This window comes from Populus trichocarpa, chromosome 3, assembly GCF_000002775.5.
Source record: "Populus trichocarpa isolate Nisqually-1 chromosome 3, P.trichocarpa_v4.1, whole genome shotgun sequence".
Taxonomy (NCBI): domain Eukaryota; kingdom Viridiplantae; phylum Streptophyta; class Magnoliopsida; order Malpighiales; family Salicaceae; genus Populus; species Populus trichocarpa.
The window spans coordinates 754823-825092 of NC_037287.2; the positions used below are offsets into that span (position 1 = coordinate 754823).

The 70270-nt window shown below is 34.1% G+C and overlaps 7 protein-coding genes and 1 pseudogene across 15 annotated transcripts in view; 7 read left to right on the forward strand and 1 right to left on the reverse strand.

Annotated features, from left to right (window-relative positions):
* The first annotated feature begins 8336 nt into the window (after positions 1-8336).
* Positions 8337-9520, forward strand: LOC112326916 (uncharacterized; annotated as a pseudogene).
* A 5376-nt stretch (positions 9521-14896) lies between these two features.
* On the forward strand, positions 14897-32322 carry LOC18109694 (cytochrome P450 81Q32). Of its 4 annotated transcripts, none has more exons than XM_052451317.1 (3): positions 14897-15788; positions 31148-31266; positions 31607-32322. In XM_052451317.1, the coding sequence occupies exons 1-3, from the start codon at positions 14993-14995 to the stop codon at positions 32213-32215; spliced, it is 1524 nt and encodes a 507-aa protein (XP_052307277.1). In that variant the 5' UTR covers positions 14897-14992; the 3' UTR covers positions 32216-32322. The 4 variants fall into 4 exon arrangements, with proteins under 4 accessions (XP_052307277.1, XP_006387978.1, XP_052307276.1 ...); XM_052451315.1 differs by lacking the exon at positions 31148-31266 and adding an exon at positions 16330-16491 and having other exon boundaries at positions 14899-15907; positions 31769-32322; XM_006387916.3 differs by lacking the exons at positions 31148-31266; positions 31607-32322 and adding an exon at positions 16330-17043 and having other exon boundaries at positions 14897-15907.
* Positions 32323-32413: 91 nt separating this feature from the next.
* Positions 32414-36244, reverse strand: LOC112326952 (60S ribosomal protein L3-2). Its single transcript, XM_024597632.2, has 6 exons — positions 36133-36244; positions 35175-35281; positions 34516-34626; positions 33635-33939; positions 32940-33349; positions 32414-32828 (listed from the first exon to the last, which is right to left on the reverse strand). The coding sequence occupies exons 2-6, from the start codon at positions 35257-35259 to the stop codon at positions 32570-32572; spliced, it is 1170 nt and encodes a 389-aa protein (XP_024453400.2). The 5' UTR covers positions 35260-35281; positions 36133-36244; the 3' UTR covers positions 32414-32569.
* An 8764-nt stretch (positions 36245-45008) lies between these two features.
* Positions 45009-50989, forward strand: LOC18111170 (YTH domain-containing protein ECT4). Of its 2 annotated transcripts, XM_024598327.2 has the most exons (10): positions 45015-45249; positions 45512-45565; positions 45698-45744; positions 45915-46077; positions 47461-47525; positions 47755-48111; positions 48469-49011; positions 49154-49366; positions 50137-50310; positions 50591-50989. In XM_024598327.2, exons 2-10 carry the CDS (start codon positions 45538-45540, stop codon positions 50765-50767), a joined length of 1767 nt encoding a protein of 588 aa, XP_024454095.1. In that variant the 5' UTR covers positions 45015-45249; positions 45512-45537; the 3' UTR covers positions 50768-50989. The 2 variants fall into 2 exon arrangements, with proteins under 2 accessions (XP_052307674.1, XP_024454095.1); XM_052451714.1 differs by lacking the exons at positions 50137-50310; positions 50591-50989 and adding an exon at positions 49537-49745 and having other exon boundaries at positions 45009-45249.
* Positions 50990-52402: 1413 nt separating this feature from the next.
* On the forward strand, positions 52403-56134 carry LOC18111171 (uncharacterized). Of its 3 annotated transcripts, none has more exons than XM_024596910.2 (10): positions 52404-52772; positions 52864-52920; positions 53018-53095; positions 53583-53636; positions 53979-54055; positions 54395-54494; positions 54572-54634; positions 54978-55256; positions 55533-55593; positions 55703-56134. In XM_024596910.2, the coding sequence occupies exons 1-10, from the start codon at positions 52533-52535 to the stop codon at positions 55798-55800; spliced, it is 1107 nt and encodes a 368-aa protein (XP_024452678.2). In that variant the 5' UTR covers positions 52404-52532; the 3' UTR covers positions 55801-56134. The 3 variants fall into 3 exon arrangements, with proteins under 3 accessions (XP_052307689.1, XP_024452678.2, XP_024452677.2); XM_024596909.2 differs by having other exon boundaries at positions 52405-52772; positions 53976-54055; XM_052451729.1 differs by lacking the exon at positions 55533-55593 and having other exon boundaries at positions 52403-52772; positions 53976-54055.
* A 440-nt stretch (positions 56135-56574) lies between these two features.
* Positions 56575-57885, forward strand: LOC18111172 (protein DMP3). Its single transcript, XM_006389474.3, has one exon. The coding sequence runs from the start codon at positions 57006-57008 to the stop codon at positions 57705-57707; it is 702 nt and encodes a 233-aa protein (XP_006389536.2). The 5' UTR covers positions 56575-57005; the 3' UTR covers positions 57708-57885.
* A 3780-nt stretch (positions 57886-61665) lies between these two features.
* LOC18111173 (probable sodium/metabolite cotransporter BASS1, chloroplastic) lies at positions 61666-65702 on the forward strand. Of its 2 annotated transcripts, none has more exons than XM_006389475.3 (7): positions 61666-62194; positions 62815-62955; positions 63788-63943; positions 64039-64160; positions 64250-64411; positions 64963-65023; positions 65205-65702. In XM_006389475.3, exons 1-7 carry the CDS (start codon positions 61748-61750, stop codon positions 65400-65402), a joined length of 1287 nt encoding a protein of 428 aa, XP_006389537.2. In that variant the 5' UTR covers positions 61666-61747; the 3' UTR covers positions 65403-65702. The 2 variants fall into 2 exon arrangements, with proteins under 2 accessions (XP_006389537.2, XP_052307126.1); XM_052451166.1 differs by lacking the exon at positions 61666-62194 and adding an exon at positions 62243-62696.
* A 1606-nt stretch (positions 65703-67308) lies between these two features.
* Positions 67309-70270, forward strand: part of LOC18111175 (ion channel DMI1) — an 8495-nt gene continuing 5533 nt past the window's right edge. The window contains exons 1-5 of one of the 2 annotated variants that reach the window (XM_024598058.2): positions 67309-68179; positions 68439-68507; positions 68790-69416; positions 69964-70146; positions 70228-70270. The exon at positions 70228-70270 is cut by the window's right edge and continues 17 nt beyond it. In XM_024598058.2, the coding sequence (XP_024453826.1) occupies positions 67502-68179; positions 68439-68507; positions 68790-69416; positions 69964-70146; positions 70228-70270 (1600 nt within the window). In that variant the 5' untranslated portion in view covers positions 67309-67501. The remainder of the gene's footprint in view (positions 68180-68438; positions 68508-68789; positions 69417-69963; positions 70147-70227) is intronic. The other variant, XM_006389477.3, reaches the window with a different exon arrangement.

Consider the following 70270-nt stretch of genomic DNA (forward strand, 5'->3'; position numbering starts at 1 on the left):
CGAGAAACATGCGACATTACTTCTGCCCTTTACTTATTCAAGTATTATTATGCTAGCTTACTTTTTATGTGTTTTTGCGTTGCAGTAGTCTGTCAACATTTCTTGATTATCAGTTCGCCATTGTTGTGCACGCCTTCTCCTTTTGTCTTCTGGTTAAGCTACAGCTTATCTTTTCTTGCACACAGTTCTCCTTATTTTTATGCCTTTGTTTTTTCTCAGCTATTTGGCTAAGTGTCCTTCCTGTTAGCTAAGTTTTAACATATCTTTTTAGTTTGTGTTTTCCTTCACCATCTTAACATATCTTTTTTTAATTTCATCTTATATATAAAAAAAACATTTATTCTTTTTCATTTATAAAGTTTGTATTAAAATAAAGCTTTATATTTTAAAGTGTGTATATAACAGAGCACTTATTTTTTTATTTATGAAGTTTGTATAAGAATAAAGTTTGATTTATTTTTTAAATTAAAATTTTTATATAACTTAATTTTTTTTTTTTTGGAGAATAAAAAAGACCATATCCTGTTTTTAAAATAAATTACCCTGATAATGAAATAAATAAGTATCCCATGCCCAATCATGGCAAGAAACCAAGAAATACATGGTCCATCATTGCTGCTTCTTTCCAATCAAATCGGAATAAATTTTTGCATCGCGTAAGTAGTAAGGATATAATTAAAATGCAATAACACGAACTTATTATTGAAAGTCATTTTTACGATTAACCCAAATATTAATTTATGATAATAAATCTTACAATTATCCAAAAAAGTTGGATAAACATGTCATTCTTTGAACTTTTCCGATAATTATAGAGATAAATACCATGTTATACCTGCAGGAATCATTTGTTGCTAATATAAATTCCATGTATTACTTGCAGTTGAAATAATTCACATTAGTTTTTTTCTCAGGTAAAAAATATATATTTATAAAAAAAAAAAAAAAAGCAAAAGCACAATTATATATATATATATAACATACAATGCACTTATCCCTTTATTTAAAAAAGCAACTCTCGATTTTGCAATGAGCATATTTTTTATAATTGCTTATTTGCTATTGTCCACCTCTAAAGTTTAAATTTTTTTGCTAGCTTTCTAACTTTCCCCCTTTGTTGCAGGCCTGTTGTTCCAATTGTTGTTGAGCTATCTCTACATTGCAGGGAAATAAAACACCACCTTCTTCTTATCTTGCTCAAGCTAATAAAGGTGCAACTTTATTTCCTAAGTTGGCCAGCTTTTTACATATTTTATTTATTATTATATCTTTCTTTTCCATTTTATGCTCAATTATTTTCCAAATCAATTTGAATTTTTTGATGTATTCATGTTTCCTATATTTCATAATTAAATTTTCTATTCAGTTTCTTAATCTTTTACATAATCCCCCCCCCCTTTTCATTTATGTTCTCAGTTCTAACCATGTTATTAGAGTTGCCTTGATTAGAAAATTTAAAGTCATCGCCCTTACGAATTTAGTTTTCTTTGCACTATTTTTGCCCATTTTTATTTTTCTTTCAACTTTTAGAAACGACTTTATGACTAGCGATCGACAAAGGTTACAACTATTCCATCATATTGAACCTGGTGTTTCTTCACCATACAACTCAACAACCCAAATTTATAGTGAAGAAAATTTGGGTGACGAAAATTTTTCGTTCAAAGAGACAACACCATGCAACTCTGATAATCTAATTAGTGATCACTCGCTTTTACATGCAATTGATATTGGTGCATCATATTGTACTTCCTTACAAGGAAACTGTTCCATCTCGAATAATATTGCGTCCACCTCAATGGCATCAACAAGTCAGGCATATTGTGCTCATGAATTACCTAGTAATGAAAATTTCAATAGCAATACTAGCTTTGATATTAACACAACACATGCAGCAATTACTTATCTAAATCCATTAGCTGGCCAATCTGAATACCGGAAAAAAAAAGTAAGTTTGCCTTAAACTTTCATGAACTCTCAACCATTTCTATTACACCTTACATCATACATGTTTGTTTTTTTAATTATTTTTCATTTTCTTTGTAATTTCTAGGGGAAACATACGAGTATGTTGACTTTGGTGATAAGACTTTTACATGTCGCCATTGTAATGCACTTTTTTTTTGCTTCAAGAACGTCTTGCACGTTCATCCAAAAAGAATCTAGCTTTCTCGCTTTGTTGCCTTAATGGTCGAGTTTCTCTTCCTACTATGCAACCAACTCCTCCAATTCTTGATTTTCTTCTTAACCCCAACAATGGCTCTGTCTCTTAAATTTTTTTAGACAATATACGAGTTTATAACTCTATGTTTGCTTTCACATCAATGGGTGCAAAAATTGATACTTCTGTTAATGACCAGCGTGCCCTGTATGTGTTCAAGATAAGTGGTCATTGTCATCATTTAATGGGCTCCCTCTTACCTATGCACGGAGAATCATCGAAGTTTGCACAACTCTATGTGTTTGACACTGCTCACGAATTTGAAAATCGACATTTACCATTTACAGGAAGCTCCAGATCATCATCTTTAGATGAGGATATTGTTGTGGATCTTTTAAAGATGCTTGATGAAACAAATGAACTTGCCAAGCTATTTCGCAAAGCTAGAGATAAAACTCAGAATATTCAATCTATTGATTATAAACTTCGTTTGCTAAAGCGAAACCATGATTCACGTCAATATGATGATCCTACATCCAATGACATTGGTGGATTAGTTGTTGGAGATATTAGAGATTTTTTCTCTGAACGAGATATTATTATTGAATGCTTTTCAGGCTCTTTAAAGAGGATCTCGAAATTACATCCAAAATTCATGGCATTGCAGTATCCCTTTTTGTTTCCTTTTGGTGAAGATGGTTGCTCATGTAATATTATGTTTGTTGACCATGGACATGAAAACAAAAGGAAAAGGTCAAGAGTTCCAATGCGAACATATTATGCTTACCTTATAAATGAAAGGTCTGGTTGTCATAATACCATTATCAAAGGAGGTCGTTTATACCAGCAATTCTTGGTCGATGCATTTGTTAATGTTGAAGAAGATCGCCCTGATTATATTAGAGCTAATAAAAAAGATTTGCGTTCAGAAGTTTATAAAGGTATCCATGAAGTTGTGCTTAAGGGAGATACTTAAGGCTCCTCAACTGGAAAAATCATTGTTCCATCTTCTTTAACTGATAGCCCACGTTACATGATCAATAATTACCAGGATGCAATGGTTATATGCAGGGCCTATGGAAATCCCGACCTATTTATTACTTTCACATGTAATGTCAATTGGCTTGAGATACAAAGGGAGCTCAGGAAAGATTGAATTTACAAACACAAAGACAAGCCTGATATCATTACACGTGTTTTTAGATCAAAGGTTATTGATATGTTAGCCTATATAAAATTAGGCAAACCTTTTGGTCAAACAATTGCAGGTACCTTATCTTTTATTTTATTTCTTCTAAAGATTACAGCCTTCTATTGCTATTATGATTATTTATCTTGATATATTTTTTCCATTTTGTAGACGTTTGTGCGATTGAATTTCAAAAAAGGGGTTTACCACACACTCATATGTTAATTTGGTTGCACTCGAATTTTAAATGTCGTACAATCGAAGATGTTGATTCCATTGTTTCAGCTGAAATTCCTGACAAATTTACAGATCCAATATGTTATGAAATTGTTTCAAAGTTCATGATACATGGTCCATGTGGTCTTGCAAATCTAAAATCACAATGTATAAATGAGGGAGTTTGCTTAAAAAGATTCCCAAAAAAATTCAAGTCACAAACTATTTTTGATGATAATGGCTTTGTTTATTACAGGTGTCGTGATCTTAAAGACAATTTTGTTATGAAAAATGGAATTCAACTCAATAACAGATATGTTGTTCCATATAATAGGGAACTCTTATTGTGATACAATGGCCACATAAATATTGAGATTTGTTGTCAGTCAATGCTAATCAAATATCTTTTTAAGTATGTGAGCAAAGGCTTTGACAGATGTAGAGTTGTTGAAAAAGACCATACTGACGAGATCCATGCATATATGAATTATCGTTTTATATGCCCATATGAAGCAGTCTAGCATCTTCTACAATTTCCAATACATTCAAGATCACCTCATGTTGAACGACTTTAAATCCATTTGCCATTACATCAAAATATTGTTTATTCAGGAAATGAAAGTCTTCCATCAATACTTACAAAACCAGGTATTGAGAAAACAATGCTCACAGAATGGTTCACACGTAATAGAGTTGATCATGAAGCACGTCAACTTTATTACTCAGAATTCCCACATAAATATGTTTGGGATCCTGGTCAAAAGGAGTGGATTCTAAAATCAAAAGGTTTCAGTCTTGGTCGGTTGACATATGTTCACCTTGCTTCAGGAGAGGTTTATTTTCTAAGGTTACTCCTTAACCATATAAGGGGAGCATTGAGCTTTGATCATCTAAAAAATGTTTCAGGTGTTATACATCCAACATTTCAGCTTACTTGGAAGACATGGGGACTTTTAGAAGTTGATAAAGAATGGGAAGAGATCTTTTGTGAAGCCATGGCTAATGCAACATCTCCTCAAACAAAGAATCTCTTTATCAGTGTTATTCTTTTCTGTGATTTTGCTTATCCAAAAATTTTATTCAATAAATTCTGGCTCTCAATGTATGATGATATTATCACCCGTTTCAAATCTAGCTTTGCCATGCCTAATCTTAAATTATTCGATGATGAGCTTAAAAACTATGTTTTATATGAGCTTGAGCTTTTATTCAATGATGCTACCTCATCTCTTGAGAAACACAAACTTCCAATGCCTGATTAGCATTTGTTGTCCAAAAAAAAAAAGACTTTTGAGGGAAGAACTTAACTACGATATTGCGGATCTTATATGTCAGCATTCATTAGCTTTCCTGCAGCTCAATCAATATCGGCTAAATGTTTATAATTGTGTTCTTAAAGCTGTCCTTGAAAAAAGACAAGAGCTAATTTTTGTTCAAGGCCATGGAGGAACAGGGAAAACATTTTTGTGGCATACAATAATTAATCGGTTGAGATCAGATGGTTTAATTGTCCTTGTTGTAGCATCATCGGGTATTGCATCGCTTTTACTACCTGGTGGTCACACAACTCATTCAAGATTTAAAATCCCTCTTACTGTTTCAGATACTTCATCGTGCAAGATTAAAAAAAAAAGAGACCTTGCACGACTTCTAGAAATGACCTCTCTCATTGTATGGGATGAAGCTCCGATGAATAATCGATGCTGCTTTGAAGCATTGGATCGATCACTTTGTGATATCCTAAGAAATGGTAATGAATTGCCCAATAATATTGTTTGCAAAGCATCAAGTGATGGTGAGAATGCAGATATTTTGTATCCTGTTGAATTTATCAATCAACTTGAGTTCAATGGAGTGCCGTCCCACACAATTTCCTTGAGAATTGGCACACCAATAATGCTTCTATGCAATCTTAATTTATCAGCTGGTTTATGTAATGGAACAAGACTTATCGTTACACAACTTGCTGAGAGGGTCATAGAAGCTTAGATAATAACAGGTTCTTTCATCGACAATCATGTTTCTATTCCCAGGATTCTTTTTCCGATAAATGATACAAAATGTTCATTCACAATTAAACGAAGACAATTTCCTATAAGACCATGTTATGTTATGACAATAAATAAAAGTAAAGGACAATCATTGAAGATTGCTGAGTTTTTCTCAAGGAACAAGTTCTCACTCATGGACAATTGTACATTGCTCTTTCACGTGCTACCTCAGAAGAAGGACTTAAAATTATTACATGCGATGCTGAAGGGAATCATTCAATCTATACAAAAAACATTATGTACAAGGATGTTTTTTGCTCTCTATCAATGTCATAATCTCTTGGAACCACGTGTTATTTATTTCCAACCTTTTGTTCCCTATTTTATTGCTTCTTTAAGGTAATGCTTTTTAGAGAAAATAAAATTATTTTAATTGTTATTTTTTATTTAAACATGTTTCCTTTTGTTGTTTTTCCCTGTTCATTTTAAATAATATATTTGCAATACATACCCTACAATTTACAGTTCATATATTCTTTTTGTTAATATTAACTTTATTGTTTTTATCATTACTCCTAATATTTTTTTTTTGTTAATCACTTACAGGATAATGGCTCTACTTATAAAAGAAATTAAAAAAATACAACTTCTACCCTTCATTACGAGCTAGAGCTTGTCGTGTCTGGATTGCTAAATTTAATAGCCAGCCTACCAACTTTAATTGTGTTTTTGTTGATAATCAGGTAAAATTTATCATGGATACATGAGCACTAATAAATTTTATTTTCTATATATTGAAATGTTTGGATGACACATCTCTACTCATTTTAGGATATTTTCTTTGACATGACAATTTACCATTTTTTTTTGCTTGACCAAAAACAGTTCTTTGCTCCTAGAATTCCCTATAAAAAACCAAGTTTCCTTTCCTTTTTAATTCGTTACTCTAAACTTTGCTATAGTTAAATTCAATGCTATACGAAGAATTGTTTATTCAATTCCTTGGCAAAACTTTTGTGCTATTCAAATTGTAAAAAAGTATGGCATAGGGAATAATCATGTGAAAACAATGTATTTTTAACCGTGAATGCTTTTTGTATGCAAGTATTATGAAAATTGTGTGCAGTAGTCATCTTCTTTTACGATTGCTGATCTGAAAAATCTGAATGTAGTGCCAATGACAATCCTCTTGCATATATTTCGTATCTATATATAATTAATAATCATTTGTATTCTGTACATGTTTGAAAAACCACAAACCCTTTACATTGCATTTGTTTTATATAATCCATACAAAGTTTTATGCTTTCACGTGTTCCATTACTTAGCATGATTTAATAGAAGAGTTTGTGGAAGTTTTATGATCCATTCACTGTTAACTACACAGAGCCAAATAACTTTACCAGCACCCAAAATAACATTAGGTCCTAACCAGCCAACAGCCAGAATAACCTATCCCCAATGGTCTTGGATCCTGCTATGCACTGGACCCAAATGCCCTTGGGTCTTGCAATACCTCTCTCCCGAGGTAAAAAAAAAAAATCTTCTTTAAATAATTTACAAAATCTTATTACATAAAAATTATAAACCTTATTGCATATTGCATTCAAGATTCTAATCCATTTGGTTGTTCACATGGTGAACAATTATTTTTTTTCATTCCGGCATTAAACTTCTTTTTATACAGGGTGGAGCTATTCAAGCTTTAGCTAAAGCAAGGGATCTCCCAACATTTGCAACAACAATTATTGAAGGAAATCACTATGAGATCAAAGGATTCTATACTTGTGAAAACAGAACAGTGAACACAGTTACTGCCCATGATACTGTAATTGATCTCAAATCTAACACAAAAATTACACCTATTGAAACTATCCAGCCTTCTGCTCCTAGATACTACTTCAATTTTATTGACTATGCACATTTTATGACCAAATCAAAAAGATCTAGAGTTCTTACAGGTTTTCCATCTACTTCATTCCTTTAACCTATTACAAAACATTTGTAGTATTCAGTTCAATTTAACAATATCACTTAAAAATATTCATTGCTATTTTCTAAGATGTCCTTGGAAGACTTAAAGCATTGCAGCCACTCGAACAAGTTATGGTTCGTGGACAAATGCTTGAAAATAAGAGAGAATTCATTCTTAAGAACATACGGTGAGTTGAAAGATTAAATGCAGTTACTTTACTTTTGTCAAATTTATTGATCAAATTTATTTTGTATTTTCTTTGCAAGTGGTGAGGAACTTCGGGTAACTCTTTGGGATGATAGTGCCCGAGACTTTGATGAGCTCGCTCTTCACAAGCTACCTTCTCCGGTCATCATTGCATTTGCTGGATTTCATGTCACAGAATTTAAGGGTTATTTTAACTACCATTTAATTATTTTTCTTTAAAAGAAATCTTTTACATTTTTGTTCTCAATCTAACCCAAGTAATTCCCCTTTTGTTTTATTAAAAAAAACTCTTTTCTTCACAAGAAAAACCAAATCTTAACGGTACAGTTGCCTCTCTTTGGTACTTCAATCCAGACATACCAGAATGCTTAGCATATAAATATTTGTAAGTTATCCAACCATCAACCATCTCTGTTATGTCTTTATTGAATTTTTTTCTAACTATTTATTTTTTCACCATCTTTTTCCATCAATTTTGCATTCAGCTTTGCACAGCTACCTGTTGAGATCCAACAACTACCCTCATCCTCAAATGCTAGTTTATCAATGGAGGAACATATCAAAGAAAATAGGAGAACAATACATGAAATTCTTTGCATGAATCATTATGAGAACAAAGTTATTTTTTTCACCCCTCTATCATTAACTTTGATAACATGTTTCAGCTTCTTCATGTAATTAATTTTTCAAACTCATTTTACCACACCCCTCTAACATATATTTTCTTTGTGTTCCCAGCACCTGAGATTCACCTACGAAGCTTTGATTGTTGACTTTGATTTTCCTCATGGATGGTGGTATCCAAGCTGTCCAAAATGCAACAAAAAACTTAGTGGCAGCGAAAATAATTACACATGCATGGATCATGATGCTATCAACTCTCTTCCAATTCCATGGTAACTCATCTAATTTATCAATTAAGACAATATTAACCTATTAAAAAAAAAGCACAAACAATTGATATTGCTCAGGTACATTATCCTGTAGTCCTTATTAATGAACATGTCATCAATTTTATATCATAGGTTCTGCTTAGAATGCATTGTTACTGATGGAGAAGATGTCGCTAATTTCCTTCTATTTGGAAAAACAGCTGAGAATTTTTTTGGAGCATCGGCCCACCATTATGTCTATGACAAAAAATTTATTGATCCCTCAGTTATTCCGCCTGCGATGGCAGCGAAGCTAAACAAGAGCGTGATTTTTTAGCTTCGTTTTGGAACTTTCAAATCCACCACCAACAGATGTGAAATTATCATAACAAATGTCTTTGATAACACCACAAATAACAACATCCATGCTCTAGAAACACCACCTGCTGAATCCTCTACCACATCCAAGACATCTACTCCATTAAGCTCCACAAAACAGGTTCCTATATATCCATGTACCCCACAAAATATTGTCACACAGCTCAACATTGCTCCTCTTTTCTCAGAATCATCACCCCAGAACATATCCCCAATCAATGAAACAAGCCTGAGCTATGGAGCACGACGTGCACTTGATTTTGAAACTGCAGCTTAGGCAAATTTACCTTTCCCCACACACTTGCTTTACAAAAAAACAATTATCATTAACACATGGTAAATTTCATGGTTCTTGACATATGGTTCTTTTGCCATGCATCTCCTTAACTCATTGGTTAAAATAGTCATGAAAATGAGGGTGGCAGTGCAATTCAAGCTCAGGAAAATGTGCAGACCATAGCTATATTTGATCGATCACTTCCATCTCTGAAAAAACAACGGGCAACATCCTCATCACCCTCAAAGGTTTGATTTTTAACCTCACATTCTTCCATTACGTCTTATTATTATTTGTAATGCTCTGCCCGCAACTTATTACTCTTTTTTGAATTGCAAATCATTGTCACATATGATTGTTTCCTTGGTGGACGCCATGAGACTTGAAATTAATTTCACTTTAAATAAAGTTTATAATGGCAGCATAAATTGTATATAGCATAATGTTAAAAAAAAATTAAACACACTTACCTTTTATTTTCTTCCCTCATCCACACATTTTACTTCATGTAATTCACAAATACACATACAGTTTTCAACATTCCATTCCATCTGCAACAAAAAACAAAAAAAGCAAAAACATTTTTCTGCAGGCTATTTAACATGTAACTAAAGCATCAAATTATAGCAAAGTTTTTTTATTTTATTGCATAAATTATTATTCCATCTTATTTTATATTGCTCATGCTAGCAACACACACGTTTGGCACATTTTTATGTTTTTTTACATTATTTTTTTTATTGTCTTTCCATCACAGGAGAACTAGCAATTTCTACGCTAATGACTTGGATTTGGATTTCTGCAACAAGAAGATCACTACTATCTCTATAATTTTGATATAATATGCAAACAACAATGTCCTTTAAATGCCTAACAGTCTGGCAACTTATTTAAACTTTTGCTTTTGTGTATAACTTTATCTATATTATCAAACTCTTAACACTAAACTTGCCTACAATTCTCTTTTGTTATTACCTACCAATCTCTTCTTTTGCATGGATGTTATTTTCCTTCTACCAAAAAAATACTACACCTTCATGCTTTGTCACCTTCCACGCACCCTCGACTTAGTCCCCTGCCAGGTCAAGTACAATAAACTTGGCTTAGAATAATGTTCTAATAATTTAGTTATTTTATCAAATTACACTTAATTTTATATTTACTTTTATTTACAAATTACATACAGATTATAAGAAAGTTTGAACCCTCCCTCTATTTTTTTCTTCTCATACAAAGTTATCATATAAAAAAATGTTATTATTTATGTTCTAGATATTATTAATTTTTTTATAATTCAAGGTATTCATATTAAAATATAATTAATTTTATTTTAATTATTATGGCGCTTGAGCTGCCTATACTTTTAGTGTAATTACAAGTATTGATATTAAAAATATCATTATTAATTTTCTTATTATTCTTTTTTTAGCATAATTAATTTTTAGAGTATTAATAGTAAAAATATTATTGTTTATTTTGTTGATTTTATTTTTTTAGTATAATTAATATTAAAAAAATTATTATATTTTTTCTTAATATATTTTTTTGTATAATTGATAGTATTGATATGAAAAATATTATTATCATTTTAGTCTAATTAATAGTGTTGATCTCAAAACTATTATTATTTGTTCTCTTAATATAATTAATAGTATTAATCTCTAAAATATTATTATATTTGGTGTAATAAATAATATAATTTTTATAATAATTCATATTATTGCCACTAAAAATATTATTATTTGCATTATAAAAATTATAGTATTTTCATTAAAAATTATAAGACCATAAATATTATTATCATCATTAATAAATTTTTAAAAACTGCTATTACTATGAAAAAAACCACATTGAGACACCTGGCGCTTGAGTTTTCTCCTGAGAGCGGACAGCCCAAGCGCCACGTGGCGCTTGGCCTGACTACTCTTCGCTGCAGTCCAAGCGCCAGGTGGCGCTTTGGTTTGGGCACTCATAGGCATGGCCCAAGCCTAGCCTTGGGCCTAGCAGGATGCGCCACCTTGCGCTTGGGCGGGCTGAGGCAAGAGCCTTACCTGAGCGCCACCTAGCGCTTGGGCGATCCGATGCGAGGGTCAGACCCCAGCGCCACCTGGCGCTTGGGCGATCCGATTAGAGGGGTTGACCCCAACGCTACCTAGCATTGACATGCCAGGGGCTGACCAGAGCGCCACCTAGCGCTTGGGCGATCTAATGCCAAGATCAGACCCCAGCGCCACCTGGCGTTTGGGCGATCTGATGCGAGAGTCAGACCCAGGTGCCACCTGGCATGTGTGTTTATATAATAATGTGTTATAAATATTATTTTTTCTCTTATAGTTCAAAATGTTCATATAAAAAATATTTTTATTTATGTTATAAATATTATTATTTTTATTATCACTCAAAGTATTGATATATATTATTAACTATTGTAATTATGCTTGAAATTCTTCATATAATTATTTAGGTTATAAATATTATTATTTTTATTATCATTCTAAATATTCATATAAAAAATATTATTTGTGCTATAATTATTTTTAGTTTTGTTATGATTAAGAGTGTTAATATTAAAAATAATATTACTTTTTTTAATTATGATTAAAAGTATTAATATTTGTAACACAAATAATACTATCTTTTATATGAATATTTTAAATTTTAATAAAAGTAATAATATTTTTTAACCCAAAAACTATTCATTATGCAAATAAAACTATTTCTAATATTAATACTTTTAATTATGATAAAAATTAAAATATTTAAAATCCTTAAGTTAAACCCAATAGAATTGGGTCACGCTAGACCTAATAGAATTGGGTCAGACAAGACCCCATAAAATTAGGTGATGTCAGACCCAAGCGCCACCTTGCGTTTGGGCGATCCGATGCCAGGAGTTGAGCCAAGCACCACCTGGCACTTCGGCAATCCGATTTAGGGGCTGCACCAGCGCCACCTGGCGCTTGCACGATCCAATGTCAGGGATTGTCATGCCAAGGGCTGACCCGAGCACCACCTGGCAAATAGGCGATCTGATGCAAGGGATTGACACGTCAGGGGCTGACCCGAGCGCCCCCTGGCGTTTGAGCGATCTGATGCCAGTGGCAGACCCCGGCGCCACCTGGCGCTTGGGCGAACCGATTCGATGCAGGGGCTGACCCAAGAGCCACCTAGCGCATGGGCAATCCGATGCGAGGGGCTGACCCAGGCGCCACCTTGCGCTTGGGCGATCCGATGCAGGGGCTGACCCAAGCGACACCTGGCGTTTGGGTGATCCGATGCGAGGGTCAGACCTAGGCACCACCTTGCGCTTGGGCGATCCAATGCAGGGGCTGACCTAAGCGCCACCTGGCGCTTGGGCGATCCGATGCGATGGTCAGACCCAGGCGCCACCGTGCACTTAGGCGATCTGATGCCAGGGGCTGAGCCAAGCTCCACCTGGCGCTTGGGCGATCCGATGTGAGGGTCAAACCCAAGTGACACCTTCCGCTTCGGCGATCCGATGCCAGGCACTTGGGCGATCTGATGCCAGGGATCGACATGCCAGGGGCTGACCCGAGCGCGCCTAGCGCTTGGGTCTTCGCAAGACCCAATTGGCTATGGCAGCCAAAACGCCACGTCCCGCTAAGGAAAACCCGAGCGCCACCTGGCGCTTGGAACGCCCGAGCGCCACCTGGCACTGTGGCTGATTCAATGCTCTGGACAGACCCCAATGCCACCTGGCGCTTAGGTCTTCGCAAAGGGCACCATTGGTTATAGCAGGCCCACCGCCAAGTGGCGCTTGGGTCTGGGCGCATCCACGTCCAACCGCATGTGTGTTTATATAATAATGTCTGTTATAAATATTTTTTTTTCTCTTATAATTCAAAATGTTCATATCAAAAATATTATTATTTGTGTTATAGATATTATTAATTTATTATAACTCAAAGTATTAATATAAAAAATATTATTATTTGTATTATAATCATCCTTGAAATTCTTAATATAATTATTTATGTTATAAATATTATTGTTTTTATCATAATTAACAATATGAATATTAAAAATATTATTATTTGTGTTTTAAATATTATTATTTTTATTATAATTAATATTATTAAAAAAAATAATTAATAAAATTGAAAAAACAATTATTATTAATATTAAAAAATATATTATTTTTTATATTACAGATTTTTTCGGTAGTTTTTATGAAAATAAAAAGTGAGCCCGCTGTGTAATGCGGGGATTATAGATTTTAACAATAGTTTTTATCAAAATAAAAAGTAAGTCCGCTGCGTAACGCGGCCATCCAAAATTTGATTAAAAATAATTATTTATTGTACCGTAGAAAACTTGGAATTTGGTGTTTTAATAAAAAAAATTGCAAAGATTTTATTTTGCCATCATGAAGGAAATAACAATAATTGGTACAGATATTGAAATTTGCATGTAAAAATACCATATGAAATGTGCAAAGTCAATAATTTGTTGATTTTTAATTGGGCAACATAATTTATTTGAGTTTGATATTTGTTGGTTTACCGTGATCTAAAAAAAAGCCCTGATATTTAGTTGGTTCTTAATTTTACGAGCGTTTATTTTTGTTATAATATAATTATATTAAAAAAATTGTTAAGCCTGATTAAACTCAGGTCACAGATTTGTCTAGTAAATTTCAATTGATTTGGAATCAAGCTTCATAATTTGTTTCGAGTTACTTTCTATAGAGCTATCGAAATCTCAAGCAAATCTCTTGTCATAGAGTTAGTACTCGATTTTACGAGCAAATATTTTTTTATGATTAAATAAAAAATAGTCTAAAAACAATAAAATTGATAGAGTTCATAACCTAGATCACGAGCTTAACAGATTAAGCCGTGAAACTCGAATCGATCCAATAAATCATTGTCTTAATAGTTTTAAATAGTTTAAAAAAAAATTATGTCACCTCAAGATTTATATTAAAACTCAAACTATATTTATACCACTCATCCGACATGCTTTTAAACTTGTTGAATGGACTGTATCATGTTTAGATAACTTTGAAACTGTTTGATTTAAAACACGGGGTAGATAAGCAAACCAATTGGGAGGATTCGGGATTAACCCATTAGCCACTAAAAAGCTTTCTTGTAACCTAAACAGTTTTTTTTTAATGTAACCCACGCAATCCATGTTGATAGTGAAGATCTAAATGGGATTTTGTTGATTAAACAACTGGTGTGATATAAAGGAACTAATCTGATCAAATCATGGACAACTAAAAATATTCAATTTATTCTCCCGTTTTATTGAATAAGTTAATCATTGACAAAAGAATATTGCAATTCGATTAAAAATAATTATTTATTGGACTGTAGAAAACTTGGAATTTGGTGTTTTAATAAGTTTTTTTGCAAAGATTTGTATTTTGCCATCATGAAGGAAATAAGAATAATTGGTACAGATATTGAAATTTCTATGTAAAAAAACCATATGAAATGTGCAAAGTCAACATCATAACCTACTCAGCTGAAGATCCGAGATCTTGGGTTCCTCATGTCAATTCATATATCAATAGATAAACTCTAAAGTAACGTTGTTGAAAACAACGTAAAAGGATTTAAAAATGCTATTAAAAAATAATAAAAAGAATATTAGAGTTTATATATTGATATATGAGTTGACATGAGGAACCCAAGAACTCGGATCTTCAGCTGCCCTGTTTGACGAGTATCCAAAGCTTACAATCAAGCAAGTTAAGCATGGAAGAAGACTACAGTACCTTGCAACGCCTTTGCTACTCTCTTCTTCTTCCATGCTTTGTGTTTCTTGCTCTTTCAACCAAGTTCTTGCTCCAGAAAAGAAAGCAAGGCAAGATCAGTAATCTCCCACCAAGCCCTTTTGCTCTTCCAATTGTAGGCCATCTCCATCTCCTCAAACAACCTATCCAGCGAACACTCCACTCCCTCTCAGAAAAACACGGTCCCATATTTTCTCTCAAACTCGGATCCCGCCTTGCCGTTGTCATATCTTCACCATCGGCTGTGGAAGAATGTTTCACAAAGAACGATATTGTGTTGGCCAACCGTCCTCCCTTTTTGATCACCAAGTACTTAAACTACAACAACAACACCATGGGCACAGTCGAATACGGCGACCATTGGCGCAACCTTCGCCGCATAAGCGCTCTTGAAATCTTCTCCCCTGCTCGCCTCACCTCGTTATTTAGCATCCGAAGAGATGAAGTCATGGGCTTACTGCGTAGACTTCACAGTGTTTCCAAGCATGGTAACTATGCTAAGGTAGAGTTGAGATCCATGCTCTTGGACCTAACAAGTAATATTATAATGAGAATGGTTGCAGGGAAGAGGTATTATGGCGTAGATGTTAAGGAAATTGAAGAGGCCAGGATTTTTAGGGAGATCTTGGAAGAGTTTTTTGCATATATTGCTATGATAAATGTGGGGGATCTGATTCCAATGTTGCAGTGGGTTGATATTACAGGCCACTTGAAGAAGTTGGATAGACTAAGTAAGAAGATGGATGTGCTCTTACAGGGTCTGGTTGATGAGCATCGAGATGACAGGGACAGAAACACTATGATAAACCGGTTTCTCGCTTTGCAAGAAGAACAGCCTGAATACTACACTGATGACATAATCAAAGGCCATGTTCTGGTTAGTCAAACCGAAGCCTTTTTATGTTGATTCCATCATTTAACTTGTTAAGGAAAAATGATGTTTTTGTTTTGATTCACTCAATTTTTCTTACGGTTTGATCTTTTGGTATCATCTACCCTTTCAATTTCTTAGAGTTTCATTCACTAAAAAGGGAAACAAAACCACAAATGATGCCTAAAGCCACCTGTTTTTTTCTCCACCGCTTCATCAAATTTTGTGTCCACGTATTAAACATAGCTATGTCAGTTCATCAAGTTTTTTTCTCAACCTGACCTAGCCCAAGTTAAACTCCGGGGCTCTGGGTTGTGTATCAACCTGTCAAGTCATTCGGGTAGACCCTTCTCATCTTTGCTTTTGGGTCGGAGCTGGCTTGAGTTTAACAAGCATGGTAGGTATAATTCACTAAGTATTTTGTGCAGGAGTTGTTTCTTGGGGGAACAGAGACTTCTGCTACAGCAATGGAATGGGCATTAGCCAATCTACTCAACCATCCAGACGTGTTAAAGAAAGCTAAAGCAGAAGTGGACGCTCAAGTTGGAGACCGCTTGATAGAAGAGTCAGATTTTGCAAAACTACATTACCTTCAGAGCATCATCTCCGAGAATCTGCGTCTATGTCCGGTGACACCCCTTATACCACCTCACATGCCATCCTCCGACTGTACCATTGGAGGATACCATGTCCCAGCTGGGACCATATTATTTGTAAACGCATGGTCTCTCCATAGAGACCCTACACTGTGGGATGAGCCCACAAGTTTCAAGCCCGAGAGATTTGAATCTGCAGGCAGAGTTGATGCCTGCAAGTTCATCCCCTTTGGGATGGGAAGGAGAGCTTGTCCTGGAGATGGCCTAGCAAACAGAGTGATGACCTTAACTTTGGGATCGTTGATACAGTGCCTTGAGTGGGAAAGGGTTGGTGAAAACAAGATTGACATGACAGAGAAGACAGCAATGACCATGTTCAAAGTTGAGCCCTTAGAGCTCATGTGTAGAGCTCGCCCGATTCTAGACATGCTTCTCTCTTTAAGTGGTCAAAAAATATAAATTTGTCAAGAGTGCTGCCAATATTATATGTATGTTTTTATTTTCAAAACATAATAATAAATTATCCCTTAGGGTTTGGTTTTCTTATTATATATTTTGGGACATGATGATACCAAATGTTAAAATGATATTAAACTATAAACTTCAGCAAAAGTTTTTTTTTCCCCATCAAGAAGGGGTAAAAATGAATAATAAACGTGGATTATCAAATTATTTAATTAAATACATATCAGCTGTTTTATTTACTATTATAATTTTTTTAATGTAAAAAATATGTTGAAAAAATCTGTATATTTATTTTTTATGTCCATGACAAAGTATAAGTAGATAACTAATATTTATTTTTATGCAAAATATTTTTTTATCCACCCGTGGAAGATAACTTAGTGGAAATCTAAAATGGATTGTTATTGATTAAAAAATAATAATATTTATATCACACATAATACTAATTTTAATATAAATATTTTTAATTATAATAAAAATGATTATAATTATAATACAAATAATAATATTTTTTATATTAATACTTTTAATTATAATAAAAATAATAATATATATTTATAATACAAATAATTATATTTAGAAACCTAAAACCCAAGAACCTTGGGTCTTGACGCAGGACGCGTTAGCCATGGGTCCTGATGCTGGACCCAAAAGCATTGGGTTCTGAAATAGAACTCATTAGCATTGGATCCTGACACAAGACCCAAGAGATTGAGTCAAGATGACTTACCAAAAGTCTTGGGCTAGGCGTGGTGCGAGACCCAAGAGATTTGGATCTGCGCTCTAGCCACACTCAAGCTCCTTGGGTGAGGTGCTCATTTCCAGCCCCAAGTTTCTTAGGTCTGAGAAGGGAATGTCTGACTCAAGTTAATAATAATAATAATAATAATAATAATAACAGTAATTGATTTCACCCTTCAAATCAATTTTATGTTTTTTTATATTAATAATATTTTTTACAAATTTAATAATATTAATGAATATAATAATATTTACAATATTAATAATAATATTAAACTTGTCTGACCTAAGTTCTTATAATATTTATAACACAAATAATACTATTTTTAATATTAATATTGTTAATTATAATAAAAATATTATTATTTATAACACAAATAATAATATTTTTTATATTAATATTGTTAATTATTATAAAAATAATAATATTTATAACCCAATTAATACTATTTTCTATATTAATACTTTTAATTATAGTACAAATAATATTATTTATTACACAAATAATAACATTTTTTATATTAATACTTTTAAATATACTAAAAATAATAATATTTATAACACAAATAATATTATTTTTTATATTAATAATTTTAATTATAATAAAAAAAACAATATTTATAATACAAATAATAAAATTTTAATATTAATAATAATAAAATTTAAAATATTTATAATACAAAAAATAATATTTATGGGTGTGGCTGCACAGCTAGACCCAAGGATACTAGGTCCCGATGTCAACCAGACCCTACCCCTTTTTGAAGTGTTGAGTCAAACCCAACACTATTGGATTCTGCTAGGCAGCAGGACCCAATGTTGGTGGCTCCTTTTGGAAGTTTTTTGGGCCTACCTTGGCAGCTAAACCCAACAGTATTGGGTCCAGCTGCCAAGCCAGCCCAATAGCTTTTAGCAGAGAAGACAATGCCCCCAGCCGCAATTCTTGACGAAAAACATGGTAGAGGAGCGTCCCCTCGGGGCTCTATAGTATTTATAACACAAATAATAGTATTTTAAATATTAATACTATTAATTATAGTAAAAATAATAATATTTATAACACGAATAATATTATTTTTCATATTAATACTTTTAATAATAATAATATTTATAATACCAATAATACTATTTTTTATATTAATGTTTTTAATTATAAAATAAAATAAAATTTATAATACAAATAATAAAATTTTTAATATTAATACTAATAAAATTTAAAATATTTATAATACAAATAATAATATCATTAGGTATGGCTGCACAGCCAAACCCAAGGTTATTGGGTCCAGCTGCCCACCTAGACTCAAGATCGATGGGTCTAGCTGGGCAACTAGACCAACTCCCTTTTTAAAGTGTTTTGGGTTTGGCTGAGCGAGACCCAACACTATTGGGTCCTGCTGGGCAACAAGACCCAGCGATGTTGGCTCTTTTTGGAAGTGTTTTGGGCCTGGCTTGAAAGCCAAACCCAACAACGTTGGGTCCATCTGCCAAGCCAGCCCAGTAGCTTTTGGCAGAGGAGGTGATTAGTACTTAAAATTGCATTTTCATTAAGGTTTTATATCATCATATTACACATAAAGCATCATTAAATCCCTAACTTAAACATGTTTTATAATAACAAATTTAATAATATAAAATATCTTTAATTTATGGTAAATGCTTATTTTGAATGCGGACATATCTCAGCTTAGAGAAGAGATGTTGGTTCAATTCAAACTAGAACACCATTCGGTTATTGGATCATAACTGGAGTTGTAGATCTTGGATTTAGATCTGGTTTATCTTAATGAAAAGGTAAGACATAGGCCTAAAACTTTCATGAAGAGTCCAAGATTCAAAGCTGTCATTTTCAAGTTCACATCTTAGCAACAAAAGAGAAGTCTGAATCTGTCCTGCAGTCCAGACACTGTTCGGTGTTCAGCCCGTATCTCAAGTTCTAGAAATCCAAATGAGCTCATTTCTTTTTTGTTGGAAATCTAAGACAAATACCCACAACTTTCATGAGACAAGTTGTTCAAATTCTGATGTTAGAAATGACGTTTTGTACAGCCAACAAGTCAATAGCTAGCCACCAAGTTAAGAGTTGGCCACCAACTCTATAAATAGTCATCAAATCAATAGTTCTGAATTTTAGCCTATAAAAGCAGGCATTTGTCATACATTTAGGCATCTTGGTTTTCATATCAAGATCTTGCTCTTGTTCTCATTCTTTGTATTTTGTAATGTTCAAGTTTTATTTCATGTTATATTTTCATTAATCTCTTGTTTATGCTTTTCATTTCCTTCACTATACTTAGTTAATTTATATCATTATTGTTGTTACCCATTTTTGGGTTCCCACACAAAAAATGAGAAAATACAAAAAAATATATATCAAAAAAATATTCAGAAGAAATCCAAAAATAACAGGAGCGGGAAAAGGATGCTGGAATACCGAAAAAGACCATACTTGGTTGAGGAGATTCAAAAATGCAAAAGGTTGAAATTTGACAGTATATCGTTGACTGATGAGAGCCCTGTTGAGAAAGAAAATTCAATTTTAAAAAAATATATATTCAAAATCAGATGTTTATAGACTCAATTAAATTTTATCTAAGGTTTAATTGAATTTATGAATGATTGCAAGAAAAATTGATTTTTAAGTCAATTTAGGCTTTTATTGGAAGAAATTAAAGTTCTGGGGTCCAATTATAATTTTGAAGAGTTGATTTGGTAAAATCAGGGGCTTAATTGCATAATTATTGAAGTTTGATTGCCAATTAGGGACTTAATTAAAACAATCCGGAATAATTGAAACAATCCGAAATCAAGGACCAAACCGGAAAGGCGTTAACATCAAGGGATCTAATTACAATTTTTCCGAGGGGCTTGATTACAAAATTGCAAAAAATTCAATGACCAAATCAGAAGTATCTATTTGAATTCTGAAACAGCGTCGTTTCTTGGACACTATTCATTGTCTCTTCCATGCAGCCGTTTTCAGCAGTAAAGGCTAAGGCGTTTTCTGCAGCATGGCGTCCGTTATGGAGCATGCCTTAAGGCTGTGATCCCTCTACATGCAGATTACAAGCCGGTCATTACCAGCACAAGGCCGTCTCTGGCCTATAAAAGCAGGAGAAGAAGACTGAAAAGAGGAAAAAAAAGGGGCAAGGAAGAAAACAGAGGGGGAGAGGGGGAGCAAAGACGAGATAGATGGGAGCAGAGAAAATAGAGAGGGGAGAGCGTAAGGAAGAGAAGAGGAGAAATAATACAGTGGGAAAGGGAAACATGAAGCAAGGCTGAACGAAGAGAGGAACAGAAGAGCAAAAGGAAGAAAGAAGGAGAGACTGCACGGCGAAGAACACAGCACCACCATTGTCTTCACCTCTCCAGAACCAGGTATGTGCGCTTCCCTTCTCAGTCCCTACAATAGTAATGATGCATGATAGTATGTAAAAAAACAAAAAGAAAACGTAAGGAAGCCAATACCAGAAATCATCAATCTCCAGTTGCAAAGTTCTGTTCTGGCCATCTGCAAGAAGGAGGATGAACAGTGCGAAGGTAATTTAATTACCTTTGCACTGTTCATGCACGCGTAAAATATTACGCGTGCATGGATGGCTCAGGTTGGGTCACTGGCTTGGGCTAGTGACCAGGCTGGGCTGGTTAGGTCCAGCCCAGCCACATGGGCCGGGTTGGGCCCAGCCAAAAAAAAAAGATTTCTTCAAAAAAATCTTATTTTCAAAAAAAAATATGATTTTTCGCAAATATTTTACTGCATTTTGATCAATATTGGTTTGTATTTTTATACTTTAAAAATACAAATCTGGTATTAAAATACCTATTTTTTTGTTAAAACATTAAAAAAAAAAAAGTTTTGTTTTCATGCATACGGCCAAGTCTCTCAAAAAAAATCAAAAATATGTATCAGCATGCATTTTGGCTTTAATAACCAGTTTATTAAAGTCACAAGAACTAAGCCAATATTTCAAAAATTAAAAAAAATTTATTTTGTTTTCTTTTAGTATCTGGGATTACGATCTTATACGTAAGACATATTCCGGATATTAAATTCTTTTGTTGACATTAGAACAGTTAGGTTTTACCCGATAAGATAAGGATCTCTTTACCGAAGAGGACTTTTCTTAAACCATAGACGGACCAACAACTAGAAAACACAACAAGACCTTAGATTTTATCAAACAATAAAACAATGCAGCTTACCTTAGGTAGGGGGTAGGGTGTATTTGGGGTGCTAATATCTTCCCTTTACGCAACCAGTCCCCGTACCCGATCTATGAGACCAGTTAGGGTTTCTAGTGACCAAAATACTAGGTGGCGACTCCCATTCCATTTTTTCACTAATAAAAGACAAGAATTCCTTGTCTTCCCACATTTGCCACATTAGATACCAAATATGAGAGTGGATGTTTTCGCCGCGACGCCGCACACGTGCGACAATTATTATGTTCTTATTTTGTTTATTTATGTTTCTCTTCTTCATTATGTTTAACTAAGTTTATTTTGTCAATGTAAAAAGGTTACACTAAATGTATAAGAATAAGTATAATATGAACTCAACATGGACTTTAATGTTTATATTCAAGAAAGTTTGATATTAACATGTTGTATAATTGTTATCTTACTTACTCTTAATACCTTACTTATTAAATGATTAATCTAGATTTGTGTTATACAACCCTTGGTACAATAAATACTTGACCCTTTCATAGCCTACTGAATGGTATAACGATACTTGTGCTATGAAAGGAACTTGATTTGTTGTTGACATAAGTTATCACTATGAATACCTGACAACATTTAAAAGTATTGGCATTACTCAAATAAGATAATTAATATGATCATATTAATAATTTATAATGAGCTATTAATAATAAATCATTTGATTGGAACCTCTTTTGTGTGTGGTTTCCAGTTAACTAATAAAAAGAATTTATATTATACTTATTTAAAATATCATTAGTGGATCCTCTAACATTGATAATTATTTTATCTATATTTAATCCTCACATCAATATCTCATCTCAAAAGTTCTCTTCAACTTCTTTCCATTTATTATTTGAAATTTTATATAGTTGACCTCCACATGATTCGACCCAAGTCTTGCCAGGTTATTTATTACTTCAACACTCCTACACTTGGGTTAAGACATCAATCTTTTGATCGTGTCAAGAGGCAATGTCCCAGCCGTAATTCTTGACGTAGAGGAACGCCCTTCTTTACAGTATTTATAACACAAATAATACTATTTTTTATATTAATACTTTTAATTATAATAAAAATAATAATATTTATAACACAAATAATACTATTTTTATATTAATACTTTTAATTATAATAAAAAATAATATTTATAATACAAATAATAATGTTTTTAACATTAATAATAATAATAATAATAATAATAATAAATTTAAATTATTTATAATACCAATAATAATATCATTGGGTATAGCTGCATAGCCAGACCCTAAGATCGGTGGGTCTGGCTGGCAGCCAGACCCAGCTCCTTTTTGAAGTGTTTTGAGCCAGACCCAACACTATTGGGTCCTCCTGGGCAGCAGGACCCAACATTGTTGCTCCTTTTGGAAGTGTTTTGGGCCTAACTTGGCAGTCAGACCCAACAGCATTGGGTGCAACAGCCAAACCAGACCCAATAGCTTTTAGTAGAATAGGCAATGCCTCCAGCCGCAATTCTTGACAAAAAACACAACAGAGGAACGCCCCTCCAGGGCTTTACAGTGGTGTCCACAGTGAAAACAGTATATGACTATAGTGTCGTCCACAGTGTAATATGTTTGCGTCCACTCCCACGTGTTTTAAAAGAGCCCGGCAGAGGATAAACTCAAACAGTGCAATCCACAATGAAAGCACTCACAGTCTACAGTGATTCGAAACAGTGCAATCCACGTTTTCCTTGGCTGTTGCTAGACGCGCGGGTCTGGCCCTATCATCCTGGCTTGAAGCCGAGCATCAGGTGTCTACAGCCTGGGTCGTGCAGCCCCACTAAAATTCAAACTAACCATTTTCTCCCTAACCAAAAAGACAACCTCACCCCCTGCAATCTTTGCAACTCTATGTGGCAAAGGCAGCCCTGCCATTACTCCTCTTCAATTTATATTGCTTTTAGCCAGTGTTTTAAAACCCGGACCGGCCCGACGAGTCGACCCGGGCCTGGGACCGGTCGGGGTGGAGGCAAAAACCCGCTTAGGAATTGGCCCGGGGAAACCCGGTCGACCCGGGTGAGACCAGGTCAATTTTTTTCCTGCCACTGCCGTTGCCTCTTCTCTTCCTTCGACCTTCGCATCCCAGCCTATTGCACCTGCTGTCTAAGGAGCAAAACCCGAGTTGGAGGAGTTCCATTGAAATTCACACTCTTCACCTTCTTCTCACTAGCATTCACTATAACCCCAGCTCTCCTATCAGTCTTCTTCGCCATCAATGGCGTCGTAATCCCTTGCTCATGTTTCCCCAATCCTTGCCCTTCCTTCCACCCCATCTTCGTCATCATCCTCTGCGCCGCAGTCATTTGTCCACCAGCACCAACTCCCAACCCTACCGTCCCTGACGTCCCAATACTAAACCCATCCCCATTCCTGGGTGGCGAAGAACTCCTCGGAACACCTCCACTCATGGCAGCACGCCTTCTCCACGCTTCCTCCCCAGAAATATTCACATCCCTGTCCCTATCCCTCTCCCTTTCCCTCTCCCTCTCCCTCTCCCTCTCCCTCTCCTCCTCTGGCCTCCTCCTCTCAATCTCCCTCAACCCCTCCGCTTCCATCGCCTTTCTTTTTTTCTCCCTCCTATAATCTTCATAATCATTCGGCCTGGCCGGATCATACTCCTCAACAACCACCGAATTCACCCCTACCAGTTCCGGTTGCGGAGCCACCTCATCGGGTAGCACAGTCGCCGCCGCCACGAACGGAGAAACTAAAGATTTGGAAGCAGAGATTTAGGGTTTAGGTTTGTTAGGGTTTTTTAAAATAGTTAGTGGTGATGTGAGCAGAAGAAATTAATGTGTTGATTCAATAAAAGTGAATGTGGTGTTAATTTAGAATTTATGTTGTTGAATGTTTTGTTTTAAATATTTTAGAATTTATGTGGTTGGATGTTTTGTTTTAAATATTTTAGAATTTATATTTTGTTTATGTTTTGGATATTGAATTAAATTTATGTTGTTGGTTTATAATTTAAATTTGGTTTGTGTAACAGTGTAAGTGTTGCATTGTAACTAGTTATGTGTTTTTTTTTATAGGTGTTTTTTTTTTGTTAACCCGGGTCAACCCATCTGACCCTTGACCCAATCACTTGACCAGATCGATGACCGGGTCGGGTTTCAAAACTATGCTTTTAGCAAAGAGCAAACCCAAACAGTACAGTCCACAGTGAAAGTACTCACAGTCTACAGTAACTCTCGCTACAATGTCAATCAGTGCAATCCACAGTGAAAAAACTCACAGTCCACAGTAATTCCTGCTACAATAAAACACTGATCGCTTTTAGTTATAGTTAATGGTATTTTTTTTCATTTTAGTCATTAATATTTTTTTTCTCATCAGTTGCATCCTTTTATGGTCAAATTGAAGGCTAATTGCTTCTATTTTGTTAAGAAATGACATAATTGAAAGACAAGGGATCAAAATAAAAAACACAGAAGAACTAGATAGCTGTTTTGAAATTGACTAAAAAAGTTTACTTTTGTCCTCTTAATTTGCCACATACCTATTTTCTATCCTTTTAATTCATGTATCTTATTTTTTATCCCTGGTATGAAGTAGGAAAGAGAGTCACCGGATTCTTATGGTAGAGAGAGAAAATCATCGATGAACAAGGATTTCAACAACCAAAATAGTCAATTTTGGTGTCCACATATTCCATTTTATGAGAACAGTTTAACTAAGGTGTTCGTTCACCTTCAAATTGCATAAAAAAAAAGTAGATATGATATTGGGACTTTTCAGGATGGTTTTTGGTTTTGTGACCTTTTTTGGGTTATTTAAATGCATAAACATGTTTATTTAGGTATCTAGGATGTTTGTTTAGATGTTGTTAGGTTAAAAAGTGATTGAAAATGAATTTATGGGGTTTAAAACACCTCTAACATAATTTTCCAGCATCCTCTATGTAACAGCCCGGCTTTTCAAGCCCAAAACAACAGTAAATTTTTTTGTTTTGTACTTGACACACATCGTGTTGGAAATCGGCGAACATGTTCACTCACATCATCAAGATACAATCCATACATCAACAACAATCAACATTTCATTTAAAAGTGATTCTTACATAAACACATAATATTATGTTTGCATAATTAGAAGTTCATATTAAAAATATACATGCATAGACATGATTTTGTATTCTATCCTACAAGTAGTCATCACGAATTTAAACAAAAAGGATCTAATAATAGTTATACATCCAGTACATTGATTCATACAAAATACATCATGATTTAGAATGCAACTACATAATTCCTTGCAAAAGTAGGTTCTTGTGTATTGGGTTTCCTAGGCACCTTGTTGGTGTGATGTCCCTGCTGCAGTACAAAAATATTTACAAGAATGCAATTACTTAATAATAATAATGATAAGAAACGGTCTAGCAGTTTAATGAAGCATTAGCATTGTCTCATGTTTGAAGCGTGACACTTGTAGTTCCTTCATGTTTCTAGTATAAACAACTTGTAGTGCATATAGATGCACCAATTCTTACAATCAGTCATAATCTTAATTCTGGTCATCCTCTTAAGGCATCATTTGCTGAGGTTAACCGTTCACTCACCCCGGCCATCCACTTTGAATGCCATCAGCCAAAACTAATCAACCGCTAGTCCCGGTCATCCATTCGGATGCCATTAGCCGAAGCTAATCAATCGTTTGTCTCGGTCATCCATTCAGATGCCATTAGCCAAAGCTAATCATCCATTTGTCAACATTTAAGCATTTGGCAATCTGAATTCTGAATTAACACAATACGGTAACATTCATGATAAGGTATTTCATTGTTCAAGGTCATCTCTTCATATGCCATTAGCCGAAGTTAATCAATCATTTATCAACGTTTAAGCATTTGGCAATCTGATATCTGAATTGACACAATACGGTAACATTCATGATAAGGTATTTCATTATTCAATGTTATTAAAAAGAAAGGTGAAAGTCACCTACCTGCAGTAGAAGCTCTACTCGTGTTCCCATGTTGCTACTGTTGCACCACACCAAAGGTCCCTCCTGCAGTCACAGGCTCGTCTCATCAATTTTCCTCATTCAATGATATGTTTTATAATAATCATATCAACAGCTAATAGATCTTTCTTTCAATCATTTCTTTCTTTATATTTGAACTGTTACTGTCCGACCTCTCCTCGGATTTTTAACTATATCTAGAGTTATAGAATCCATTTAACGCGAGATTGGTCTCATTGGAAAGCTAAGACACGAGGCTACAAGTTCTATGAAGAAAGAATAACCCAGTTCTACCTCTAAGATAGTCAAAATTGATCATCAAGAAACATTGGATTGTTATTGTCCAACTGTTATTGTCTTGATATTGAACTGTTAATGTCCGACCTCTCCTCAAATTTTTAACTATATCTAGAGTTATAGAACTCCATTTCAGGCGAGATTGGTCTCGTTGGAAAGCTAAGACACGAGGCTACAAGTTCTATAAGAAAGAAGAACTCAGTTTTGCCTCTAAGATAGTCAAAATTGCTCATCAAGAAACATTGGACTGTTACTATCCAACTGTTACTGTCTTGATATCGAAATGTTACTGTCCGACCTCTCCTCAGATTTTTAACTATATTTAGAGTTATAGAACCCATTTCAGGTAATATTAGTCTCGTTGGAAAGCTAAAACATGAGGCTACAAGTTCTATGAAGAAAAAAGAACCCAATTCTGCCTCTAAGACAGTCAAAATTGTTCATCAAGAAACATTGGATTGTTATTGTCCAACTGTTACAGTCTTGATATCGAATTGTTACTGTCCGACCTCTCCTCAGATTTTTAACTATATCTAGAGTTATAGAACTCCATTTCAGGTGAGGTTGGTCTTGTTGGAAAGCTAAGACATGAGGCTACAAGTTCTATGAGAAAGAAGAACTCAGTTTTGCCTCTAAGATAGTCAAAATTGCTCATCAAGAAACATTGGACTGTTACTATCCAATTGTTACTGTCTTGATATCGAACTGTTACTGTCCGACCTCTCCTCAGATTTTTAACTATATCTAGAGTTATAGAACCCATTTCATGTAATATTAGTCTCGTTGGAAAGCTAAAACATGAGGCTACAAGTTCTATGAAGAAAAAAGAACCCAATTCTGCCTCTAAGACAGTCAAAATTGTTCATCAAGAAACATTGGATTGTTACTGTCCAACTGTTACAGTCTTGATATCGAATTGTTACTATCCGACCTCTCCTCAGATTTTTAACTATATCTAGAGTTATAGAACACCATTTCAGGTGAGGTTGGTCTTGTTGGAAAGCTAAGACACGAGGCTACAAGTTCTATGCAGAAAGGAGAACCTAGTTATGCCTCTAAGACAGTTAAAATTGCTTATCAAGAAACATTGGACTGTTATCGTCCAACTGTTACTGTCTTGATATCGAACTATTATTGTCCGACCTCTCCTCAGATTTTTTAACTATATCTAGAGTTATAGAACTTTATTTCAGGCGAGATTGGTCTCGTTAGAAAGCTAAGACACGAGGCTACAAGTTCTATGCAGAAAGGAGAACCCTGTTCTGTCTCTAAGACAGTCAAAATTGCTCATCAATTAATCAGTCCTACTGCCTTACAGAGTCAGTGATGACCCAATCTCGGTTGGTGACCCATAACTAGAGTTCTACAGCTCCAAATTGAGCAAGACTAACTTCCTTAGTTAGCTAACATCCAAGACTACAATTACTATGAAGAAACTTGATCCTAATTCCTCCATCCTCCTACTCGAATTCTCTCCAAAAGTTAGGAGACGAATCTATCCAAATTCATCAAATCTTTCCATTTACACACAACATTCACAATTAAACTTTTTCTCTTTTATCTCAACCCCTAGCCATATCACATATTGTTTAAGAGTGTGAAAAATATCTTTTTAAGATCCAATTTATCTTATTTATTTCAATCGTCCACCTGCATAATTGATCGAAAGCATGGCCTTAAGGAACCAAGAGTTCCTTCACTATTTTCATGCTAATTTCATTAAAATCACACAAAACCAATTTAGACAACAATTTCAATCAACCATAAATAACAAAAAAATAATATTCCAAACAATCCATATGGTCAAGTTATAATGAATTATTATGAGTATAACATATCCAAATGTCAACTTCATCAAATGGTGAAATTTCCAGAAATATGGGTTTAACCGAATTGACCTCAAACTTGCAGTCCTATAGTGCGTGAAGCACAACTTCTATACCGAGTGTTTGTTTTTGATCTCCACCGTTCAGAATCTAGACACCATCAGGAAGAACAACATATCCAAATTATAGCCCGATCTGACGGTGGCCGGAGGAGAAAACAGTCAGCGATGAAGACTGTCCAGAAGTGTATTTTCCTAGAACTTTTCCTCCCGCGATATCTCTCAAACGGGGACTGATATAGAAGATCCCTATGGTGAAACTGTAGACTACATGGAGGAGAACAACATATCTGTCATATTTTATGCAATCAATATGTCTTCTCTCCAGCCCCTCTCTAAACTCTCTCTTGCTTTTGCCAGTCACTCCAAGAGAAAAATAGAATGATATTTATAGTGTTATCATCTTGTTAATTGCACATTTATCCCCACCCCTTTTTATCTTTGTACATAAACTCCTAACCTTCTGTTATTTGAATATTGACCTCTCTTGGTCTTATGTATTCATTTTGTCCCCACAAATATTTTTCTTTTCAACAATTTAGTACTATATTCACTTTCATTTCATTTATTTCACTATTTTTATCTTGATTTATGTTTCTTTAATTTAATTTAACTCATTTTACTATTGGTTAAATTTCTCATAATTTAATAACCTAGAAAAATTATAACCAGGGGTTTACACTCTAGTTGTTGGAATCTAGGTAGAGCAAGTAATGCATTATTTGCCGCAATAAGTGATGCATCACAATAAACGACCCATCGAAATAAGCTTATTTTATAGATCAGCAAACCAATTGAGAGGTTTCAGGATTAACCCATTAGCCACTAAAAAGCTTTCTCGTCAAGTCATGGACAACTAAAAATATTCAATTTATTCTCCTGTTTTATTGAATAAGTTAATCATTTTGACAAAAAAAATATTGTAATTTGATTAAAAATAATTATTTATTAGACGGCAGAAAACTTGGAATTTGGTGTTCTAATAATTTTTGTGCGAAGATTTTTATTTTGCCATCATGAAGGAAATAACAATAATTGGTACAGATATTGAAATTTCTATGTAAAAAAACCATATGAAATGTGCAAAGTCAACATCATAACCTACTGAGTAACGTTGTTGAAAACAACGTAAAAGGATTTAAAAATGCTATTAAAAAAGAATAACAAACCAGTGAGAAAGAATCGCCTGGCTGCTTAGCAAGCTAGCTCCGGTTCTTAGATTGAGAAAAATGGAGGAATTGTCAGCTGCAACTTGATCAACAATCAAGCAAGTTAAGCATGGAAGAAGACTACAGTACCTTGCAACGCCTTTGCTACTCTCTTCTCCTTCCATGCTTTGTGTTTCTTGCTCTTTCAACCAAGTTCTTGCTCCACAAAAGAAAGCAAGGCAAGATCAGTAATCTCCCACCAAGCCCTTTTGCTCTTCCAATTATAGGCCATCTCTATCTCCTCAAGCAGCCTGTTCATCGAACACTCCACTCCCTCTCACAAAAACACGGTCCAATATTTTCTCTCAAATTCGGATCCCGCCTTGCCGTTGTCATATCTTCACCATCGGCCGTGGAAGAATGTTTCACCAAGAACGATATTGTCTTGGCCAATCGTCCTCACTTTTTGAGTGGCAAGTACTTAAACTACAACAACACCACAATGGGCAAAGTCGAATACGGCGACCATTGGCGCAACCTTCGCCGCATAAGCGCTCTTGAAATCTTCTCCTCTCCACGCCTCACTTCCTTATTTAGCATCCGAAGAGAGGAAGTCATGGCCTTACTGCGTAGACTTCACAGTGTTTCCAAGCATGGTAACTATGCTAAGGTGGAGTTAAGGTCCATGCTCTTGGACCTAACGTGTAATATTATGATGAGAATGGTTGCAGGGAAGAGGTATTATGGAGAAGATGTTAAGGAAATTGAAGAGGCCAGGATTTTCAAGGAGATCATGGAAGAGTTTGCCGAATGTATTGTCATGACAAATGTGGGGGATCTGATTCCAATGTTGCAGGGGGTTGATTTTACTGGGCACTTGAAGAAGTTGGATAGACTAAGTAAGAAGATGGATGTTTTCTTACAAGGACTGGTTGATGAGCATCGAGATAGCAGGGACAGAAACACTATGATAAACCGGTTTCTCGCTCTGCAAGAAGAACAGCCTGAATACTACACGGATGAAGTAATCAAAGGCCATGTTCTGGTTAGTCAAATCAAACTCTTTCTTATGTTGATTCAATCATTTAACTTGTGTTAAGGAAACACATGATGTTTTTGTTCGTGTTTCTTTGTGATTCACTCACATTTCTTTTGGTATCATCGCCCCTTTCAATTTCTTAAATTTCGTTCATTGAAAAACAACAAAGAGAAACCACAAACGATCACCTTAAGCCACGTTTTTCTTCAACGATGAGAATATGTCGTGAGATTAGTTTGCATGTCAAGATTCTTTTAAGCTTCGGCTGTGGATCTATCCAACAAGTCATATTCAAGATAGCTCAAACTAAAATCCTTAGGTATAATTCACTAAGTATTTTGTGCAGGTGTTGTTGATTGGGGGAACAGAGACTTCTGCTACAGCAATGGAATGGGCATTAGCCAATCTACTCAACCATCCAGACGTGCTAAGGAAAGCTAAAGCAGAACTGGACGCTCAAGTTGGAGACCGCTTGATAGATGAGTCAGATTTTGCAAAACTACATTACCTTCAGAGCATCATCTCCGAGAATCTGCGTTTATGTCCGGTGACACCCCTCATACCACCGCACATGTCATCCTCCGACTGTACCATTGGAGGATACCATGTCCCAGCTGGGACCATATTATTTGTAAACGCATGGTCTCTCCATAGAGACCCTACACTGTGGGATGAGCCCACAAGTTTCAAGCCTGAGAGATTTGAATCTGCAGGCAGAGTTGATGCATGCAAGTTCATCCCCTTTGGGATGGGAAGGAGAGCTTGTCCTGGAGATGGCCTAGCAAAAAGAGTAATGATATTAACTTTGGGATCGTTGATACAGTGCTTTGAGTGGAATAGAGTTGGTGAAAGCAAGATTGACATGGCAGAGAAGACAGCACTGACCATGTTCAAAGTTGAGCCCTTAGAGCTCATGTGTAGAGCTCGCCCGATTCTAGACATGCTTCTCTCGTAGGTGATCAAAAAATATAAGATTGTCAAGAGTGCTGGCAATATTATATGGATGTTTTTATTTTCAAAAAATAATAATAAATTACCACTTAGGATTTGATTTTCTTATTATTTTGGGAAATTACGATACCAAACGTTATAATTGTATTCAACAATAACCTCCAACAAAGGTCTTTTTTGGCTCAAGGTGTAAAAAGGAAGGTTTAAGATAATAATTTAGCACCGAAGATATATTAAAAATAAGAATTCCCAAATTGAAGAAACAAGGATGACAAGGGATCCAGAATCAAACCAACAGTTGAAGACTACTGAACATTAATAGAAATCTAGCAAAGCTGATTCTCTCCTCCATTGCAAATCAAGTCTTGAGCCGCCCGTAAAACTTGGCCTTTTCCTCAGTGGTCTGGAATCGTCCATGGCCAAATTTGGAGGATGTATCAATGAACTTGAGTTTAATCTCCTCCATAGCAACTCTAGATGTCTGCTTCAACAGAGACTGTCTCAGTGTTACCACACGTTTCTTGGGGCCCACACAGCATCCTTTTATCATCAAATAATCTTCCTTCACAACACCATAATGAGGGAATCCTCCAATTGGTGTAATGTCCTTTTCAGTCCTGATGTTCATCATATTGTGAGAAGAGGCAAATGCTCAACATCAATCAATCATGGTGTGTGCTAAGGACTGAAATCACAGTAGGGACAAACTAGGAAAAAGAAACATTTACCTGTCATATTCAGTAACTGCACAATGAGACTCTTGACCACACTTTCCAAGCTTGTAAATTTTCTTGTTCAGCTCCGTGCGGTGATGGTAACCATTCTGCCCAGCCCTGGCAACAGTAAATGAGACCCTAGCTGGATGCCATGCACCAATACAAGCTACCTTGCGAAGACCACGATGAGTCTTGCGAGGGAGTCGAGTCACACCCCAACGAGTGACCACACCTTCATAGCCCTTTCCCTTGGTTACACCAATAATGTCAATCATTTCATCTTTCTGGAAAATAGCATCAATAGGAATCTGCTTCTCAAAGAAACTGTAAGCAAAGTCAACCTTCTTGGCAACATCCCCGCCGTTGACCTGGATCTCCATCAAATGGGCCTTCTTCTGTTTCAGTCCCTTCATTTTCCGAATCTACATAAACCATGCCAACACCACCACCTTTAGATATCATTGAAATCACATTCATCTAGAGTCTAAACAGCGCCACAGTAATGACAAACAAGGGGGAATCTGAACATCAAGAAACTGCCTCGATAAACAAAAACATTCAAGAGCATGGACACAAAAATTAAGACGTCAGCAATTAAAAGTTTGCTATTGATGTCTGGTATTTGGATATTATAGCTCAGTAATTTCAGAATAAGATTATTATTAATCAAACAGACTCGTTAAAATAAGGATGCAAGTGTAGAATACCTGGGTATGCGCCAACACACGAATCACAGTGCAATACTTTTTCAGTTTCTCCAATTGAGCCTGAATGTCCTTTTTCCCATCCTCAGACTCGTACTTCTTACAGTACTTTGTGAAAGCCTTCTTCTTTGACTTGCACCAGTTTTTGTAGAATCTCCTTCTGACCTCCTCACTCAAATGCTGGGCCCATACAGTGCTCAGAGATCGGAGACCACCAGGAGTATTGACATAGCCAACAACCCCAACAACAACCATTGGCGGTGTTTCTATGATTGTAACAGCTTCACATGTTTCTTTCTTGTGGAGCTCTGAAAGACAAATGAAGAAAGAATTAATGAGCACATAAGCTAGAGGTGAATCATAGTGTTACAATGAATATTTCAATCTTCCTTCCGGCTGCTTTAAAAATGTGAAGAAAAAAACAGAACATCAAAAAGGGGTACGCAAAAAAGACTTACAACCAACAAATTGAACAACAGAAGGCAGCAATGAAGGGCTGAAAATTACAATTGTGCAGACACTTTCAAATAAATACTCCCAATCAATCCCCAATTCCAAGCCACCCAGACATGTTTTATTGGCAAAAGAAGTGTAAAATAATCAAAGTCAATATAAACATGCTAACAGGGACAATTCCAAGTGGTCTGGGGTGGCCCTGGCAACAACAAGGCTAAAAGTTTTGGCCTCCCATTGTTAATATTATAGTGTTTGGTCCAAAACACATGCTACCAGGACAACGCATCCCTGCATGCTAACACAACCAAACATGATGATCTTGATAAATTTATAGGCAACAGCGTATCAAACAAGTTCCTTCACCAAAGCTAGAGATAAAAAAGAGCAACCATCCAGAAGGATAATCGAGAAAAAGTAAAGATACTCACTTGAGCCTGGCTTTTCAACTTCTCGGACAATATGAGTCATCCCAGCTTTGTAACCTAGGAAAGCAGTCAATCTGCAAGGTTTTGTTGGATCATCCTTGGGAAAGGATTTTGCTGTAACATCATCAAAGACAACAAAATTCAATATACAGAGAATGCAAGTTGATACAAATAAGTTAGCCAACCTTGATAAATGCAAATACCACTCTGTCAACAACAATAAATTAGAAATCATATCAAGCTTATCTGTGTCAGGGATTATGACAATATAATACTGCAAGGCAGTTCATCTGACTCCCGATTTACAAGATAGGACAATAAAATTTAATGGTTATTAAGGAGATGATAGAAGGAAGTCCAGATGACCAATCAGTTTTGTCTCACTTGACCCATCCTACATCGTTCTATATTAAAATGACCCATATAAATCCTTTACCAGAGTTTTTCTTTGTTGCAAAAACCATACATGGGACTACACGTTAGGCAATAAACCAATGATACTTGAAGGTACAGATTGGAGAAAAGACAAACTTCTCACAAAACCCAACTAAAAATTAAATCATAGCCTGAAGGTACACATTAATTATGTAGAAATAGAATGTTCCCAATGTGTTATCTTTAACTGTAATGTTAATAATTTCAGGTGAAAGAGCATAAGAAACCTTTTCCTCGATGGCGGGAGGCTCTTTTTCTTGGGAGAAATCCCAAAGAGCCATGTCTAGGGTGTTCAAACTTGCGGTGAGACATGCTTCTACCTTTGATATAACCTCTGCAAGACTCGTGAGCTTCAATATTGTTTTTCCTCAAGAAATAAAATATCAACAAAAAATAATATATCCAAATAAAACATCAATAGTACTAATTCAGATTCTCCTTCAATATATGTATAAATATAAAATCCAACCAATAGGACCATCAATATAAAATAATAACAATTTTATCTAGTATTTCAAAGACCCACAAAAAATTAAATGCCTGTTAATATCATTAAATAGATCTAGTTGAAATCATCATAATAACAACTAAAATACTAATCACAAATAAGCTTAAACTGAATACAAATGATTTAAAGGTTATTTTTTTACAATTAAGATTTACTAATTTGAAATAAAGAAAAGGAAAGGACCACTATTGGTATCATAAAATAACCCTTTGAATTGTAAACTTACAAGGGTATTAACCACAAAACACCAGCAAATGAAAAGAAAAGATTTTTCCCCGAAAAAACCACAGGCCTATGGCAGACATATTATGATGCCAATTCTCAAGCTCATCGGTATTTCTTTCCAAAAACCCATTTAGGGTTTCGGCAAAAAAAGAGCCATTTCTGAGACTCCAGCCCTGATTACTCACCACTTTTCATAAAGGGAAAAATTCTTTCAAATCATCACCATGTAAAGTAGTAAATACCATCGCATGTACACAATCACAGTCACGAACCAATCAAATAAACGTATAGCAAATAACATATAGGTTGACAAAACTAGTTCTTCTTCAGTTTTACAGCAAAAACAATCAGAAAAAGAAAGATAAAAAAAGCCTACTAGATCGGCAACAAAAGGCTAAAAAGACAAAACTGAATGTTTTCAGATAAACGAGAAAGAAATAGAACGATAGTACCTCGGCAAAATGATAAGAGAGAAGGAGCAGAGAAGTTTTGAGAGAGGCAGTGGCTGGCTGCGAGGTGATGGGCTAAAAACTGAATTGTTTGCCTAGGTTTTTATAGTGTTTTTTTATTAAGATTTAACGGTTGGATTAGTGCCTTGGGGTTGATATTGTCCGTTAGATGGATGGTTGCTCCTAGTGTTAGGGTTTTCTGCTTTTCAAAAGTTTAGTGTGGCCACCAAATGCTCATCCTAGGTTGGATCCGATCTCGTGGGCCTAGATCTGTTAGATTATCCGAGCTCGGTTCATGATGGATCACGGGCTTAACGGGTAGCTGATAAAAAATATTATATATTAAAATATTGTGTAATTTTTAAAAGAAATAACAAAGATTAAAAAAACATGCAACATTATTGAATCCTAAAAAAATTAAATAAAACAAGATTTATTTATTTTTTTGAGAAACGCATCTAAAGGAATGAAAAAATGGAAATGAGGCCGCCGGAGAATATGATAAAAAAAACTTTTTTCATACTTTTAAATTTTTTTTAATGAAAAAAAAGGAAACAAATATGTTTTTGTGAAAAAAAATATTTTTAATCAATAAATATATTTTCTTCAGTTTTCCATTTCCTGAATTTTATTGTTAAAAAACTAAAAATTTTCAACATTTAAATATCACCTTAGTTTTTTTCGCTCATTAAAGATTTTTAGTGATCTTTTGAATTTGTTTTATTTTTCCGTTTTATTTTTGTCTTTATGTTTTTTCAAATAATGATAGTTATATGTAATTTTTTTATTTCTAATTAGAAAATATGTTTATTTTAGTTTTTATTTCCTATTTTGTTTTATAAAATTAAATTTTTTTCAATGTAAATATGACCTAGAATTTTTTATCTCCCTTTTGAAATTATTTTATTTTCTTAATTTATCTAAAAGGTTCATGAAGCCAAGCAAGGTGATATATGTGTAGCCTAATACTTCGCTAACTAGGTAGTTTTTGGGATGTAGTAAAATTTCAAAACTTATTGACAAGTATTGTGTTTATGACTTCCTAACTGGGTTAAATATTGAATATGACGATATTAGAGTTTGGGTTATGTGGATAGAGTCTTTCTCTTCCTTTAGGCAAATATATTCTCATGTTCAACAAGAGAAAAGTATGAAAAATATAATGTTGCATCTTGATACTCATAAGAGGTCTATGATAGGTTACTCCATAAGAGGATTTACACGTCTATCTTGGTGAATCAAGATTAGTTGGTGAATTAAGTTTATTAGACAAAGAACAATTGAAGTGTGATTGTTGTAGACAAATCAAATATACTAATGAGACATGTTGGTAGTTATATGGATGTCCTTTAAAAGAACGAGGTGGAAAAGGAATAGGTTTTCCTAGATCATAAGCACTTATATTAGAGACAATTGAAAGTTCAGCTTATGATAGTCAATCAAACACCCTAACTTTGTCCAATGAGAAAGTTCAGACATTTAGACATCTAATGGCCAAGCTTAATCGTCCATCTTCAACTAACTCTGCATATACATTTATGCCAGTAATAGATTTTACTTTTTCCACCATTTATGATTCTGATCATTGGGTTATAGATTTCGAGGTCAATGATCACTTGACTCATCTTTAAAAGATTTTTTATTTTGCAATGCTTTCTTAGGTAAAGATTAAGTTTGTATAGCTGGTGGTTCCCAAGCCCCCATTTCTGGTAAAGGTTTGATCCAATGTACTTCTTTGTATTTAACCTCAATCCTTCATGTTCCCAAGTTCTCTTCCAATCTTCTATCTATTAGTAGAATAAATACAGATTTAAAATGTAAAGTCTCAATCTACTCATTATGCGTTTGAACATGAAAAGCTTATTTGTTTTTGCGTTTTAAAAACGCTTTTAAAAAAAATTGATTTTTTTTATTTTTTTCTTTAATTTAAATTATTTTTGTTGTGTTTTAGATTATCTTGATGTCTTAATGTCAAATATGAATTTTAAAAAAACAAAAAAAAATATTTTTTAATGTATTTATGAGTGAAAAGTATTTTGAAACGCAACCGCCACCACAGTACCAAACAGACTTGAAGAATGTGATTGGTTGTGGTGGAGTTAAAGATTACTTATATTTGTTAGAAGTTGGTTTTGTTGGTCTAAGAAACATAAGTGAGTTCAAACATAGGTTGATGACCATTTAAATATGCCAATTATGAAAACCCGATAAATTATAATCTAAACAAAATAAATAAAATATTGAATAGATTAAATAAAAGGATTTCAAGTATTGTAAATGTATACAATAGAATAAAAGATAAGGTGTTATGATGTAAATTAAGTAAAAAGAAGAGTTGAGTGACACAAATAAAAATAAGAAGTGATGAGGGCTAATATGTAAATATGTAAAAGCTAAACTATAAATGCTTCATCTTTTTCTCTCTTAGCCGAGAGTTTAAAACGAAAAGGGGGGAGAAATTGTGTGATTTTTCTACTTAAATTCTTGTTGATTTCACCAATTAAAGTGAGTAATTAGAGTAATTAACTTAGTTAAACATCAAGAGGGGATGATTTTAAAGTGGTGAGTGCTTTGGAAGAAGAAATTCAAGCTAGGGTTTGAAGAGGGAAGAGAAGAAAACTTGATTTTTCTTGCATTCCTTCCTTAAATCCTTATCAAAGTGAGGTAAATAACATACTACAAATGATTAATTCCTCTAATTTTATGTTTGATGGAGGATTGTGTACAATTATGATCATGTGAAATTGTGGGTTTATGTTATAAATTATGAGAATAATGCAAATTATGATTTAACCATGTTAGAAAGGATGAATTATGATTGGGTAAGTGTTTAATTTTTAAATAAAAGAAACAAAATTAATTTCCCTTTTTTTATTGAACTTTCGGCCAAAAGAGAAAAAAATTAGGAGATTTGAGGTTTTAATACAATGGTTTGGAAAATATGAGAAGATATAGGTTTATAAGTGTTATTATATGAAAGGAGTAAGAATTTTTCAAAGAGAAAAGAGAAATCTTCACTTTCTTCCTTAGGTTAATTTCGGTTAAAAGAAGAAAAAAATTAGAAAAATGAGTTTTGATAATATTATTAAGAAATCTTACCAAATTGAAGATAATTGATATTGATAGGTTAAATTGAATAATGATTTTTGTAAAAAAAAAAAGAATAATAATTCAAAAAAGGGGTTTTATCCTCCTCGAATTAAAAGTTTAATTAAGCTTAATTAAGGGTGTTGGATTTAATCAATAAATATGTAATTGGTATTAGAATTTTACCGGTTCAAATAAATAAACAATAACGTAGTAAATTGTGTTGGTACAAAGAAAGCTGCGGGATCTAATCAGCAACAAGGAATCTCTTCACTCACACAGACACCAGGTAGGTGTTCGATACCTTAAAATAATTAAATATCTTATTTTAAATGATCATAGAAGATTTTTTTTGTAGATTGTAATTTTAGTGTAAAGTTAAAAAAAGAGAAACAAAATAATACCTTGTTGAATGGGCGAGTCGAGAAGCTTATTTCCTGGTTACTAGAAATAATGTCATGTTAAATGGGCGAGTCAAGGAGATTATTTCCTAATTATTGAAAATAATACCATGTTGAATGGGCAAGTAGAGAAGATTATTTCCTGGTCACTAGAAATAATGTCATGTTGAATGAGTGAGTCAAAAAGATTATTTCCTGATTACTGGAAATAATCTTTTGATGAATGGACATATTAAAAGAATTAACTTTTGGGTTAATGGGATGATTATTCGGTGTAATAGATAAATTGTAAAATTTAATCGATTTATATTGAAGTTAAATATGTGGGTTTATTGGAGACACTTTTGGTATTTTTGTAAATTTTATCTTTTTATCTAGAAAATAATTTATGAAATTATTAAATTACTAAGGATAAGATAATTTATTCAATGATGTGAAAATTACTTCAATGTACATGAATAGTTATTCCTTTATCAATTATTTGTTGAAATGTGCAATTTTAATCATGTTTAATGTGATCATGTTTTTAGGTACTTCGCACCCTCATACCATAAAGTAGATGCATGGATATATAATTTTGTTAAGTGATTGATGTAATTGAAAGAACTAATATTTTGTTGTAATACACTTTTATGTTTCAGAATTGTAATGTTTAACTTATTAACTTATGTAAGATGTAATTTATGATGTTGTTATTATTAGGTTGAATTATGGTTGGTTGTTTACATATTTGAGAAAAAAATATTTTTAAAAAAAAACGATGCATGCTATGAATTAATTAGCTTTAAATAATTGTTCTATAGAGAAAAAAAAATGAGATATTGATATATGCTTGAGTTTTGAAAGTCCAAATGATGGGACGAAAATTATGATTGATGTTACAAGTTGTCAAACCTTTATGTTCACAAGGAATTTGCCTAAAACGTATTGGGAAGACGCGGTTCTTATAGTAGCATATCTCATTAATAGGATGTTATTGAGAGTTCTTGTGTTCAAAACTCCAATTGAGTTTTTATAAGGAACTTGCTCCTACATTATCCCTCAAAAACCTTAGGGTGTTTTTGCTTTGTTTGGGATCATCGATAAGTTGTTCGTAAGTTAGATCTGCAAGCATTGAAATGTGTTTTCACTGGATACTTTATTACTCAAAAACAGTATAAATTTTATCATCCTCTAAGTAAAAAAATATTTGTTAGCATGGATGTAATATTTTGTGAAAATAAATCATATTTTTGTCAACTCACACCTTAAAAAGAGGTAAGTGAAAGTAAGGATATGTTCTTAGTATCCTTTATTATGTTTAATCCTAAACTATAATTGGAGGGAGCAAGCTAGGGTGAGAGAGAGGAAGGAAATGAAAATCTAGTGAGTGATGAGAAAATATAATAAAAGAAAGAAATAGTTCGGGAAGATAATGGGAAAACCAAAAAGGATAAAAGGAGAAGGTTTGAAGGTTTATACTCGCAGTAAAAAAAATGAAAAATATCAATGAATCTACTATACCTACCGAATAACCATTTTTAAGTTCAACCTTGCAACATACTTTTAATAATAAGTTTCCTAACACTTCTACATAAAATGTTATTAATTTCTTATAGCTCTTCAAAAAAGAGTTCAAAGTTGTATTGAACATCATTTATCTAAATTTATATCATATAACTGATTGTTACCTTCATTTAGAGCTTTATATCCTTCTTGTATTTTGTGTCTATTCAAAAGAATTAAGTGAAAGCTGTTAAAAATGCCAAGTGAAAGTGAAGCTATGACAAAGGAAATGAGAGTTTTCTTAAAAATGACATATGAGAACTTATCATTCATGTTCGAAATAGCGTGGTAGATTGCAAATGGGTTTTCTTTATTAAACATAAGTCAGATGGAAAGTATTGATAAATACAAGACAAAGCTAATTGTAAAAGGATATTCATAAGTAATTGACTATTAGGAAACATTTGTTAATGTTGCAAAAGTGAACTCAATTATGGTATTATTATCTATTGTAGCAAACTTAGGATGAGATTTGCAACAATTAGATGTGAAGAATGGTTTTCTACATACGAACTTAGAGGAAATTCCTCCAGATTTCTCTTATGAGTAGACAAAGGGTACAATGTTCAAGTTAAGAAAATCTTTATATATCTTTAAGCAATCTCGGGTGTAAACAAAGTAATGAAGACCACATTATGTTCATCAAACATTACCCAGGTAATACTATAATTCTCATTGTATATATTGATGATATCGTGGTGACATGAAATGATCTCGAAAAGGTTTATAGTAGAAAGAAAAGGAAGAAGAAGCAGTCCTAGATCCATACCTTTTTGTCTTCACCAATGACGACGCATAGATACACACACCGCCACTATTCCTTTGCTTCCCAGAGTTTTCCAACATTGTTTTTTTGGTCACAACAGTCTCTCCAATTAATTCTCAGTCCTTGGAAGGTCAATTTACAGCCTCAAATCATTTTTGTTGACAAATTGCTAAAATTATGATTTTTTGGAACCAAATGCTTATTATTTTGTATAATATTTAGATTGTTTGGACATTATTAAATTTGAATTCACGTGTGTTTTTTATTTGATAATTTGTGTTGGATTGTGCATTTATTTTTGGGATTGTGATTTCTAATTAAATTTTAATTTTTTATTCATGAATTATGTTTGGGTTTGGTGTTTGCTTGCTATTAAGTTGAATTTGATTAGTAAATAATTTATTTATAAAATGATATCTTGTTCAATTTAAAACACATTATTGCATTTTGCAAAACATGGCTTTAGTCAACTTTACAAATGTTTGGAAGACAATTTTGCAATTAATTTTGAATTCCTTGCTTTTTTTCAACCCTTACATATTTAATATTTGCAATTGTGACCTACACATGAGGTACTTTTTTGGTATTAAACGAATCGGTTCTCTTCCACAAAAATAACAACAAAAAAAATCTTTCTTTAAAAAATATAATTTTATTTTAATTTGCATATAGCCAAATCTTTCAAAAATAAATTATATTTTTATATTTTAGCATATTAAAAAAATCACAAAAATAGTCTTTTTTATTTTTACGTGTATTTTTTAATTTAGTAACCAGTTTATTAAAGCTATGAGAACTTGGCCTACTTTTTAAAAATACCAAAAAAAAATATTTTGTTTATTCTAATATCAAGGATCCCTAACTTAAACGTAAGATAAATCTATGATATTAAAAGAAAAAAAATAAAAATATATATTTTGACTCTAAAATGGATAGGTTTTAACCTGATAAGATAATGACTTCCTTGCCGATGAGGATTTTTCTTAAATCTTAGATGAACCAATAACTAGAAAACACAATAGTACATTAGTTTATATCAGACAAACAAACAATGCAGATTATTTTAGGTAAAATGTATTAGGAGTGATGCATCTTTCATATACATAATCAATCCCCTTATCCATACTTTAAGACCGGTTAAGGTTCCTAATGAACAAAATACTAAGTGGTGGCTCCATCTTTTTTTTAGAGATAAGAAACAAGAATTCATTGTCCTATCCCCCATCACTATAAAGATCCCGACCCAGGAGGACAATCGTCGCGACACCGCACATGTGCGACAATGGTGTTGGAAACACCTCCATATCCTCTTTCTTTTGGGGTGGTGCGTATCAGTGTTGGGTGGCCGGTTAGTCATTGGCGAGGCTTTTTTTCCTTATTTTCTCTCTCTTTCCCCTAAATTGACAACTTGGTCCTCTTTGTTATTGATATTTCAAATTTAATTATTATTCTTTTAATTTCTAATTTTTATTCTTAACCTTTCTATAAAAGTTTTATTTATTTTCAATTTTTTCCATCAACTTCAATTTGAGATATATTATTTTTTTCAAGTTGGTCCTTATTCTTTTGATTTTTATTTTTTTTCCTGAGCCCTTTTGTAAAAGTTTTATTGATTTTTAATTTTATCTTTCTATCCAAATTTATGGTATTATATTTTTCAATTCGGTCAATATTGTTTTGATTTCTAATCTTTTTCTTGGCTCTTTTGTAAACATTTAATTTATTTTTTATTTCATCATTCAATCTAAATTTATGGTATATTATTTTTATCAATTTGGTTCTCATTCTTTTTTTTCTTTTTGTTAAAGCGATTTTTCCTTCCAATTTCACCATTTAATAAAAAAAAATATTTTATCTTTTTTATTGATTTCGATCTCATTCTTTTGATTTTTTTGTTCCTTTTGCTAAATTGATTTTTTTTTCAATTTCACTATTCAATCCAATATAATTGTTTTTTTGGCATTTTAATTTTGATCATCATTATTTTAATTACTATTTTATTAATCCTTTTATATAATTAAAATTAGTTTTTAGGAATTGAACTTCATGATTTTTCCAGATAAGTTGCTTCGAGTCTAATGACTCGGGTCACGAGTTTGAAAAGTTAACACGAGTTGATGTTTTTCTTTTTCTTTTTTTTAAAAATATGCTTTATAATCTTTTTATTTTTTATATTGGGTTATTCTAATCTCATGATTGGAAGTGTGAGTTTGACAGGATATCCCAGGTTGGCTTAACTTTATTACTGGAATTACAAATTTATCATGCTAACTCATATTGATCAGGGCTAAGTTTTCAATGTCTTTTGTTACCCTATTTTGTTCATTCGTATTTAATGGTTTGTGAATTAAGATGCATAATTTGTTGTCTTTTAAAAAATATTTTTTTCACCAGGCTATCCTTATCTTTTTTTTTAATTTGATCCACATAGTATCATTTTTTAATTTTTTGTCTAATTAAAATAAAGTTAACTTATTCAACACAATCGAATTTATGACTTGAGCCATAAATTTTTTGTTTTTAAAAACATGCTTATTTTACCTAAACATTATTTTTTTATATAAAAATAGCTTGACCTCGTAATGAAGCGAGAACACCAAGGCTAGTAAAACATTATTCAGTGTATACCCTATTTTTTTAAAAGGATTTGTCTTGACTCAAAAGTCAAAGAGTTAAGGTCAGGTTTTGACTAGGTTAGTTATAGTTTGATCAGGTTACCGGTCAATTCGAATTCGTGACCAAGTTACCATGTTTTTTATTTTTATTTTTTTTTACTCGGACCGGTTCAAGCTTTAAGTCAACTATCAGACTGATTATTATGGTTTTAAAAAAGGGAATCTTGTTAGATAGTGTTTGATATGTGGTAGTTGTTATTTTTTAAATTATTATTTATTTAGAAATACATTAAAAAAATATTATTTTTTATTTTTTATTTAATAAAAGTAAGTTAAAACAATATAAAAACATTAAAAAAAAATTATTTTAAATCAAATTAAAAAAATTTAAAAATTTTAAAAATAAACGGGCACGCCGCAAAAACAATCATACCTCCAGCAGCCGCTAGCCCCTACAAACATCCAACGGTTAACGAGAGTTATTTATTACAAAACATGGGATTCTAAGACGTGCGATCTCTCCTCCACTCCAATCACCCCTTACTACTACTGCCACTGCTCCTCCTCCTTCCTGCTGCTTCTTTTCTTCTTTCATCCTCCTCCTCCTCCCTCTTTCTCTGATTTTTTTTTAAACACAGAGCTTTCCTGTCTCTGTCAGATCGGGTCTCTCGGTTTCGGGTCGGCGGCGATCTGTTCTTTCCTTAAGGTCCGTTTCTATTTCGGGAAGTTTGAATTTTCAGAGCTCCGTCCTTCTCTTTTCTTGAACTTTAAAGTAGCCCCCCTTTTTTTTCTCTGGAGACAAACAAAGTTTTGAAAAAAAGTCTTAAAAAAATCGAATCTTTCTCTCAAAATATCACTTTTTATCGCGAAAATCACTATCAATCAATCAAGGGCTGGGCTCTTTTGTGTTTTTTCCTTTCAATTTTAATATCTTGGTGTCTCAGCTTTTTGTTGTTGTTTTTTTGTAGGGTTAATCGGGTTTTGAAGATCGACAATGGCCACCGAAACCAAACTTGACCAACGTATCCTTCCTTCCTTACTCTCAAGTCTTTCCTTTTTTCCTTTTTTTCTTTGGATTTTTTCGTGATATGTTTGATTGATTAGTTATGTTATTTCAAGTGTATAATGTAACATAGCTGAGAATGTCTTGACAGGATTGGAGTCGAGCCCTGTTGTTGCTAAGCCAGTTGACAACAATGTGGTATGCTACATTTTACCTACCTTAATTCTTTCTTCTTCTTCTTTTTGTTAAAACCGGGTTGGTCCGAGTTTACTTTGAGCGGAAAAAATGGTATAATGGGATGAAAAAGCTTTGGCTTTAAAGGGATTTTTTTGTTTTCGTTTTTGTTTTTTGTGAATGGTACCTGTCAGGGTTCTGGAATAGATGGACTCCCTTCAGATTCGACTCCCACCATTTCGGCTTCTGGGAATGGTGTTTCTGACACCAAAGTTAATGGCAGTGCGGTATCTATCACCAAAAGGGAGGCTGATCAAGAGCCAAATGCTGCTAGTAGTTATAGTTATCAATACCCAGGTTAGATATTGAGATAATTTTTTGTTTTTCGCATTTATGTTGGAAGTTGGGAAAGATGTTCGTTCAATACAAATTTATAATTCCCATTGCAAATATACTATGCTAACACAGGTTCAGCCATGCGAAGTATTGTACTTGGACTCTTTTACGCATTTAATGGAACTCATTTTTAATGGATTTTTTTTTATCTCTATTGCTGATATAGTACTTCATTTCCATAGGGTCAGAATGTGTTGAACAGCATGGTGCAGTTATGTGAAAAAGGGAAATTTCTTCACCTTAGGATGTAGTCAATCATTAGAACATCAAAATACCTTTTGTGTTGTCATATTTGGGATGCTATATGGAGTCAGTGAGCAAAAAAATAATCTTCACTGAACTAGCCTTCTTCCAGGAAAATAAGTGTTTCATATTTGAGGTGTAGCTTTTGGTACAACTAGAGATCAGTCCTCAGTTTCCTTTCTGGGTTGGGTAGCTGGGACAGCAACAGATTTCTGCTTAGCTTAGACTACGATTTAGTGTAGTAGTACTTATAAAGTACTAATTTAATGGGATCGGCTTAGGTTTGGTCAATGAGTATGAACATTTCAGGATTTTTGAGCATAGGTTTGGTCACTGAGTATGAACAGGTCAGGATTTTTGAGCATTTGGTGACGGTGAACATGCTACTTTTGCTTAATCAAAAGTTTTAGTGGCCAGATCACATTTAGTGGTGGATGAGATTCTATTGTTAAAGTGGTAGGAGGTAGCAACTCGGTCGCCTGATCAGTCCTCGGTTTCCTTTCTGGGTTGGGTAGCTGGGACAGCAACAGATTTTTTCCTAGCTTAGACTATGATTTAGTGTAGTAGTACTTATAAAGTACTAATTTAATGGGATCAGGTTAGGTGTGCTCAATGAGTATGAACAGGTCAGGATTTTTGAGCATCTAGTGGCGGTGAACATGCAACTTTTGCTTAATCGAAAGTCTTAGTGGCCAGATCACATTAGTGGTCGATGAGATTCTATTGTTAAGGTGGTATCAGGTAGCTACTGGGTCACCTGATTGATACCTGGTCTTTGCGGATTTAATGTCAAAAGGTACACTCAACAAGATCACTGCTGTGGCCAGGGTAATAGCTGGGTAAGAAACTGAGATAGCTCCAGGCTTCTCTTGCCTTGTGTGATAGACATCATGGAAGCATCCCCATGCTGGTGCATTGCCTGAAAATAATACTATGGAAAATTCTTATAATCATTTGGTTTCTTTGTTAACAATTGAAGCTGTCTAGTAAAATTTCATTTAGTTTATCCACCTTGCAGTGTTATTTCCAATTTGTATTCATAATTGAGCATTAATATGTTATCAGTATACTTAATTTCAGAAGGATAACTCTATTTTGCAGGCTACAGTGGGTCCTCCACGCAATTGGATGATCAAGTTTATTACCAAGCAGATGGTTCCCAAACAGTAAGTTCCTTGGAACTTTTACATGGAAGCACAAAGGGACTTGCCTTGTAATGGTTTTGCATCCATTCATTTTGAAATTTTAAATCTGTTTGTAAAAACTTTGAGCGTTGTCTGTTGTTCTTCAATATCCATTTCTGCTGCTGCTGCTACATATATTTTACCACAAATTTCTTCACTGTTATTACCTTGTGATGAAGTATTACTTCTTATACTCTGGTTGCCTCTTTAGGGCATGCAATCGGATAATGGTTCAATGGTTTATTATTGGCCTAGCTATCCATATGCTTCAGGAACGGTAGTTGGTGTTGATGGGCAAAGTGTTGCTCAACAGCCATATTTTTCTTCCTCGGGATATCTACAGCATCCTGTGTCCTATGGGTTAGAAGCCATGCCTTGTTATTCATGGGATTCAGCATATGTCGGTGATGTCTCGAATGGAAATGCTGTTTTTGAAAACGGAAAAGGTGGCTCAGGTTCCACTGCGTTTGCCCAGTCAAATGGCTTCAACTCTACAAAATCTAATGGCAACATTGGCAGCAAAATTTCCAAGCCTATGTACACTCAACTTGTCAGACCTATGACCAAGGTATATACCCTCTTGGAGCATGTTTAATTTTTCCAGAATTTCAGAGCATGTTTAAATTTTCTGAATTCAACTTCAGCATTTTTTTTCTCATTTTTATCAGAGCAGTGGTTTTGTTGAATGAAAATCGCTTGTGGAGTTTTTAGAAGTGCATTTGTTTTATAATTCTTTCCATCTCAAAGCTTGATGGGAGTGTCATATGTTCAATTATTTTTGCTAGATGCTCTTAGTATTCTTTGAACATCTTTTTTCATTTTATCATAAAAGCTGTTTCAAGAATAATTGAACTTTGTATGTTATACAATGTGTGAATGGATTCTCCTTGGAAGTGTTTTGCTGATGTGAACAATCAAATTACAGGTTTCTCCATCGGGTTCAGATTTTTCAGCAGGCCTTTTTAAGGGATACCAACCTATGGGAAAGTTTCCTCCATTTACTTCCCAAAAACCAGGTCCATTCCCACACAATGGTCCATTGAACTACAGGCAAAATGGAAGAATGTGGACTGGGAATTACAGAAACATATCAAGAGACAGATTCAATAAAAATTATGATTTTGAAAACCAAACTGAATTAACTCGTGGTCCTAGGGCATCCAACAAAAATGCTCCATTGGATTTGTTGGTCAACAAAAATGCTTCGTTGGACTCCTCAGTAAAGGACGAGTTGGGAATTGCAATGCGCAAAGAGCAATATAACTTACCAGATTTTGAAACCGAGTATGCTAATGCCAAGTTTTTTGTTATCAAATCTTATAGTGAAGATGACATTCACAAGAGCATTAAATATGATGTATGGGCAAGTACCCCAAATGGCAATAAGAAGCTAGATGCTGCATTCCACAATGCAGAAGAGGTTTCAAGTGATACCGGGTACAAATGTCCAATTTTCCTCTTTTTTTCAGTAAGTTGGAAACAAACTTTTTTCCTTTTTGTGAAATGTTTCTGCAATTTCTCATAATGCTCCTATATACAACTAAAGTTTAAATGACCACGTCCTCATTTATTTGTTTGGTTTTCCCCTCCTTGATTTATCATAATGTCAGGTAAATGGAAGTGGACAGTTTGTTGGCTTTGCTGAGATGGTTGGTCAGGTTGACTTTAACAAAGACATGGATTTTTGGCAAATTGACAAATGGAACGGTTTTTTCCCTGTGAAGTGGCATGTAGTAAAAGACATTCCTAATGGTCATCTGCGGCATATTGTGCTTGAAAATAATGATGGACATTCTGTAACTTTCAGCCGGGACACTCAAGAGGTATCTCCTATTCTTTCATTTAAGTGCACATGGCATCTCTCTGCGGAACTTGGTTTGGTCCTTTAATGAAGTTTACTAAACTCGTCTTTTCACAATGTCTTGTTTCGGAAAGTTTTGATATGGCACTTGAATATACCAAATCATAGTTGTATGCCCTCTATTTGATACAGGGTGGGAAGAAGAAAATAATGCAGTGACAGCAAAGAGCAGAACTATGGCTAAACTTGAATAAAATTTAATCGGGAACAAGAGGATGAAGTTTAGGGCTTGGAGAAAAAAAATTAGAAGTCTATATAGATTATCAGAAAACAGAAGTCTTGTAAAAGTCCTACTTTAGAACAGCTAAAAGCCTTAATCTCAATCCTTGTTGGAGAAGAAATCCTTAATTAAAAGTCATCTGATAAACACATGAAATGGCTCAAGGACTCCCAGTTTTTTTTATTTCTTCTATTTTTAAAAAGAGAATTTAAAACCAACAGGGAAACTGAAAAAGAATAGCTGCTTCATCCCTATTGTTGGCAGTTGGCTTGTTTGTTGGGTGGATTTAGTGTTTTGCTCATATAAAGGGTAACGATCAAGAGAAAGAGGGGATGCAAAAGACATTTTTCATTGTCTACCATGATCTGAGATTTTAAACTTTTGATATCTCTGCAAGAAACCCTACTTGTAAATGGAATCTTGTGCCTAGTCTGGTCAAAGTGAAACCTTCCGCACATTTGTGCTCAATGTTTTCATGGTTGGTCTGACTAGACTGTCATGTAAATGTGCAGATTGTACTCAAGCAAGGTTTGGAAATGCTTAATATTTTCAAGAGTTATTCTGCAAAAACATCTTTGTTAGATGACTTCAACTTCTATGAAAAGCGAGAGAAATCTCTTAACACCAAAAAGGGCAACAAGCCTGCTACTTTGCAAATGGAAATATTTAAGAACGGTGATTTCGCTGTAAGTTCCATGTCCTCTTTCCTTGTTAATACCTCATTTATTTTTCTTGATCCTTAACTTTGAACTGCTACCCCCAATTCTTTTCATATTGTGCTCAAACTGAGACCAAGACCATGACAATATGATAGCATACTGATTTTTATTCTCAGGTTCTTGCCAACTAACATTCTTGTTATCCATGTGCCTCCCTTCTCCTGAAATTTGGCTATGAAGTTTTTTGCTTTATTTATCTACTTAATGTAGTAGTTTTGTAACATTGTATCATTCCTCTGCTGCGCAGAAGCATACAACAGCCGAAGAAGGGATATCTGAAGATGACTCAAGGACCAAGAAAACTACTAATCCCTCATCTCTTATCAATTTAACTAAAAATCTCTCACTCAGTGGTCACATCCAGAAGAGTAACCCTATAAAGAAGCCAATAGGAAATTCAGATCCACCTGTTCCTTCACCATAGGCTTTTTTAGGGCATTAGTAGGTTTGTTGCAGTGCTGTAGCTCACAGTTTTAATCCCTTCATTCCGAGCCTTCTATTTCAGGCTTTCCCCCCTTGAAAATGGGTGTTTGTTTTCCAAAAGCGTCTTTTGGACTATCAGTTAGGTGGGTTTGCTGGTGATTGAAGGTGTTGCTTTTTTTTTTTTTTATCAATAATAATAATCTATTCCTAATTTTGTTTTGAACTTGATTCTCGTACCAACTTGGAATGCTGAGAAAGTGTCTGGTTTATTGGAGATATGCTTGGAGGTGCCGACAATCAATGTATGATCCTTGATGACAAAGAAGTTAAAAACCAATTTTCTATGCAAAATGTAATAGCAGCCAAAATTGCTCGTATCCTGCATGAACCTGTGCGTCCAAGCTATCATCTCCTTGCTGTTTATGTTAATAGAAGGTCACTGCCTGGTGCTTCTTGCATGGCAGAAAGAACAGTACCCCGCATAGGGAATTCAATGGCTATGGCATGTCTGCAAAATGGCCATGCTACCAAATTTGGTAAATTTTTGCTTTGTTCGATTCCTAATGTACTTGAACGAAACAAAAGTAAGTCTTTCATCGTGGGGTTTGTCCCTTGTCGGCTGTTTTTAAAAATAATACTTTCCAATTATTGAAACAATAGTGTTTTGTTTTTTACAAAATATTGATTTAATTAGGTTTGAATCGGGTCAATCCCGTCACTGAAACCTCACTTAGATTAACTGGGTTCATCTAAATCAATGTTTTGTTCAGCTTAATTAAGAATCTAGTCCAAACCAAGCTCTAAGTTCCTGGTTTTTTTTGGATCAATTCACTAAAGTAGATTTAATAATTATGCCATTATGGTATTTGAAGTAACAAAATAACCAAGGGTGTTAAAAAAAACTCGGTCTATTTTATAATATTTGCATTATATAACTCAACCTAACCCGTTAAAGTTGAGTAATGTGGATATTATAAATATTAGTGGATCAAAAAACCTAAAAAATAGATGTCAAGGTTCGGGTGACGGGTCGAGATTTTTAAAACTTGCTCAACCTGACTCAACTTATATACCTTCTACTAATCTTATTTTTATATTTGATAGTTTATGGATTGAGTATTTATATTTATATTTATATTTTATTTAGAAATGTTTCGGCATAATAATTCTTGTTAGTGAGCTTTTTATTATATTTCTTTAACGTAACAAAAAAAAATTTGTTTTTTTGTTGGAGAAGAATGAGGAGTTAACTATAATTTAATGATGATGTAATATATAAAAATTAAACCTAATATTTGAAAGTGTCTTGACATCTACTTTCTATCCATATTTTAGATTCATTTCTAAATATAGATCCATTAAAATTAGCAATATAAATTCAACTCGTGAATATTTGTAATATTTATAAAAAGTTTTAGCTCAAATTACTAAGGATAAAAAAAAATTTAAATGAATCAGATTTATATTTTATAAAATATTAAAAATTAAATTAAATATAATTACAAATATAAATTTGACCCAATTATATCCATGAATAAAAATAATCAAGGATAATATTGTTGTTGTGGGGTCTTGGGTACAGGCTTTAAGCTTGGATCATGGGCTATGCCTTTGAGCCTACTTTATATCCATTCAAGAGAATCAGAACTAAACCCTTAAACCCTAAAGCATAATTCTATCTCCCCCTAAAAAAAAAATCCTTTTTTTTGGTGTTGTTTGGACTCCGAGAAAAGAAACTGATTCATCCCGGAAAAAGAAAATAACAGATGACAGAAGTAAACCCAAAAGCCTCACCTGAAGAATCTCCGAACGAAAGACCTTCAAAGATCTCTAAAACCCTTCAAGAAGAAGGAGACTCGAGCGAGGAAGAAGAAGAAAAAGAAGCTGTAGATAAATCAATGAAGCCAGGACTTCAACGTTACTTGGTAGCTGTTGAGTACATAGGCACTCGATTCTGTGGCTCCCAGCAACAGCTTAATCATAGAACTGTTGTTGGTGTCCTTCAGGTTCTTTTCTTTCTTCTTCGAATCATCACTCAACTTGTTTTTTTTGTGTAATACCTCGAAATTATAACAATAATTGTGTTGAATAATGCAGGAGGCATTTCATAAATTCATTGGGCAGCCTGTAACAATCTGTCTATCCAGCAGGACTGTGAGTTTTTATTTCTAGCTGGCCTGAATTCTTTTTATGGTTTAATTGATGGATGGCAGCATAGATGCTGAGTTTCTGTTAAAAATATAAAATTTAGGATGCAGGAGTACATGCATTGTCTAATGTTTGCCATGTTGATGTGGAACGCATAAGCAAAAGGAAGCCAGGTGAAGTGGTATGTATCTAATCTGCAATTCATGTCGCAGTCGATTTCTGGCTAATTTTGTTTCGCATTTGATGCTGCTAATGTTATGGATTCATAGGAAATCCCGTTTCGTGCTCTTAGTTTTTTCCTTTTTAACTTCATGGAACATTTTGGGTTTGTAAATCTATGAAGAGTAGGACATTGTTAGGATTTTTATTTGCTATACCTAAGAACTTGATCTTCATATAGAGGTTATTTGAAATCTGTTTGTTGGTATGATGAGTTCTCGTATCACCTTGAGAGATGTAAATAATGGACAAAATTCATCATCTTGTTCAACAATGCTACCAAGCTTTTCTTCTCGACAGGCTCAGTGATTTTATTCATCCGTCCTACATCACTAGAGTCATTTCATTTATTCTGGTGCATAGTTCATACTTATACAGCTGCCTTTAAAATTTACCTGAGCTTCTGTTACGACTGCACAATTGTTGTTTCTGTTTTTATCAATTTGCAGTTACCGCCTCACGAACCAGCAGTAGTCAGAAAAGCCGTGAACCATTTCCTGCAGGTATGTTTGTTAACCACTTAAGCCGTGAACCTCTGCATCATCTTTCCCTTTCACCAATTCTTTAACACTTAATTATACTTGCATTTATTTACTTTTGGACATGGTACTTTGCTACTTGCATAGTGCGACAAACAGAAAAAAAGATCTGATTGTATTATGTGCATCACCTTCTGTGTGGACATGTTTGGATTGCTCTAGTAGTGATTTATATGTTGGCATTTTCTTTTATACAAATTGCATAAAACGTTCATCTTTTATTCATGTTGGATCACATCCTCATGTGCTACTAGATACTAGATAGGCATCAATGACACTTTTTTCATTTGGTTATGTGAGAAGAAGGAAGGTGATATTATGGTGACTGATGTTCGAAGTGTTTCGGCTCATTTCCATGCGAGATTCAAAGCTCAAGAGCGCACGTAGGTATTGATTAACTTTAGTTCTTTTTGTAAAAATTGCAAGTTTGCAACCGCCAATTGAGGCATGTGTATATTAGCTTGATTGAAATGATGGTGTGTTGAATTTAAAGACTTTTTGCATGGAAGACCATCCGCCATAGATGATATGCTTGTGTGTCAGATGACTTTGGCTATAGTTGTATAGTTTTGAGATGATGAAATGAATTTCAAAATAGATGTGAGACATATGCTGTCATAACACACCACCTTAACACTTAATCTGTGGTCTGCTGTGCTAGACATACTTAACAACTTGTACTGCAGAGGATAATGTTCAAAATATGCCATTTATTTTTTTAGGTACTTCTACCGCTTGCTGATTGGACCAGAGCTTTTGTCCACCTTTGAAAAAGACCGGGCATGGCATGTATCAGAGGAGTTAGATCTTGTTTCCATGCAGGTTAGAAACCATTGCCAAACGAATTTGTTACCTTGTTTAGTCAATTGAAATGGAATTAATAATTGATAACAATGCAGGAAGCTTGCAAAGTTCTTGTTGGACATCATGATTTTAGTTCCTTCCGGGCATCTGGTTGTCAGGTTGCTCCCTATCTTCTAGATGCATTGCTTCTGGCTGCTTTGTCCATTTGTTGCCTATTTGATAGCTTTAATATGTAAAGGCAAGCTGTTCCATTTTGCAAGGACTCCTAAGAGTAGCTTTGAGAGCTTTATGATTATGAGCTATCCAGAGCTTAAGTACCTTTCACTATTTTTATTTCTGTATAATAAACTTTCAAACCCAATCACACGAGTGTTGAAAGTGCTGTATCTCTCTGTGCATTGTTTGAGGGAAAAAACTCTAACACAATATCTAGCCAATATGTTCAAATGCTAAAATTTTTTGAACTGTTTATGATCTTATACAGTTGCTGATTTTTTTCAGGCAAAATCACCATTCAGAACCTTAGAAGAACTTTCTGTTTTGGAGGTGGTTTCAACTCCATATTTTCCATCCATCACAGAAAGAGAACAGAACAGTTCAAACGGGGAAGGTCCTCATTCATTCCATAACAAGTGTAAGACTGGCTTACCAACTGGATCTATTTCCAATGGTTTTTTGGCAGGGGGCTCCAATAGTGGAACTGATTTAGGTTTTGGGATAAGGAGAAGGCATCGCTGCTATGTCATAACAGCTCGTTCTCGCTCTTTTCTCTACCACCAGGTTGGGACTGTCTGTGTCCTGTGTTCTTTGGTTTGATTCTTTCGTTTCTGTTCCTGAAGTGAATACGGTATTTTGGAGCCGGTAGCCACGTGACACTGTTAAATTGATGATATGCACTAGAAATGAGAACCCAATGTGATTGACCTGGGGTAGCAACAAAAGTTGATGGCATCATGTTTTCATGTCGTATCCATGTTTCAAATGGCATCACAAACTTTTCTTGCTGTTTAAGCCTTTGTGATTGGCGAACTTAAAACTTCAGTTGAATATTTTCAGGTTAGACTGCTTGTTGGTGTTCTTAAATCTGTGGGCACTGGAGATCTAACAGTTTCAGATGGTCTGTTCTCTGTTTACATATCCCACAGTTGTACATGCACACACATAGTTGTGAGTTTAATAATTTCTTAATTCACCTTTGGCCTGTGCAATTGTTTTTTCTTTTCCAGTTGAAAGAATACTGAATGCCAGGTCTATTACTGCTGCAAGTCCTATGGCTCCTGCATGTGGTCTCTACCTCGGACATGTTAAGTATGAGCCGCTGTGAATCCATGATTACCGAGAAATTGCTCCTCCTTCAGAAACATGGTACTATCTCTTATGGAATGCTCCGATTCACGAACTTGGGATTGTGAGGACCATCATCTACGGGATCAGTTGGATCGTGCAGAGAGATGCTGGAACCTCGTGCAAGCTCAACCAACCTGTCAGGGCAGCTTATTTTTCTTGAAAGCAAATTATGGGGTAATATTTTTCAATTTGTAAACATTGCATGCACATTATGTTCCTCATTTATGGTGCGTGAACCATGAAAAATAATGGCATTATCCCGGTTCAGAAACTTGCTTTTCAGCTTAATGTCATTGTTTTTTATTGTGCTACACCTAATTTACCTGCGGTTTAGCTTGTTTAGAGAGTGTTTGTTACAGTGACATATATTGTTTTTCAGAATATATTTTGCTTGGAAATGCATCAAAATAATATATATTTTTTATTTTTTTAAACTTATTTTTGATGTTATACATTAAAACTATTTAAAAGCATCGAAAAAATATTAATTTGAAGAAAAAAATTCAAAGTTTTTCAATCATTAACTAAACAAGAAAAATAGGCTTAGTCAACTGGGAAAATTTGGAAGAAAAAGAATTTCTTCCATTGCTATCCTTTTGTTTTTCTCGTGGGAGTTAAAACTCAAGGATTTGGTCATTTTCTTCTCCAGAAAAAAACATTTCTAGAAGGCATAATGATTTTCCTTTTTGGGAAATACTCTTAAAAACTTGGAAAGGCATAAGAATAGCAAAGGAACATAAATAAAGAAAGATTTCAAATCACACCAAAATAATTAACATTTGGACGAAGAGACGATCGTGCTGAAAGATGATGAACAATGGTGAGTGATAAATAGTGAAATTATTGTTCCCGGTATAATAATAATTCAACAGCTACCTAAAAGCAATGATGTCAGATGGGCTGGCTGGGCATTGACTCCATAGCTAGCTAACTTCACGCATACAATTTGAGACTAAAATATGCCTGTTCAAGTTATGATGCAGTCGTCTAGAAACTCCATGATGAAAGCCTAAAACCTTTGACGACAAGTAATTGATTTATTAAAAATACCTAATCCCCATTTTAATACACGCAATATTAGCTTCAACCTCCTTCAAATCAGCTTCTTGGTCATAAAGCTTGAGAACCCTAAATTATTCATCGATCCTTGATTGATTTTCCTACACCCAAAAACCCAACAGCATGTCTCTCAGACCAAGAACAACACCTTCCTCAAAGAAATCATCCATACCTGCTGAAATATCCACAGGAAGTTCAAGCTCGGCTACTAGCAACGATAATTACATCAATAAGAATGAGCCTGAAACTCCAAAATCCCCATCAAGACCACCCACTTTCTCTCAAAGGGCAATCTCGCAAACCCTAACAAGTACAGCAAACCTAGCCAACCTCCTTCCCACAGGCACCCTCTTAGCATTCCAGATCCTCACCCCTATATTTACCAACAATGGTGCCTGTGATTCTGCCACAGCGCCCATGACTTCTGTCCTCCTTGCTCTCCTCGCTGTTTCTTGTTTTCTTGGCTCCTTCACGGACAGTGTCAAGTCACCAACAGATGGACAAGTCTACTATGGTTTCGCAACCCTTAAAGGGATGTTTCTGTTTGACTGCCCGGATCCTGTTGGTTCAGGCTTGTCTGATCTGAGCAAGCTCAAGCTAAGGTTCATTGATGTGGTTCATGCAGTTTTATCAGTGCTTGTGTTTGTTGCTGTGGCTTTGAGGGATAAGAACGTTTTGAGTTGCTTTTATCCTATGCCTAAACATGAGACTCAGGAGGTTTTGGATGTCATCCCTGTTGGGATTGGTCTCATCTGCAGCTTGTTGTTTATGGCTTTCCCTACCAGAAGGCATGGGATCGGCTACCCCGTTACACCAGGCAAATAATTGCAGCTCCTTGTGTCATGTGATCTCTCTGACTTGTAATTTTTTTTTTTATTATTTTATTTCTCTGTGGATTAAAAAATAGGTTGTTGAACTTTCATTTCCCCTTGATGTACCATGTCTTTACCTGATTAGAAAAGGGAGGAATTAATTCTAAGAAGCATATATATATTCCAAGCTATGCTGAGAGCTAAATAATCTTTTTTAAAATATAAAAATATATTAAAAGCATTAAGAATTCTTTAATTGTTTTATTTAGTCTAACTTAATGAGTCAATTTTAAAATCTCGCAATCTAACTATTTATCTAACTTAAGTTTCAAACTAAATATTACAGGAATTAGCTCAAATTAAATTGATTGATTTCATGGATCCAAATACAATCTTGATAATTGGTACTAAAAACATGGCTTAACTTTAAAGAAAATTTTAAAATGATAACTTTTTCAACAAAAACTATTGAGACAATAGACCGTGTCATGAAATATATAATAATAATAAAATCATTTCCTAAAAAAGATTATAACTTTTTATCGGGTTCATTAGATTGATCTCAGTCCCTCAGTAAACCATTTCATGAACTCTATTGAGTTTACTAATTTGTTTTTTATAAAATATTTTTTAATTATATGATAAAAATATATGGTAACAAAATTGAGCACCAATCTAAAAAATAAAAACTTATTTGAGACAGTGATAATCCTATAAAAAACAAACAAACAAATAAATCATTCAGTTTATTCCACAACCAATCCAATATTAAAGGATAAAATCGAGAAAACTATTAAAAATAATTAACAAATAAAACACCAACCTAACATTATAGTTATCAGACCTGGCCCGTTAACTCGATGAACCCAAGAAAATAAAAAAAATAGGGTTTTAATTTTCCACATTAAAAATTTAAGAAACAATTCATGTGGATGTAGGTTATACATGTTGTAAATAATAAACTTTAAAAGATTATTTCGAAAGATTTTTTTATCTCACATTGAAAAGATATTATCTTCTTCTTTTAAGTTGAAGTATTTAAAACAAAAGATTTTTTTATCCCATATTGGAAAAACACAACTTTCTTCTTATGAACATAAAGTATATATAATAATGGGCTTTCAATCCCATATTGAGAAATGAAAAGCTTCTTCTAGTATTTATACAGTGAACTTTGATAAGGGTTGGTAACTAAAAAAAAAAAGATAGCAGGCTCGCGCGCAAAAGGATCAATGGTAAAGACAAAGGTAATGTACATATAGAATAGGCGTTGCCTCGAGCGCATGGGGGGTGAATCGATGGTTTTTAACTAACTCAACCCAACCTTATTATTAGCACGAGCCTGCAATGTTAGGTCCAGTCGCGCGGGCCTTTATTTTTTTTTTGTTCCAAATCCAAGTGACTTGGATTTGACAACCATGTCAAACCCAAGGTATTTACTAGACCCAAAACGCTTGGGTCTAGCAACCACGCCAGACCCAAACAGCTTGGATCTAGCAACTATTTCAAGCTCAAGCGTCATGGGTCTGGAACGACTCCATACCCAAGCTGCTTGGGTCTGACGTGGTTGTCAGACGCTTATCATACCCAAATTTCGGCCACCACAATGGCTGAAAAATCAAGGTTGATGTTTTTTTTAGAAACTCATTTTCAATCCATTTTCAACCCAAAACACCTAGAAATCACCCTAATAATCTTTTTAAACCAATCTTTAACCTCCAAAAGCGCAAAAAACTAGTCAAAAATCCAAAATTAACTCAGAAACCAATTTCTTCTCGATCTCAAATCTAGTTTTTAGGCACTTTCAAGGTAAAAAAACACCCAAGTCAAACTTTTCTCGTCATATGGAACCATTTTAGAAAAAAATATAACATTTTGGTGGCTGGAATTGAAGAAATGATATTTTTCTCTCTCTAGGCTAGATTTCAGCCACCTTTCAGCCATCTTCTCTCTCTCTCTCATCTTACCCACTAAGAACTGAAAAATAATGAAAATAAAGTTTAGTCCCAGAATGAAATTGTTAAAAATTAAAAGGACCGATCACCTTATAGCAAACAAATATGGGGGATAAAAATATACTTTGCAAATAAATCTGAATGTGCCACCTATGTTACCTTTGTTTTACACTTTAGTCCCCTGACTTTCAATTCAACCCCCGGCCACAAAAAAACATTTAATTAGGCTTAAATTTGAGCTCAATTGCGCCAAAATAAAGTTCAAGGACTAAATTAAAAATTTACAAAAATATCGCTATTACAATCCACATTAAAACATGAGAGGAAAAACAGTAAAATAATATACAATGAAATAGCCATCCAGTTTACATTATAAGTATTAAGGAGAGTAGTTTTTGTTGACCTAGGAACGTGGGTGCGAGGACTTTGATACAAGAAACTTTTTTTTATTCACGTGGGGTGTCTGAGTCAGCTTACGCGGATCTCGACTAATCTTCACGGATCCTGAAGTTAACGATCAGGTAAAGCTCTAGTAGCCATCTATATTAACAACTTTAGTGTTTGAACCTGAGATCACATGGGAGTAAAACTTTGATACAAGAAATTTAAGTAGAGTCCGAGAAAATAATAATAATAATTGAATTATCATGACTGGACCTTTTATTAATTTGTGGTTTGGATGGTAGCTGGCAAAGGGTTTAAAATTTTAATGATTTTTTCTCATAAATTCGTTTCATTAAATTATCTCGTTTATATGTACCAAACGTTTAGTCAAAAGCTACACAAAGTATTTGTTTATTTTCATGCTACGGTTTGTGTTTTGTTTTAATCATATATTTATAAGTATTTATTCATTAATATATTTTATTGTTTTGCATCATTCCACTGAGAATTTTATTTTGATATTTTCATTAAAAAAACTATAATTTATAATTTTTCTAAACTATAATCTAAAAAAATTACCGCCATAACAAACACAAATTAAACCTAACTTACCCAAGAAATTTGGACTCACTACACCACCTTCTTTGAGGCCCAAATCAGCTTAACAAGATCTTTGTCTCTCATTTCATGTATATATTATCCATCAACAGCTTTGATGATCTCATTATATTTGCTTTATTATTATTTTTGTTTTGCATAAGAAAGATATATTCTTGTGCAAGCTTATTTATATAGCAATTGAAGTGACAACGTTTCAACTAAAGTGTTCAAAAATTTCGTTTTTTTTTCTTCAACTTATTTTTTTTGGTGTTTTTTTTTATTGTTTTCGTATAATATATTGATATTAAAAATAAATTTTTTAAATATAAAAAATATTATCTTAATGCATTTTCAAGTAAAAAAACATTTTGAAAAATAATCATTACCACAACTATTATCCCATACACCCTTGAAGAATAAATATTTTTCAAAATAATTTTAAAATTATATTATGATGTGAAAAATCAATTCTTTTAAAAGCTAACCGTTGATATTAAAAATAAAAAAAAATAAAGTGAAATATTTAAAAAACAAAAGATATACATGAGTTGTTAAGGTAACGTAGTAGTAGATGTTTTTCAAATTGGTTTTTTCTAATAATATTTTTTATTTTTAAAAAATTATTTTAACATTGGCACATCTAAACAATCCAGAAATATTAAAAAATAATTTAAAAATTTTTTAAAGAAAAAATAATTTTAAAAAATCATGAAATATGATTTCAAACATAAAAATAAACAACCCGAGAATCATGATCTCAAAATAATATCCACCAATTCAATAATTAATGTATATGTTTTTTTTTTTCGTTGTAATATTTTTTCTGATATTTTACACAACTCTTTTTAAAAAAAAAATAATAATTAAAAAGCATAGTTATTAACATAGAAATTCAAGAATTAACTCGAATTAAGTTTGTCGAACCGTACAAGATCTGATTCTGAGCCGAATCTAACAAGTATGCCAAACAGTGCACGTGTGGTCTAGCGCCACGTCAAATGAAGATATGAAATTGAATAATAATAATAATAATAACCATAGAAGTCCATCGAGATCACTACATAAGAACAATGGCAGTGTGAGTGACCCAGTCCCAGGATCTAAACTCATCACAATGTCCCTCTCTCTCCTTCTCACGTCAACACGGCCCCCACTCCTTGATAGAACCCACTTCAAGATCACTCACGCTAACCCCAAAAAACTCACCTCTTCTTCACATCCAAGTTTCAGAAACCTGCCCGCGTTGATACTCAGCTCTAGCTCTGGCTCTGGCTCTTGCTCTTGCTCTGGCCATGAGGAATCTGGTCACCTACCTGTGTCCCCACCAAAACCCACCTCCCTGGATTGGCAACAGAACGTGTTATCCACTGCAGCAAGCTTGTATCCTCTCTATGTGACTGCTGGTGGGATTCTTGCTTGCTTCAACCCGTCTGCTTTTTCTTGGTTTGTGAAGAGAGGTCCAGCTTCTTATAGTTTGTCTCTTGGGCTCATCATGTTGGCTATGGGTCTCACTTTGGAGCTTAAGGACTTGATTGCCTTGTTTATGCAGAGGCCTCTCTCTGTCAGTGCTTTTCCTTAATCTTCATCTTTTTTGTTTCACGCTGAATGTCTTTTTTTTCATGTTTTAAGGTTAACATGTTTGTTGGGTTCTTGAAATGACATCAAGAAATGGATGTTGATAACATTTTGGATTCTTGGTAGTTATTGGGAAGATTTGTAATAGAATCCAGCTAGCTAATTACTTGGATAGACGATCATATGGTCTACAATACCTGAAAAACCCAGGGTGATTTTTTTTGGCATTTGAGATTATGCCGACTTTATTGAATTTTTTTGAGCTAATCATGAGCAATGCATTGTGGGTTCAGAAAATTAACGCAACATGCTGAATAGAGGAGCATCTTGGTGCTTATAGTTTGTTAATTTTAAACAAGGTGTCGCAGAAAGTGGTTCTTTACACAGTTATGTATTGGCTCTGGCTGACAATGTGCGTGTGTTCGTATTCGCTATAGCTGTTTAAGATCGGATTCTTGGGTTCTAATTTCTGTTTTTAATTGGAACATGTGAGGGAATCGCAACTTTAAGTTCATTGGATTGTTTTGTGGAATGATTTAAGTTTTAGTTAAGGAAAGGGATTGACAGGAGGTTCCCCTGAGTATCTCGTTTGCCATCTTTGTTCAGATACTATTTGGATGTGTTGCTCAATATACAATTATGCCAGCTTTTGGACTGATCGTTAGTAAAGCGTTGGGGCTTCCACCTTCTTTTTCAGTTGGATTGATATTGCTCGGTTGTTGCCCTGGAGGTACCGCCTCTAATGTGGTAAGTGCTCTCTGTCTATCTTTTTTCTCTGGAGCCATACTTATCATGAACTCTATGGAAGCATATTTCAAAGGCAATTTATGATTTTTGATATTAGAATGTAACATTCACTAAGAAATTTCTGCCTCTTTCTTTTTCTGGTTGGAAAATTTACATGTGACCTACTGATATGGAGTAGCATTTGTACAAGGAGATAGAGGTCTACACTTCTCATTGTATCTTTTTAATGGGAACTCTAATCTGGTGATCTAGTCACGAACAATATGCTTAGTATTCTTGGAAGTTCTTGTCCTCATCTTCCATAGAGTACTTCCTAGACTGAATATTTTGGGTTGTAGAATGTACAATGCTCATGTCCTTCTGTATCCAAGAGTTATTTGCAGTTGTAAGTTATGAGTGAACATGCATTTTTTACTAGCTTATCCATCCCAGGAATGTTTAACTATGGATCTTTAACCATCTGTGTTGACTAATCTTTCCAAATTATCATGTTTTGGACCCTGTATCTTGTCAAGATTGACAGTGTTGTGTTCATTACTAATTACGATTCCCCACGTTCTCCCATCCCACAGAAAAGAGAAGGAGAGAAAATGTCAGTCCTGACAGAACTAATTGTTTTCGTGAACTAGGTTATGTTGTTCTTATGTGTTATAAGTCCGAAACAGTTTATGGATTATCGATCAAAACTGGTGTATTGGCCTTGAGATAATTGAGAATTCTGTTTCCTTTTTTCTATAGACAATTGAAATGATTGGTATATTGAGGTGTATACAAATGCTGTGCCTCAAAATTTGTGAGATATCTATTTATTTTTGCTGAAGTAGTGTTACAGGTGACCTTAATTGCTCAAGGGGATGTTCCACTTTCTATTGTAATGACAGGGTGCACTACTCTTGGTGCAGTACTTCTCACTCCATTTCTGACAAAAATTCTGGCTGGAACTTATGTTCCTGTGGATGCCATTGGTCTTTCCATCAGCACTCTACAGGTAAATTCAAAGTTGTGCTTAACAACAAGTTAGATAGCATCACATTTCAAAATATTCTTTTACTTATACTGTGGTCATTGTCAATTCTTATCCAGGTGGTTGTTGCTCCTATTCTGCTAGGTTCATATATGCAGAGCAAAATTCCTGCAGCTGTGAAAACTGTCACGCCTTTCGCGCCACTGTTTGCTGTTTTAGCTTCATCGCTGCTTGCTTGCAGGTTCATTTGGTGCTGTTTGGTTTATTATGTGAAATTGGTGCTTCTGCATTCAATTTTCTCTGATTTTTGTTCTCTGGTTTTTACTCCAGTGTGTTCTCAGAAAATGTTGTTCATCTTAAATCCTCAATGGTTGCTGCGTCATTGCCATCTGATGCCTCTCTAATTCTTCGCATTCAGTCAATATTCTCTGGTGAAATGGGAACTATAATACTTGCTGTTCTGCTGTTACATTTGGCTGGCTTCTTTGTTGGGTATGATTATGAATTGCTCTTCATTTCTATCCTTGACGATGACAATTCTTCAATGCTTGCCTTCAGCTTTGACTATCAATATGCATCTTATCTTTCGTATAATTTTTGTACCATCTCGGCTAATTATGTAAGCTAGATAAACACACATGCACATAGCCTTTGTCCAATCTTGATTGGTGCGTGGGTGGTTTATGGAAATGAGAAATATTTTCTCTTGTAAGTTTATCTGAACAGAAACTCTCTGGTATCAGAGCATTTAAATCTCAATCTACGTTTTAGCCAAATCGATAATATTTCACCACTCCAATCATCTGTAACCTGCATTTGCTTGCTTAATCAACCTGTTCTATTTTGAGACAGTTGAAAAATATCGTTCAAATGTGTCTGCAGATACTGTTTTTGGTGCGTGCCTGGGAGCAATGCTAAAAAAATTATACGTAGTCAGATAATAACAAATTTTGCCCATTTTCCGTTGAGATTTACAGAGCAGACAACTTTCTGGCATTTTCTGTCCTGTAAATTTGACTCATCAAAACTTTTGGTATCTACAGGTATATATCAGCAGCAATTGCTGGGTTTAAAGAGCCGCAACGGCGGGCAATATCGATTGAGGTATGATCATGTCAATCCCTTGCTATCTTCTTGAAAGCATCAGAAAAGTTGTAAATGTTTCTTTTTGTGATTTTCGGTGGTCGTTCTAATTTTAGCAGTTGATCCATCGTTGAGTATACTTTATCTTAAATCAATTTCCACTTTTCTTTTCTTTTTTTTTTCCTGGGGCAACACATCACAGGTTGGAATGCAAAATTCCTCCTTAGGTGTGGTATTAGCAGCATCACATTTCACTTCACCCATGGTTGCGTTACCCCCAGCTATGTCTGCTGTGATCATGAACATCATGGGCAGTAGTCTAGGCTTCTTCTGGAGATACACCAATCCCTCTGATTCAAAGGACACACACAGCCCCAAGATTGATGGAAGTGAAAAATGAAGCCCTCAATGATTATTCACTGAACATTTTAATCTTGTTCTTCTGTCTTCATCAGTGTTCTTGAGAAATTATCTGTCAAACCTCTTGGTTGTTGACCATAGGATGCAATGTGGCTCTCCCTCTCCCTAACCCTTGTCTCGGAACTTCAGGCTTGAATTCATGTTCCAGAAGAGCACTGGTCTTGAATTCATGGAGTGTGGACATGAGATCTTGATGGATAATGGTTCATGTAAAGTTCTCAGAATTGATGTAATTCAAAATGATGCTATGGTTATAACATTTAAATTGTTTTTGTGTCAATATATTTAAGTTTTAACTAATAAATTCTTGGCATTTATTAAAAGAGATAAAAACGTGTTTCGTTGAAAAAAATTGAGACAAATACATAAAATTAAATTCATACATGAAATAATTTTAGAATAAATTTTTTTATTTTCAAAACAAAAAATTCAATTAATTTTTTTATATATTTTTATTTCGAGACAATAACTAAACAATACCTTCCAAAACATGAACTAATAATAATAATAATAATAATAATAATAATAATAAATATTTTTTTTTCTTGAATGTTTGAGAGTGATAACTTTTATTTTTTTGATGTATTTTATTTAAAAAAACACTAAATTAAATTTTTATATATAGATATTAAAAATAAAAAATATAAAAAAATATTTTAATATATTTTTAAATAAATAATATTTTTTGATTTGTTGACCTTTAAAATTTTTAAAATAATAATATATTTTTAATTAAAAAAATTTAATAGATATTTTGTGCTTTGAAACAAGTGCATTGTTTTACTTTTACGTGAAAAACATGAAAATAAACTTGAAAACCTGACGGAAGAGAATCAATCCACGTGCACCTGTGTGTTCACGAGCGAATCAAAATCGGGATTAAGAAAAAAGAGGGAAGTGGACCCACTTTAGATCCCACAGACAATCAGCATACGGCCAAACATTGACCTATGTCAATTTTAGTATCTTTAAAAGTGAATTCATTTTAATTCAGTCCCTCTATTTTTTTATAATTAATTAGTTAGTTAGTTTCTTATCTCATCATTTACATGCCTTCTTTCTTTTCTCATCTTCTCTATTTCTATTTTATTATTTTATTTATATATATAAAAACAAATCCAAAGAAACATAAAATCAATAAAATAATTAAGTTATAGATTGTTCTAAGAATATAAATTAAATAGATAATATTTTAATTAGATCATAATTAACTATCCAAATTAATTTACCAAAATATTTACTTTTTTTTTTATTACCGTGCACTTTCATTCCTAGAAAATTTATTCTAGTGGTTGCGGTTGCTTTTCAAAGTGCTTTTTACTCGGAAATGCATCAAAATTATATTTTTTTATTTTTTAAAAATTATTTTTGACATCAGCACATCAAAATGTTCTGAAAACACTAAAAAAATATTAATTTGAAATAAAAAGAAAAATAAAAAAAATTTAAATTTTTTCAAAAGCGCTTTTAAAACACAAAAATAACCTGGGCTAAGAATTTAACACTTTTAAATTTATTTGAGTTAAATATAACTTCAATGCCCCCCAATATAAACAATGAAATATCCCTTTTTAATAATTCTTAATTTGTTAATTAAAACTAATTTTAAAGCAACTTGCCCATCTTTTTAAAATATATTTTTTTAATGTATTAAAATAATTTTTTATTTTTATTAATATAAATATGTTAAAACAATTTAAAAATATAAAAAAATTAATTTAAAATTAAAAAAATTTCAAGAATTTTCAAAAACATGGTTAATACCAAATAGAATTTAAGAAGTTATAATTAATAACTTTTTTTTTTATTAACTAGCAAAAGTTTTTTAAATTTTATAAGCAAAAAAATTATAATGCTAATGGATAATTATCATTTCCATAAAATGAAGAGGAAGAAGGAGAAGGAAAAAGCTTTTCGATAGGCAAGATGTAATAAACTTCTAGAAGAACAAGAAAAATGAACCTCTTAGCTCTGAACCTCGTAACTCTCAACTCTAAAAACCTTAACTCCCTTTAACTCCTTAGATCTCTCTGCTCTCCTGCTCACTTCTTAGCTTCGAGGAAAGCTTTCAAGAAATCAATGGCAGACATAAAGAAAGACTCCGTCTCACCACCGCCACAACCACCACCGTCACTGCCACCAACAAGAAATGACGACGTCGACTCCAGGAAGGCATCAGAAAGACCGCTTCTCAAGAAGACAAAGACCACTTCTTCCTCCATACCAGATGACACTCACTTCCCTGGCCCGCTATTTCCCGCTGTTCGCAGAACTGCTCCTCCACCACTAACACCTTCCACCCACCACCACCTCCGCCCTCCACTGTCCGATCTCCGTCTCTCCACAAACAGCAACAACCACACCACTGTTAATGCTACTAATAGTAGCATTGATATTAGTAGTAGTAGCAACAATTCCAGCTTCTCGGTTGATAGGGACTGGATGTACCCATCTTTTCTTGGGCCCCACGTGGCTAGGAGTCGAGTCACGGTGAAGGGTCGCCGTGGTTATAATAAGGTGGCGGCGGAGGCGGAGGCGGAGGAGAAGGAGAAGCACAACACTGGGGCGACGCCCTCTTCTATTACTACTAGTACCGATGCTAGTGCTGCTAATAAGGGGAAAGTGAAAGAGGAGAAGTTATTGAAGGTAGATGATGATATTAAAGAAGTGAAAACGGCTGCTGCCACTCAAGTTCTGGTGACTCGCTCTGGTGTCAACAGAAGTCGGGGATTCAAATCTTCTTCAATCTTTTATTTGGTAAAAACAACTGCCCCTTTTCTTTGTATTTGTCTTTTAAAAGTAGTAGTAATAGTTAAGGTTTCCTGAAAAGGAGAAAGTGGAAATCTTTTCTTAAATTATTGTGCAGTTTTTTCAGGCAATTAAAAAGCTAGAGCACTTGTTTTTCCACTTTATTTGTATTTTTGGGTCAAGTATAGAAGCAGTTTCTTATTGGATTTAGTTTGCTTTGTTTTGATATAGCATTACTGATGATTTCGTTGCTAATCTTCAATTGCAGCTTAATTTCACTTGTACAGTATTTATGTCTTTTTCGATTTACTTGAGCAATAAAGTCGCGAAACTAGAGGTATGTTTTATATACATCTTTTGGCAAGTTCAATTGTTGGTTCTTTCTGTTGAAATCTATTGATGTCTTGAACAATTTGGAACATTCTTACTCAGTTGCTGAAATGAGAAAGAAAAGAAAAGGCGAAAATCGAGAAGACCTAAGTATTCTGAATCTCAAAAAGGGATGGTTTAGAAAATGGCAAAAAAGTAGACAAATTCTTGTTAAATGTTGATGGCGACTGAAAGTAGGTTTATTTGATTTCTGCTCATCTGTTCATGAATATGGCTCTTTTACTTGCAGGAAGAGAATATTAACCTCCGTACAGTGTGTAGTAATAAAGGCGGTGGTGGTAATGACGGCATTGAAGTTTTGCAGCCTGAAGATTATAGTTCATTTTATCTTGGAAATGCTGACAGCAGAACTGTTGCTTTGTATACTGTGATGTTCACACTCGCCATACCTTTTTTGTTGTATAAATATCTTGATTATCTTCCCCAAATAAAGACTCTCTCAAAAAGAACAATGAATAACAAGGAGGAGGCTCCCCTGAAGAAGAGAGTTGCATATATGGTGGATGTTTGCTTCTCTGTTTATCCCTATGCAAAGCTACTTGCACTGCTTTTTGCGACCATCTTTCTCATAGGATTTGGTGGGTTAGCACTGTATGCTGTCAGTGATGGTAGCTTGGCGGAAGCTCTTTGGCTTTCATGGACATTTGTAGCTGATTCAGGAAATCACGCTGATAGGGTTGGCACCGGGCCAAGAATTGTTTCTGTCTCTATAAGTTCAGGAGGCATGCTGATATTTGCCATGATGCTTGGACTTGTCTCGGATGCTATCTCAGAAAAGGTAGATTCGCTGCGGAAAGGAAAGAGCGAAGTAATCGAAAAGAACCATATACTAATTCTTGGATGGAGTGACAAATTGGTAATTCATACTAGTTACTTTGAACTATCATTCACTGTTTCCTTTGCATTTTCATTTTTGTTAACTAGTGTAATGTTTGTATAAATTAGGAGCTTGTCAAAAGCAAATAATCAGCTGTCCAAGGCACAAAAAATGGTTTTTTATGTTTTTTTCAATAGGAACTAAACGTGGGTTTTTTTTTTGTTTTTTTTTTAATAGGAAGGAATTACACATGGTTGAGGTTGATCAAGTTAGTACACGAGAATAGGACTGTCATGTTCCTTTTTCTATATAAAAATCTCGTCTCTTAAAAACCAATTTGGCTGTAATTTAATTAAGTGCTTGATAAGATGTTAAGAGAGGTTTCTATATAAAAATTTCTTGGCTCTTAAAAATCAATTTGGCCATGTAAATCTTGTGGTGACAGAGTAAATGCATTTTAGAATCAAGGTGTTCTTTGAACTCTTCTTTTACTGGTATGAGAGGCTGACCATGTAAATCTTATGATGACAGTGTAAACTCTTTTTAAGACTAAGACTAGGTGTTAAAGATGATGTTTTGGTTGTAGGGCTCACTTTTGAAGCAGCTAGCAATAGCAAACAAGAGCATTGGTGGTGGTGTTATAGTTGTACTAGCAGAGAGAGACAAGGAAGAAATGGAGATGGATATAGCGAAGCTCGAATTTGACTTCATGGGCACTTCTGTTATATGCAGAAGTGGTAGTCCTCTTATCCTGGCTGACTTAAAGAAAGTATGTTTGAGTAGTTTTTGCTATTTTTTCCAATTTGTAGTTTTTTGGTCTGGATTGATTTTTGTGTTTTCATATTCATAGGTTTCAGTATCAAAGGCACGTGCTATTATTGTATTAGCATCTG

Coding starts and splice junctions, on each gene's coding strand:
- LOC18111171 (XM_024596909.2), top strand. CDS start 52,533: ATGACAGAAGTAAACCCAAAAGCCTCACCTGAAGAATCTCCGAACGAA. Junction 52,921..53,017: donor TCTGTCTATCCAGCAGGACT/GTGAGTTTTTAT, acceptor TATAAAATTTAG/GATGCAGGAGTACATGCATT. Junction 55,257..55,532: donor GCTCTTTTCTCTACCACCAG/GTTGGGACTGTC, acceptor GAATATTTTCAG/GTTAGACTGCTTGTTGGTGT.
- LOC18111170 (XM_024598327.2), top strand. CDS start 45,538: ATGGCCACCGAAACCAAACTTGACCAAC. Junction 45,745..45,914: donor AGCCAGTTGACAACAATGTG/GTATGCTACATT, acceptor GGTACCTGTCAG/GGTTCTGGAATAGATGGACT. Junction 49,012..49,153: donor CAATTTTCCTCTTTTTTTCA/GTAAGTTGGAAA, acceptor TCATAATGTCAG/GTAAATGGAAGTGGACAGTT.
- LOC18109694 (XM_006387916.3), top strand. CDS start 14,993: ATGGAAGAAGACTACAGTACCTTGCAACGCCTTTGCTACTCTCTTCTT. Junction 15,908..16,329: donor TAATCAAAGGCCATGTTCTG/GTTAGTCAAACC, acceptor TATTTTGTGCAG/GAGTTGTTTCTTGGGGGAAC.
- LOC18111172 (XM_006389474.3), top strand. CDS start 57,006: ATGTCTCTCAGACCAAGAACAACACCTTCCTCAAAGAAATCATCCATA.
- LOC18111173 (XM_006389475.3), top strand. CDS start 61,748: ATGTCCCTCTCTCTCCTTCTCACGTCAACACGGCCCCCACTCCTTGAT. Junction 62,195..62,814: donor TTATGCAGAGGCCTCTCTCT/GTCAGTGCTTTT, acceptor ATCTTTGTTCAG/ATACTATTTGGATGTGTTGC. Junction 63,944..64,038: donor TTTCCATCAGCACTCTACAG/GTAAATTCAAAG, acceptor ATTCTTATCCAG/GTGGTTGTTGCTCCTATTCT.
- LOC112326952 (XM_024597632.2), bottom strand. CDS start 35,259: ATGTCTCACCGCAAGTTTGAACACCCTAGACATGGCTCTTTGGGATTT. Junction 34,627..35,174: donor CTCCCGCCATCGAGGAAAAG/GTTTCTTATGCT, acceptor ATGATGTTACAG/CAAAATCCTTTCCCAAGGAT. Junction 32,829..32,939: donor GCAGTTACTGAATATGACAG/GTAAATGTTTCT, acceptor GATGAACATCAG/GACTGAAAAGGACATTACAC.